The 63,397-nt window shown below is 44.3% G+C and overlaps 2 protein-coding genes across 4 annotated transcripts; both read right to left on the reverse strand.

Moving 5' to 3' along the window:
- Positions 1-8,022: 8,022 nt before the first annotated feature.
- On the reverse strand, positions 8,023-22,311 carry LOC140548800 (EH domain-binding protein 1-like). Its single transcript, XM_072671958.1, has 6 exons — positions 21,986-22,311; positions 20,193-20,336; positions 19,016-19,560; positions 10,215-10,272; positions 9,010-9,105; positions 8,023-8,121 (listed from the first exon to the last, which is right to left on the reverse strand). The coding sequence occupies exons 3-6, from the start codon at positions 19,117-19,119 to the stop codon at positions 8,023-8,025; spliced, it is 357 nt and encodes a 118-aa protein (XP_072528059.1). The 5' UTR covers positions 19,120-19,560; positions 20,193-20,336; positions 21,986-22,311.
- A 7,034-nt stretch (positions 22,312-29,345) lies between these two features.
- b3gnt2b (UDP-GlcNAc:betaGal beta-1,3-N-acetylglucosaminyltransferase 2b) lies at positions 29,346-51,894 on the reverse strand. 3 transcript variants are annotated; one of them, XM_072671959.1, is made up of 4 exons: positions 51,827-51,894; positions 37,275-37,407; positions 36,161-36,356; positions 29,346-33,529 (listed from the first exon to the last, which is right to left on the reverse strand). In XM_072671959.1, exons 3-4 carry the CDS (start codon positions 36,161-36,163, stop codon positions 32,315-32,317), a joined length of 1,218 nt encoding a protein of 405 aa, XP_072528060.1. In that variant the 5' UTR covers positions 36,164-36,356; positions 37,275-37,407; positions 51,827-51,894; the 3' UTR covers positions 29,346-32,314. The 3 variants fall into 3 exon arrangements, with proteins under 3 accessions (XP_072528060.1, XP_072528061.1, XP_072528062.1); XM_072671960.1 differs by lacking the exon at positions 51,827-51,894 and adding an exon at positions 51,477-51,817; XM_072671961.1 differs by lacking the exon at positions 36,161-36,356.
- Positions 51,895-63,397: the final 11,503 nt, after the last annotated feature.

Genomic DNA, 63,397 nt, shown 5'->3' on the forward strand with positions numbered 1-63,397 from the left:
TCCCAAGGGCTCATTGGTGCTCATTGAGGCCCCACCTAACAACTTACTGTACTTTAGGGATCTGCTGCTAGGGTCTTAGTGCCAGATACCACAGGACACCTTCAGAGGTCTTGTGGAGTCCATACCTCGAGGTCAGAAGTGCTCTGGCAACACAGAGGGAATCGGAGATGGGTAATATCATAATTATCATAATATTGAATATTGATCAGTACAGGCCTCCCACACACAGAATGCTCCTCAAGAGCTCCTCAGAAGTTTCCATCTATCAGTGCAACACGCCTAACATCTAGACACCACACACACACACACACACACACAGTCCCATAAGAGCGGCTGCTGTATCCATGTGTCCGTGTCTCAGCGGGGGAGCCACCTCAGAGAGCGTCAGGGTCCAGAACCTTCCAGAACCGCGCCAGAAAAGAGGATTAACACACTCTCCCAGGTGACCGCCACACACACACACACACACACACACACACACATTCATGTTTATTTCAGCTTCTGTGTCACACTGTGCAAAGTCAAAACAAAGAATGTTGCTGTTTACTCTGCGCGTGTGTGTGTGTGTGTGTGTGTGTGTGTGTGTGTGTGTGTGTGTGTGTGTGTCATCTGCCAGTGAGAGTCGTCAAAGCTGCAGGATCTTAGGACAGAAGGAGAACAGATGAAAGACAAGGTCAAGCATCAAGCCACTACACACCCCCACCACACACACACGGTCTTGGTCTTGTTTGTGGGCCAAATTCATGGCAGCACTAAAGTCACTGTAAGAGGACAGAGCGAGCATCACAGTGATCTCTCTCTCTCTCTCTCTCTCTCTCTCTCTCTCTCTCCTTATCATTTAAAAGAACCTGTGGAGACACAAAGTCCTATTAGCGCTGATCCGAACAGCAGACTCCTTTTTCCATTTCACTGGAATTAGGGGTTTGTGGGGACACTGTGGGGACTTTGGGGGGACTTTTGTGTCCTTTGCCACGTTCTGCGTATCTAACAGGACACTGATCAATAATGGAAGTGGATTGTCCTTTTTTTCCCAGCATTAGGACTTTTCCCTGTCCAACACTCAATAATACCAGTGGATGTTCTTTATTTCCTTGGATTGGGACTTTGTGGGGACGATCCCTTCTGCATATGTTCAGGATGATCAATAATAGAGTCTCCTCTTGCTTTGCTGTGTTCTGCATGTCATAAGAGGACGCTTCTGAATATAAGAGGAGGGGCCGGCACGTTGCGCGTGGGGACTGAACAGAACATCTGAACATCTGGGTGGACCATTGCCAGACACTGAGAGGAACCAGCACTTTAAATTACTGTAGTTGACTCATTAAAAAAACACAACACACACACACAAATCTCATCATCACACATCTCATCATCATCATCATCATCATTAAAGAGGTCTTTGTAGCAGCTTTATTTACGCCACAGAAGAACCACTATTAAGTTCCATAAAGAACCTTGAGTGAAGAACTTTTACATCAGAACCTCTATATCAAGTAAAGGCTCCTTAAAAAGGCTCTACTAGGTTCAGTAGGAACAGTACACACTCAAAAGGCCAACAGCAGGGGAACAAAATATTAAAGTCAAATCTGAGTAGATACTGCAACACACACACACACACACACACACACACACACACACACACACACACACACACACACACACACACACACACACACACACACACTTAACTAGCTCGCCACACACGCCCTGTCTAACGAAACAAAGCAAAACAATCAGAAAAGTTCCAAAGCCGTTACGTTCCACACAATCCCCAAATTAAGCCCAGGAGTGAGAGACAGAGGAAGGTTCCATCCTCCACACCAGCTTTCTCAGCACGCCCGGCCAGGCGAAAAATACCCAACACGCTCTCCAGGGACAACGGCACCACCGGGGCCCAGAGTTCAGAGCCGAGAAAACTAACGGTAACACAGTCCGGAGGCTGCACACACAGCCAGCACCACACACACACACACACACACACACACACACACACACAGCCTGCACTACACACTACACTAGACACACGGCCTGGAGAGAGACGAGCTGGAAACCAGTTTTAATTGATTTGGACAAAGTCCACGAGAGACAGAGGGTCAACAGGGAGAAGGTAAATGGTGGTGGTGGGGGGGGGGGGGGGGGGGGGGGTAAGTCTGAGAGAGAGAGACAGGGGTATAGAGACAGGGGTATAGAGACAGGGGTTATAGAGAGAGAGAGAGAGACAGAGACAGAGACAGAGAGAGAGAGAGAGAGAGAGAGAGAGAGAGAGAGAGAGAGAGAGGAGAGAGATTATTTAATGTAATTAAGGACAGTCTTCTCAAACCAAACTACACCAGTTTCCCAAAATCAAAACCAAACTGGTCTCCATAACCCAAACACTGAACCGGTCTCCAGAAACCAGATCGCTCTGCATGGTCCAAACTGAACTGGTCTTCATATACTGACCCAGACCAGTGTCCACAAACCACACTGAACTGGTCTCCAGAAACCAAAAATCAAACTGACCCCTCTAAACCAGACCGGACTGGTCTCTGCAACCCAAACCACACACTCTACACACCAAAGCCAGTCTCTAATTAGAGCTCTTCTGCATATCAGTATATATCCATGGTGTTGAACAAAACCGTCCACAAAGACCAATAATCCCCCCAAAACCCACCGAAAGAGTTTACACCAGAGCTCCTCACAGACACGGAATTTTAAATTTAGGAGGAATTTCCTTTTTAATAGCCTCTCTTTACTGTGTGTCGATGAGGACCATGAGGGACCATCAGTACACCCTCAACACAGGAGGTTAGGGACACACACACACACACACACACACACACACACACGAAACATCTCAATATAAGATTTCAATTCATCAGACTGGCACACAGTAAATGTGTCAATAAAGACCATAGGGGGCTATCAATACACCCTCTATACAACACACACACCTCTCTCAATGGTGCGGCCCCTTCAGGCTCCTGAATAAAGCTGTAAACTGGTGAAAAGGAGCTGGCAGCATTTCAGCTTCAAACACAAACGATGGAGAAAAAGATGTAAACCGTGTTCTCACACACACACACACACACACACACACACACACACACACACACACACACACACACACACACACACACACACACACACACACACACACGACCTCTGTGTGCGCGACTGACCCCTCTGGATGGTGGTTTGTGAATGAGAAGAAAGGGAACAGTTGTGTGCAATTTAGAGATACCAGTGTGAATAATCATCTGCGGTCACTTCCTCCTCCTCCTCCTCCTCCTCCTCCTCCTCCTCCGTTTGATTCCACTGGCAGAGGAAAGCAAGTCTCTTCTAAAGACAATAATAATAGTAATAGCAATAATCCGGCGCAGTGCAGGGGATTATCGCTTCCAAAAAGGGCTGGAGATTAGAGAAGGTAGAATCTGGACTTCCATCACTGTGGAAAACAATACGGTTTTCTTCCCGTTTCCATTCTCTCCTTTACCTCCGCTCTCGCGCTCACTCGCGCCGCTGTGGGAAAGCACACCATCGCCATCGCAACAAAGAATGTTTTTTCTAGGGAAGCTCTGATATGGGAATTGTTCTTTTTCTTATATCCGATATCGTTTATGACCATAAACCAGCCCAGTCTCCTTTAACCAGCCCAGCCCAGCCCAAGCCCGGCCTCCACACACCAGCCCGGCCCAAGCCCGGCCTCCACACACCAGCCCGGCCCAAGCCCGGCAGCCACACACCAGCCCGGCCCAAGCCGGCAGCCACACACCAGCCCGGCCCAAGCCCGGCCGCCACACACCAGCCCGGCCCAAGCCCGGCCGCCACACACCAGCCCGGTTTCCTTAAACCAGCCCGGCCCAGCCCAGCCTCCACAAACCAGCCCGGCCCAAGCCCGGCCTGCACAAAACAGCCCGGTTTCCTTAAACCAGGCCGGCCTCCACACACCAGCCCGGTTTCCTTAAACCAGCCCGGCCCAAGCCCGGCCTCCACACACCAGCCCGGTTTCCTTAAACCAGCCCGCCTCCACAAAACAGCCCGGTTTCCTTAAACCAGGCCGGCCTCCACACACCAGCCCGGTTTCCTTAAACCAGCCCGGCCTCCACAAAACAGCCCGGTTTCCTTAAACCAGGCCGGCCTCCACACACCAGCCCGGCCAAGCCCGGCCTCCACAAAACAGCCCGGTTTCCTTAAACCAGCCCGGCCTCCACAAAACAGCCCGGTTTCCTTAAACCAGGCCGGCCTCCACACACCAGCCCGGCCCAAGCCCGGCCTCCACAAAACAGCCCGGTTTCCTTAAACCAGCCCGGCCTCCACACACCAGCCCGGCCTAAGCCTCCACAAACCAGCCCGGCCCAAGTCTCCATGAAATAAAGCGAATCTCGGTCAACGCGTACCCTGGCGGTCAAAACTTCGGGGAGACCACGCAATTGGAACCTCACTCTTCCAAACTCCTCCCACACCAAAACAGATTCCCACAGATTCCACAAACTTACTGAAACACATAAAAGACGATCTTCTTAGTGTAATTACCCAGACGGCTAGAAAACTACTTTACTTTATGGCTCGATTTCTTCAGAACCCTCGCAGGCTCAACTCTCAACCAATCACTGCGGTCTCTAGCATTGGCATGGGGCCAAAACCATCAAGTAGGTAATGGTCCACCATTTACGGCAGCACTGGCTTAAACACAGATGCCCGAGGCTTGGAACCTTCAAGTATCTCTTGAATTTTGACATTCTGCAGCTTTAGGACGTCTCCTTCCCGAAGAGCTGAACTCCGCCGACGTCAGAGGAAGAGAAAAACCTCGCTTCAGGACAAACGAGGTAAAAACACCCCAATTATTAAACTGGTTAGAACTTGAGAAAGACGCAAAGTGGACAACTAACAGCAAACTGAAGAAAGTAGCATTTATTAATAAACAGTTTGAAGCTGTTTGGAGAGTTTAGACCCTTTTGAACTCCCTCTATAATTAATATTTGTATCACTTACCAGCAGGTCTGTTAATTCCATTCATGGTTTCGGAGCAATTTAATATTCAGAACTGTTCGCTTTAGGAAAAAACAGCCCTGGATTTTGTAATATTACATAAATTACGTAATACACCATAAATATTCTGCTATCAAAGCAGCTGTGTGCTCAAGATCTGAGTGTATTTAGCCTAAACACTTCATCAAACGGTCTCCCCAATTCATTCCCCAGCACAGCGCGGAAAACGCGCTTCCCAAACCTGGTAATCGACTGCCCTCTAGTGGCCACACAAAGCAATGCTACACTCCAGTGACCCTGTACTATTCTGCACAGTCCTGTATGTGTGTAGAGCTACACACTATGCACGATTGTGGACACCCATTTTAATGAAGGCATTCAGCTGCTTTAAGCTGCACCCATTGCTGACACCGATGTGCAAGTGCACACAAACAGCTTGTCTAGGGCCTGTAGTACTGAAGTACTCCCAATAGAATAGGACTCTCTGGAGCAGATCAACATCATGACCCTATCAGCACCATGCTGCCTAATGCCAGGCGTGGGCTAGAGGGGTATAAAGCCCCCCTCCCAGCATTGAGCTGTGGAGCAGTGGAAGAACTGTGTTCTCTGGAATGATGGTGGTGGAGCTCCGTCCAGTACTTTTGGGATGAGGTGGGGAGTTGGGGATCATCTAGTGAACATCCTTAGCTCAATAACTCTAGCTCTGGTCACTGAATGCAATCAAATCCTCTTTCAGAATCTATTAGAAAGCTTTTTTCCCCTGGACTGTAGAGACAGCTACTCCAAGAAAAGAAAGCAGGATAAACCATGAATAAATAAGCAGGTGTCCGAATACTTTTGTCCAAAGCATCTACCAGTTCACTGAGGTCTTTTAGCATTTCTCTTTTTGACTATATAAAGAATGTCACTTTCTAAGAGGTCTCTCACTCTCTCGCTCACACACACGCACACACACACACACACACAAAGAGACTAATCTGGTGCCAAATAGGCCTGCCCATGGAGCTTTGATGTCAGCCTCACTCTGCATGCTCTCTTCACCTCTCCTCCTTTTTTCTTTCTCCTTTTCTCTCTCTTTCTCTCTCACTTTCTCAGCAGGCAAGGACACAGCATGTGTGTGTGTGTGTGTGTGTGTGTGTGTGTGTGTGAGTGTGTGTGTTTGGCATGTCTTTGATCACTTCGTTATTAGTGAGGTATGCAAAGACAGAGGAATTTAGAACCCCTTCGTCCTTCTCTTCCCTCCCTCACTCTCCCTCCGTCTGTCTGTCTCTCTTTCCCAGTCACTCCTGTCTCCTTTTTCCTGACGACTTCTGTGCTGTTATTAAAACTCTCACACGATAAATAACCAGGTCCTTAACAATTAAACAACACAGCAAAAACAGGGTCTTACTGGTATTTCACTGTAGTACAATTACACAATTACCATTACAGGTATATTTCATTTACATTATGTCCAGTCAGCACTTCTCAGCAATTCTGTAAATGTCCAAAAATAAACACATTTATAATACACACACACACACACACATACATACACATACATACATACATACACACATACATACACACATATTGGTGGCATCAGTAGGGAATCGAACTTGCAACCTCCTGATGAAGGGACCAATGCAGTGCGGTAATGCAGTACGAGCTCAGTGCATCACATCATGCCTCGAACATCCACAATCAGACCCTCACAATTTTATCTATAACAGTTTTTCTTTTTTATGCTGTTGGTGCATTTTGTCTATGTGACAAATGTAACATTTGTTATGATATACGATATTTATCACAATATGTCTTTAAACATTGTGATATTAAACTTTTCCATATCGCCCAGCTCTAACAGATGGCTGATCCAGGCATGTTTTAACGGCTCAGGTATCAGATTTTTTTTTATTATCTGGGAGCTAATTGGTCAGGGAGGAGAGTCAGTCTGGATCATTAGATATTAAACACTATAAAACAGTCATTTTAAGAAAAGTCTCAACTAAACGAAATCAGTCAGTGCAGAATGTCGGATTATAGAAACTGAGACTAAAAATAAAAAGATTTTACTGAACAATTTTTTATACAAACAGGAAGACCAGATTGGTAATGGCTGATACTCAGCATTAAGAGACATGGATTGGGTGGGGGTGGGGGGGGATAACCCCGTCTGGGACGTCCCTACTTTATAGTACTGTTGTACGCAGATTAATGTTAATATTATACATAATTTTATGCAAGACAACACTTTCCAATCGAATGACTGGACTACTAGTGTTTCCCAGTCCACTGGTAGACCTGTGGACTTGGAGAAGGAAAGAGAGAACCCATTTTGGGGTCTCTCTGCCAAAGAGCCATGCTCGAACCCTGAGCATGGACAATCCCGCGGCCTGTGTAGATTAAAAAAAAACAACATGAACGAGTCTCAGTAATGTTATGAGGGCAATCAGAAAGAGTTTCCTCACTTTACAGGCCAAGGCCTCTTGGACCCCCATGAACTACAGTGGCATCAGTAGGGAATCAAACCTGCAACCTCCTGATGAAGGGATCAATTCTTGCAGTAATGCAGTACAACCTCAGTGCATCACATCCCGCCTCGAACATCCAGACACTCAGACCCTCACAAGGCAACTTTGTGTAATGGTCAAGACTGGCCACAAGGGGTCAGTAAACACATAGCAAACAGCACCGGCTGTTTTTAGTGGAGAGGTCCCGAACCTGATTAAGGAGTAGTGCGGGTCAACACCTATGGTTGTATCTGTTCACAAAGTAACCACCACCAATTAAGGCTTGGATGGAGCACCACCATCATTCCAGAAAATGGTGCCAACTTAAAGCCGCTGAAGACATTCATTAGAAGTGTCCACAAACATCTGGACATGTTCTGATCTCAACATATCTGATCATGCAGATCTTCATTTGCACTTTAAACTGCATGAACGAGCACTGAGATAAATCTGTATCTCAAAAGAAATGAAAGTCAAAGACTGGCTATAAGCATCTTCAGTGTTTATTATTATTAATAATATTAATAATAAACTGAGATTGTAGGAAAGAATGATTTTAAAGGAGTAGGAACAGAAATGTATGTAAATGATTAGGACTTACATTCTCAATAACAAACGTCCAGTCTTTATCCTCAAACTCCTCGGCATGGGGGTCCTGCAAAATGCAAATATTAATTAGTAGCGGTATGCTGGTGGCCTGAAGTTGGGGACACCGCTTGAATATCTTTGTTTCTCAACATAACAAAACATCTGAAAATTCGATCTTCGTGTGATAAATACTGAGAGAACCCCCCCCCCCCCCCCTATTTATTACTCCTTCTAATGTGTAGAATTAGACTCAGTTTAGAAGATCTGCTGCAGATGATCAGAACATGGTTGGAGAGGATTATTCTGGAGGAGTCTGGGGTCTGATTTAAACCTCAGACGTTTAGTCTGGTCAGATCTTGATTGATGGTTGAAGTGAGGGGTGAAGAAGATCACCATGGCCAGATCCAGAGAGCTCTCTGAGGCCTTCAGAAAGAAGGGTGGAGATGCAGAGGAGTCTGGAAAGGGGCTTACAAAGAAAGTGGAACAGCTGACCAACACTACCATCATGTTGAGTACGGCATTAACCATCAGAAAGAGACCGACCACACACACACACGACTCTAGGAAACTAAAGGGGGAAATACCAGCCTTTACTCTGCATTCCATTTAAAATGGGAGGTCAGATTTCCCGAGTTCCGAGTGGGACATTTCAACTGGAATGCCTCCACAAGATTTCCTATTCGAGAAGACTGTTCGAGAAGAGAAGTTCAAAATCCAAGAGGGCTGCACTGTGCATAGCAGTGATACAGTTTATTAGCACTTCTACCTATTACATTTCTATTAACTGTATTTTTAGAAATGATGATTACAAACTTCTTCGTTTCCTCAGTTGTGAGAGTTAAATTTGATCACCTCCATCCCTCAGTGTTGATCACATGAAGATCCAGAAGATTGGGCCTTCATGGGGTTTCCTAAGTGTTTTCCTCATGACTGTACAGTGCGACTGTGAACCTACCTTAAACAGAGTGACCGTGATCTCCACGTTCTCAGGAACAGGCCACACCACCACTCCCCTGTAGGGGTTTTTGATTCCCGGCTGCCAGCTGTGAGACTGAGGACAGAAGCAAACACACAACACTGATCAGTAAAACCTAAACCCCAACACACGCCGGTCTGATCACTGATCGGATCCATTTCTGTGATGCTTACAGCAAAGGTCACTGTGTTCATCATTAGAACATCTCCAAAGTTCTCCTCGCTCATGGAGTCTAGTATTATTTAGAGTTCTCCTCAGATCAACACCTGGTTTGGTGGTAAATCAGGGCTTAATGATGGTAAATCAGGTGAGCTGCTGGACTGGGGGGCGTCCAGAAGAACCCTGGAGGAACCAAGCTCTGTTCTTCAGACTAGATCACTGACAAGATCTCACTACTTTCTTCAGAATGAGAAGCTCTTGTTTCTCCTTTTTACTGGATGAGATCTGAAGCTTCTACAGTAAAAACTCTCTCACCTCTTTTAGAATATGGGATTAGGGGTGTAAACCCCCTCTGAACTGGGCTGTATATTAGATATATTCGATATTTGCTTCTTTATGTTTGTAAAAGGTGCCTTAAGCTAAAGTGCAGTGAGGGTTTCCTCAAAAACAAGGCTCCACTTACAAAGCCCCTCAGTCCTGACACACTTCACACACACCGTAAATCTGTCTGGGGGGGTGGAACTGAAGCTGCAGAGCATGCACTGCTGAGACTTTCCTTCAGCTGTGTCTGATTCTTACCACCAGGGGGCAACAAAGAGCTGGCATTACACTGCATGATTACACCGCTGCCACATTTGGAAACTTAAACGGGAGTCCTCCCAAAAGCAGCCAGAAACTTCAGCTGTGTACTGGAGCTACACTACATGTCCAAATGTTTATGGACACCTCTTCTGCTTTGCTGCCAGTCGGATACTAGAATGTTGGCACTCTAGCTGAGGCTACTTTGTGCCAACCGGGAGCCTTCAGACATCATAAAAGATGGAGTAACCCATCCCTGAAGAAGCCCTGTCAATAAGATCCACATAAAGTGCAATAAACAGAATAGAGCACAGGGGGCGATATGGCCTCTATTGTTTCACTGCACCATGCAATGAAGTGGGTTCTACTGTAATTGGACCTTGGAGTGAAAACGGTCAAAGAAGCCAATTAAAGTCAATTAACTGCTTAATAAAAAAAAACAGCACCTTGGAGGATTTCCGTCGACTCCTGCGTGTCCACACAACCACCAGTTTGTCCGGTTGCCTAAGAAAACAAAAAAAACAGGAAAGCAAAACATCAGAACCAAAAGAATGAAAGGGTGATTCAGCAGAAGGATATCTGGGTCAGAGCTCCGCTGCACTGGACTGAGCTCACTCTCTCTGATGTTTGGTCTGGACGTACTCTGGTTCAGCGCTGGCTTGGAAAGAACCTGCTCACACTGAACATCAACACGTCAACATCCCCCTGATCTACACCAGCTCGGTTTAGGTCTCTGTGGGGTTTCACAGGTCTGACCACTGGCAGAATATGAAAATTCACTCACTGTGCAGCAATTACCACTGGTGTTTTGAGGTTGAGGTGAAATTTAAATGTGGGCGTGTTCACAGCATAAGCCACGCCTCTCCCTGCCCACATTACAGGAAGCATGCAGGGGATGGATTGACAGACGTTGAGAGGAGGCAGAGAGGTGGACTGAATATGATGAGAGACAGACAGACAGACAGACAGACAGACAGACAGACAGACAGAGAGAGAGAGAGAGAGAGAGAGAGAGAGACAGACAGAGAGAGAGAGAGAGACACACACACACACACACTAACAATAACATTGGAGAGAGAATAAGAGAGCGAGCGAGTGTTACTGTAAACGTGAGCCTTGGAGAGGAATTCAAATACAAAGTTGCCCATTGTGTCTGCATGCTCATGACCACCATCTCTCTCTCACACACACACACACACACACACACAGTAAAAGTTTCGTGAGATTTCTGAGCTGCACAAACCCTCCCTCAGAAACTCCCAGAATGCTTCTCTCTGTCTGAATCTTTCATTTGTTTAACTTCTTGTTACCTCCTCCTCCTCCTCCTCCTCCTCCTCCTCTTAACCCCCCGCCTCCCCCCGCTCTGTAGAGCTCTCTAAACTAATAAATAAACACATGAAGCTAAACTCTCTGCTGACATGAAGAGTGCGCGGGAACCCCTCCCCTCCACCCTGTGCATCAGTCAGGGAGAACCGGTGTGTGTGTGTGTGTGTGTGTGTGTGTGTGTGTGTGTGTGTGTGTGTCCACAGAACCGACACAGACTGATCCTCTGGGACCGCTCGGCAGGACCAGCGCACGTTTGTTTTTCTTCAGGTTTGATGAAACGAGGCCGAGCAGGAAGGTTTTCAGACAGAGCTGTGCCAAGCAGCAGGCCCTGGGGAGAAGCACACTGTGTGTGTGTGTGTGTGTGTGTGTGTGTGTGTGTGTGTGTGTGTGTGTGTGTGTGTGCGCGAGTGAGTATGAATACCTAAGCAGGTACAGCTGATTATTCACAATTTCAATATCCAAACAGAACGCCATCAACACACTCTCTGGCCACTTTATCAGAAACACCTACATTGCGTTTCCACCCGCTGGCCACTTTATTAGACACGCCTACCCTGTAGCGCCACTCACTGGGAACACTGGGTAATTAGCCATTAGCGTTCCGAAGAAACGGTTTACGGTTCTGTTGTTAATGAGGTTCCGTTCTTAGGGTTCTCTGTAAAAAGAAACGGAGCAGTTCTGCAGCTCAAGGTCTGGCTGTTTAAAGGTGGGCGTGTGAAACAGCAGGGCTGGTTGTGATGATGATGATGATGATGGTGATGACGATGGTCAGCGCTGCTCAGCAGGCTGACGTTTCCCAATCGCTTCCCAAAAGATTCAAGCTTTACCGGATTACAGTCCACGCTTTGTACGAATCGAGGGCGTGGTCAACAGTTTCTGACTGCGGTGTATTGGTACAGACTAGGAATGACTGGGGCTAAACTCCTCCTGAGAGACGTAGGGACGTAGGAGCTCAGTCTCCGGTCGGGAACGCCCTCCTGTCAGTGACCGGAATCGTGGGATCATGGAAGAGGCGGGAAAAGGAAGGAGGGAGAATCTCCAAAAAAAGACCTCCAGCAGAACCACAACCGAAACAGAAAGTCTGGAGGAAACGACGCAGCCGAAATAAACCTGGGGGTCACCAGAGAGGAAGGAGCGGCGCTGGGAGGAGACAGCAGGACATTCGACTCCTCATCCTGCGGTGAGCGTAACGACCGTGGTGACCACAGAGGAGCATCACCTCTGGCTCCTCGCCCTACGCCCAGCTCCTCATCTCTGACGGACAGTGCCCGCAACTTCGAGAGCTGGTCTTCAGTTCAACAGCTACTGTCAACAGGCTACTCATACACTAGAAGGCTTGTGATCGGCCACACACACACACACACACACACACACACACACACACACACTTTTGAAAAGCTACTGAAATACAGAGCTCAAGAAAAGGAAACATTGACGCTGAGGTTTTCCACTGGAGAAACCAATGAATGGGTCATGTGTTTCTTTTACACACACACACACACACACACACACGTGGGGGAGTGGTGAGGAAAATGAGGAGTGTAAGGGGGAAAGAAAGTAATTTTAACGTTGGAACATTGGTGCAAGAATTTGATTGCATTCAGCAACAAGAGCGTTAGTAACATCCAGATGTTGGATTAATCACACCACCTCAAACCCCTCCTCTCCACCTAGCTCCACCATCCATCATTCTCAATGCTGGGGGGCTTTATACCCCTCTAGCCCACGCCTGGTATTATTAGGCAGCATGGTGCCGATAGCTTCATGATTATGTTGATCTGCTCCAGAGAGTCCTATTCTATTGGCAGTACTTCTTCTCTACAGGGACTAGACAAGCTGTGTGTGTGCATTTGCACATCAGTGTCAACAATGGCTGCAGCTTCAAGTAGCTGAATGTGTTTCAGTGTTCCAGGATCATGCTGGTGCTCCACGGACTGGAACAGGGAGAACGGCGTCTCCGTCATTCCCACTGCACTACGGAGCTTTGGTGGAGCTGCGGGAGAACCTCTCTCCAGAACCGTGGAACCCTACAGCCTCAGTTCCTTCAGCTTGTCTACAAATGCACACGTATAGCGGTCAATGAGGGGGCGCTCAAAGCACGGCTAGTATTTACAGCAGCCAAGTCAAATCAAATTAAATTACACTCCCCACCTGTAGGGGGAGCCCAGCAGGTAAAAATACCCATTGTGCATAACTTGTGTGCAATTGTACCCCATTTTTATCCAGTCTGAAGGGGCCAATTACACAATCCCTGTTCATGTAAACCCCCCAAACACTAGGAGGAGGGTGAACGCTAGCCTGCAGCATCGCTAGCACGGCTCCTCAGCTCCGACACAGCAGCTAACAGACGTCTGTGCCGACCAACATCAGACTAGGAGTCTGAGAGAGCCAGGCCGGTTGTGCTCTCTCTGTAGGGTCAGATCTGGTAGGGGGCTTTGTACCCTCCAGCCGTGACCAGGCATTAGGTCTGGGGGCAATAGGTTCATCTCGTTTATATGCTGATGGGTGGCTGGGATTCGAACCAGCGATTGCTGTGGCAGCGCCCAGCTGCTTCAATCTCATCAGTCCAGACTCGGACCATATCCGCCAGACAGGGCCGTCCCTCAGAGGCGCCGTTCTGTGCCAGAATCAGTGCGTTAACATTTAGTCCCCTGCTGCTGAGCGATTCTTTACCACGGTCAAAGCTACTCATGAGGATTCCTCTCTCACGGCCGCAGCGTATTCCTGAACACGCTGGAATCGTTAAAGAACCCTGTAAATCCTATGGAATTCTGGGTCTGTGCAAAAAAATAAATAAATGGGGAAAATAGCCTTTAAAACATGGGATGATGAACCACTTTTAAACAGAAGGCACGTCTTTATAGAGCTCTAATACCAAACTAATGATTCACTGGGTTCTACTTCTGTGCATATTTACTTCCCACAGAGAACCAACACTCTGGCACCGGCTCCACGGCCGGCCATGGCATGAGAATTACCAGTAAAACAGCCTGGAAAACACGTCTCCGTTCTTGAAGGTGATGAAAGCTGGAAACCTGGACAAGCGTAAGAATCTGAGACTTTACAAGAACCAAACTGTGATGTTCTAGACAATGACTGGGTCAGAACATCTCCAGAACATCAGCAAGCAGGTCTTGTGGGGTGTTCCTAGTATAAAGTGGACCTACCAGAACCTGCCAAAAGGGCTCCAAGGAAGGACAACCGGTGAACCGACGACATGGAGAACTTACAGGACGTCCTAATGGATCGAGTGCTAGATACCACAGGACACCTTCAGAGTTCCTGTGGACAGAGCAGAGCCAGCGCGTGGAGCGGAGTACACCACCGACTCTAAAGCGTGTCTGCAGTCGTGTGCAAGCTCCGTAGTTCCATCGAGTGGTTCAGAAAGGAACTGCAGCAGCGCGTGACCGAGGAGGCTCACGAACTCACAAATAGGATCTAATCTGCTAATCAGAGAAATAGCGCCCGATCTAATACATTGGTTTGAATATTAGTCGATACCGATAAAATTAGAGATGCACCAATCCGGATCAATATTAGGATCAGATATCAATCCCAATGTTAACAAAATTAGCTGGATCGGGTATCGGATAATTAGGCCGATCCATGGAACCGATCCTTTCACTGTTAATTTGTTGGCGTGAGACTGCAAATAAAACAATGACCAACAGTAATTTAGTACATTTATATCTGTGTTCATTTGTTATATTATATAAAGTAATGATTAAGTCAATCCTGATGCCTTAAGTCTCTCCCACATTTAATTTATTAATTCAGCAATGGTATCAGCCCAGTATCGGGTGTCGACCGATACGCAAAGTATGTATCGGTACTGGAACTGTAAAAGTCGTATCGGTGCATCCCTAACTAAAACAGTGCTTACTGCATTAACCAGGTTTGGCTGATGACTCTTGCATCAAACCACACACACACACACACACACACACACACACACACACACACACACACACACACACACACACACACACACACACACACACCTCTTCTAAGGCATGCTGTAATGGAAATATCCCTTTATTGAGTTTTGGAAGGGGCGATAAAACAGTTTTATTGGCTCCATTACAACAAATTAAAGTCTTCAACGCGGCGACAGAAATAGAGAGGGCGATATTAATTCACTGCTCTGCACCGGTGCCGGTGCTGTGATTGCACCCAGGGGTCCACAGGCCACCCATTCTTCTCATTAGTCCGCTCCAAACAACTGCTCAAATGTACTTTCCATATTAAAATCTAATGAAGTGTTCAAAAGCAGCGCCACAGAAGAGCCAGTTTTGGTTCCACACTCTCAGGAAGGAGACTGGTGGTCTAACGCTGCATACCTAATGCCAGGCATGGGCTAGAGGGGTATAAAGCCCCCCCAGCATTGAGCAGTGCTCTCTTGTCGCTGAATGCAATCAAATCCTCACAGCAATGCTCTTCTAAAATCTAGTAGAGAGTCTTCTTCTCTGGACAGTAGAGACAGTTACTCCAACAACAGCAGGATCAACTCTTTTTAATCCCCTTGATTTCAGAAGATACTATGAAAGAGCAGGTGTCCCAATACTTTTGTCCATATAGTGTATAATATAGAGATGCAGGTCTTAACTGTACTAACGGGTGTTTTATATTATGACTGGATACAGTGCACACGTGTCTGTGTGTGTGTGTGTGTGTGTGTGTGTATAAAGGGTGTTCTCCCAGTCTGCCTAAAACCTGCTGAGCCACAGTCCTGGCCGGGTGCTCTGCTGGGGAAAAGCCTGCCGCTGGCACCAGGAACACTCTGTAATCCAGAGGATCCCTCAGATGGAGCTCAGCTGCGGCCGAGCGCTCGGCCTAGAACGCTGAAACCACACAGAACACTACGTTCCACCTGCAGCACATCCTAGAACAGAACAGGACGTCCCATAGAATGGCGCATTCTAGGACACGCCAGTCCACAGGCACAGTCTCACAATTTCACTAGGAGAGCATCCTAGAACCGGGCACTCCACCAGCATCGTGTTCCAGAACACGTCACTGCATCAGTGGAACCTGACTCCTAGAACCTGGCACAAGAAATTCCACCAGGATTCAACAAGTGCTAGAGTTAGTAAGGTCAGGATGTTGAAGGATTCCCACCCCACCTCAATTCAGGGTCATCCTAAAGGTATTGGATGGAGCTCCACCACCATCCATCATTCCAGAGAACACAGTTCCTCCACAGCTCCTCAATGCTGGGGGGCTTTATACCCCCCCCTATTAGCCCACGCCTGGCATTAATAGGCGGCATGGTGCCGATAGGATCATCTAGTTTATCTGCTCCACTGTGTGCGAGTGTGTGCATTTGATAGATAAGAGGCGTCCACAAACATTTGGACATAGTGTATGGTTCTTAAAGAAAGCAAAAGAGGCTCTTCCATAGAGTCGCTGATCTGAATCACCCTGTTTTCTTAAGAGTGCAGTGTCCCATTACTCCAGCACTAACGTACGGGACACCGGCACCGAGTCCACGCTCTGTCTCCCTCATACAATACAAGAAGGCCCGGCGCTGTTGGGTCAGAACTTCATCGGCTGCATGTGGAATCACCCTCAGCCCATTCACCCCTCGATTCTCTGGTCCTACTGGAGACCGCCGCAGTCACTGCAGCAAAACCGCAGCCTCAGGGGTTCCACTTTCTGCAGATGGCAAAATCCACCACCAACATGGCCCCGCCCACACTCTCTAAATCCCGCCCCAAATTCCTCCAGTTTGTGTGCAGATGATAATCAACCCCACAAGCAAAACAACGTCAGTGAACAAGCCAAGTCTTATGGCTGTATCGTTACCTGCAGTTGACTGCGCTTACGCTATAGGTCCAAAAGTTTGTGGACACCCCCATTAAGAGAGGCATTCGGCTACTTTAAGCTGCACCCAGTGCCGACACAGATGTGCAAATGCACAAAGTTGCAAGTTGGGGAATTGTCAGCTGTGTGTGGATCTAAACGCCTGTGACAGTAAATGGTGTGCTGTAATGCAGCGGAATTTACTAATAAGAAGGTGTCCGCAAACTTTTGGACACATTCAATGTCTCAACATGTAAAATGCAGATGAATGTGGAGACGAACAGTCTTTCCTCACATTCCTCTTCCTCCCCCAGCGCCCCAAAGCAACAGACATCGCCACATTCCTCTCATTCCATCCCCTACACACACACACACACACACACACACACACACACACACACACACATCTGGAGCACCTCAGGCACGTGTGTGTGTGTGTGCTGCCCGGGGGTACAGCATTCAACTAAACACATGCCTTCAAAAAGCCTGGCTCATCTTTTCTGATCCATGCGTGCTAGCGTGTGTGTGTGTGTGTGTGTGTGTGTGTGTGTGTTGGCGCTCTGAACTGATACACAACAGTGCGTGTTTGTTACTGAAATCTGACTCAAGTGAAGCCGAGCCAAACCTCAGTTTCTCTGTAGTGCTGAAATACGGGTGATGAGAGCACAGTGAAACTCTCTGACGCAGACAGAGAAACTGCACCACCTAACGCAGTCTCCGGGCCAGTACCGCCACCCAAACGCAGTCTCCGGGCCAGTACCGCCACCCAAACGCAGTCTCCCAGGCCAGTACCGCCACCCAAACGCAGTCTCCCAGGCCAGTACCGCCACCCAAACGCAGTCTCCGGGCCAGTACCGCCACCCAAACCCAGTCTCCGGGCCAGTACCGCCACCTGAACACAGTCTCCCAGGCCAGTACCGCCACCTAAACAGAGTCTCCAGGGTCAGTACCACCACCACCTAAATACAGTCTCCGAGCCAGAACTGCCACCTAAACAGAAAAGAGCCAGGCTTTTTGAAGGCATGTGTTTAGTTAAATGCTGTACGCCCAGGCAGCACACACACACACACACACACACACACACACACACACACACACACACACACACACACACACACACACACACACACACACACACACACACACACACACACACACACACACACACACACTTGCCAGTTCTGCCACCTAAACACAGTCTCTGGGCCAGAACTGCCACTTAAATACAGTCTTCACATCAATACAGGCACTTAAACACAGTCTCAGTATTGATCCTGGCATTCAAATACTGTACTCGTGCCAATACTGCCCCCTAAACACGGTCTGCGTGTTGATCCTGGCACTAAAATACAGTCTCTGCATCTGAGCCGGTACAGATACTGATAGTATTGGTGTTGATACCAGCATTTAAAAACATGAGCATCAGTGCCAACACTAGCACTTAAATACAGTACGGTATTGATATTGATACTGGGACCCAATTAACCATCAGGATCAATACTGGCACTTAAATACAGTATCAGTATTGACACTGGCATCTACACACAGCATCTGTATTGATTCTCACACCCAAATACAGTATCAGCACTGATACTGGCACTTAAGTACAGTATCCAGGTCCAGTACTCAGACTCTCATTTGGTATCGGTGCCAATACTGCCACTAAAATGCGGTATCTGTATCTGAGACACTGGCATTTAAACACATTAGTGGTGCAGATACAGGCACCTAAATACTACAAATACCAATGCTACAGGTATTGATACTGGGTATGTGGATATCTGTACTTAAATACTATATAAAAATATATAATTATATAATTAAATATATAATTTAATATATATTTATTATGATGTCAATTTTAAGTCAGATCGCCCACCCCAACACTGAGCTCGCCCTTTACACTACACAGGCAAGTCCAATACAGCAATACTCAATCACACACACACACACACACACACACACACACACACACACACACACACACACACACACACACAAACTTAGCATTCCACAGCAAGAAGCAGAGTCACACATGTTACTGTGAGTCTACCAGAGTACACAGAGCGTGAGAGTATGTGTGTGTGTGTGTGTGTGTGTAAAACAGACAATAACTCACCATTTCTTTGTACATTCCACCATGAGCTCCTGATAGGACGCCACAAACTGGAATTTGGACGCATGTTTTCCCACGCGCTGCAGCCTCTTCCACACTGAAGCCATGCTTCTCTACGAGCTGACAGTTTGGGGAGACTAACGGTACTAATAATAATAATAAAAAGAAGAATAATAACAAAGCAATAGTCCAGTCCTGCCAGCGCTGCCCTCCTGATTCCTCCTCCTCCTCCTCCTCCTCGAAAAATCCAATTCAACAGTATCCGGCCCAATTCCCAGCGTTGCATACATTCATTGTTGATGCTTCAGGGGAGAAGAATTAAAATACAACAGCAGCAGGAAAGAAGCCACGACTCCAGAGAGGGATCAGTGCCATGAATGAACACACAATCACGGAGGACTGAAGAGTGGCATGGCAGAAAGGCGCTCTACATCCACAGAGGAGACGGCCAGGCGACCAACAGCAGCATGGTGTAGCCCAGGTACTCCCGAATCCGGTTCAGAGCAGCATGGCGGTCCCTTATTCCATGGGTTTCAGCATCGGAAAACCTGCAGACAGACACAACGACATTAACAACACTTGCCCTTGTTTACACCTGATCACTTCATGAGGCTACTATCTGGACTGTACAGGTATCAGATTTTAGCCACTTTTCGTTTCTATGGGCAGTTTGCAAAGTGCGCACCACGCATGCTTGGCTGAGGCAAGGAAGGAGAACTGGAGTTATGAGGGGCTTCGAGCTGATGGGACACAAAGCCAGACCCCCTTTTGCAGAGGCAGAGGTTGAGCATAACTGGACTATCAGCAGGAGCAGACGCAGTGGTGGGGTGCGGAAGGAGCGTCGCCATGCGTCACATATTCATAGTGCATAGTAATGGAGAGGAGGTGTTAGGCCGTGCTCCTTCTCCCAAACTTTTAGTCATTACATAAAAATAATAATATTTTGTTCATGCCTCAAACAAATTCAGTCAGGGGCAGGTCAATGTGGGTCAATTTCACCGTTCTTCTAGGAAAAGGTTTTTATAGCCATGCAGCCAATCACGCAAGTCCACAAGCAGCACCAGCAGCACCAGCAGCAGACAGCTTCCACACGAGCAGCAAACCGGGGCACCAAAATCCGCTTAAAGCGAACCCCCGACCACTGATTACAGGTCATACGTAGCGATGCTGCCATACGTACCCTTAAAAATCAACGCTGCTGTGACGCCCAAAGACAGCCGCAGCGCGAGGAAGCTGCATCAAGCTAGTGCGAATCCAAGATTGCCATCGCCAGGGAAACAACCTGCAGCAAGTTCAAGCAAGGTGTCCTGGCACTGGATCCCACCTGGAAGAAGCAAAACAAGAACAGATGTTTTCAGGTTACAATGCTTGAATGATGGCGAAGAATAACTGAGTTTCATTTGCGATCACGTAGCAGTCGTCTGGAGTCGGCAGACGAGCCCGTACGAGACTCATCACGGATGACGGAAAGGGCCGTTTGGTACAATTTCAACAACCACACATTCCTGCACTTCACATCCTGCACAACTTATCCATGCCAACGACACGCAGATAGGCTCCGGGCCAGCTGAGAACGCTCGACCTGCCAGAACCAACCCTGACAGTGTTCTAGATTACACAACACTATCAGACGGACTTGGCCCAGGCTGCTCTCGCCATCCACCTACATCATCAACCTGGAGATACGCATGTAGCAAAGCCTGTCTCACTGCACGGTGGAGAGGCCAGACAGAAGTCACGAGTCGTGTTTGAGTGACATCCCGAAAGAAAGTGGGGGTTTTTAGTCACTGCGGGAGTTTAGTATTATTTATAGTTCTCATACAAAACCTGGTTTTGGAAACCTGTGCTTAACACCTAAACCCTATTGGAGGTCTGTTTTTAAAAAAAATAAAAAAATAAAAAATAGCGTTGGACGTGTTTGAAAGATCTACATCTTTTTTGTTGTTGTTGTTGTTGTTGTGGAGAACCACAACCAATCAGTCGACTACACAACTGGGCCTGTGCTGGGAAGGGTGTGGAGACGGAAAGCCCAGCCCCTATAGGAGAAGGTCAGTAAACAGCAGTGAAGAATACAACACCACGAGGTGCTCCTCAAGACTAGAGAGGAACCCAACTACTGCAGGTGTGTCTATAAACACCACATCAGTCGAGCCCGAGACCTGCGGTGTTGGAAGTGCTTAAAGGCTCCACATCATCATCATCATCATTTTTGGGGGAGAACCACAACCAATCGCTTGACTGTCCTCATGTGATGTGGGAGTGGGTTGAGGGCTGAGAAGCTTCGGCAGATGTTCAAACACATCCTACAAATAGATCAACTTGGAGAAGGACTGTTTAAATATATAAACATAGACAATGTATAAATATAGACGATGCGAGAGCCCAGAGAAGAGGACAGAGGCGGTTCAGGAGATGCTCAGGACAGATATAACCCCACACCCAGAGCTTGTGGGACGGTGTTGAGAGATGTGAGGAGGAGAAGGACACTCCAACCTGTATAGGAGGTCAGTGCCCAGCAGTGAAGGAGGTGTGGAAGAACCCACACCTGGCTAGTCTCAGCCAGGTGCTCCACTGAACCCATGCCGGTGTCTGCAGGGTCGCTGAAGAAGAAGAAGAAGAAGAAGAAGAAGAAGAAGCCTGGTTAAATGGTAGGGGAGCTGACGTTGAGCTAGCTAGCTCCACAGCTCCACAACAACCTAGCTAGCTCAGCTCACACGTCTGCTTTCTGCATGACAGTTTCGAGGACCTACTCGGGACATGATCTGGGTCACTGACTCACTCGAATATTCGGCAATAGGAGGCATATCACCATCACCATCATCATCAGCAGCAGCAGCAGCAGCAGCAGCAGCAGCAGCAGCAGTCTTAGCTTAGCTTAGCACAGGCTAGCGCCTAGGTACCGCACAGTCGCCCGGACCCCGCTGTGCTGCCTCGTCTTTTGTGGGAAAAACAGAAAGAGAATCCATCACTCACCTCTTAAATTATTCAGCAGGCCGGCCTCGGTCGCAGTCTGATGTCCGGAAGGGTAGCCAGATCGGCTAGGCTAGGCTAAGCTAAGCTAAGCTAAGCTAACCACAGTCCTGCAGGCGCAGCTAGCCTGCCAGCTAACGCCACCCAGCAAAGAGGCAGGAATGCTAGAAACGCGAGGAGCTCGGCATGAAGACGAGGACCAGGAGGAGCAGAAGGGGGTGATCCGCTCTCTCGCAGCCCGGCAGGGGGCCAGCAGTGCTGCCTCTCCGTGTTCTTGGCTTTTCTAAGCGAAGCTCCGTAAAAACACACCAGCTCAACAGTCAGGTTTCCTCTCCGTCATCTTAATACATTCGCTCGGGCACGCCCACCGGCGAGCTCTGATTGGCTGGCGCCTCTCGAGGTACTTACACATTCATGAAGCGGAGTCTCCTATTGGTCAATCCACACGTCTTTCGAAGCGCCGTCGTCCCGCCTCGCCTTGACTGGCTCGGAAACATGAGTGTTGCAATGTGGACCATAGGTTTCTATCGGGCACAGCCTGTGGAAAATAAACAGCTTATGCAGGCAATTAGAAGAGCTTATCTGCTGAATTAGTGCTGGTTAAATACATAAATATATCTCATTTCATTTCATTTACACTGAAAAAAGAAATTAAATACACTAAGGTTTTAAACTGGACTTTACGTATAGCTAGATGGATGGATCACTTTATTTATCCCACGGGGAAAGTCAGTTTTTATATTTATATATCAAAAGTCTAACCATATAGGAACTGTTCATGCAGAAAAGTAAAGATGCAAAGATATGCAATTAAAATATAGGTTCATAATGCATACAAATCATTTTTAATATTTTATCAAATATATATATACATATTGCACTGAAATATTTATATATATATATATATATATTTAATGTAATTGATTTTTTATATTAAGGCCATATGTTTATGTCTGTCCTTTTTTTTTGCCCACAATGTGTCTAAGCAATTATATGCAGCACTGCTGTAATGCTGCAATTTTCTAAGGGAACATAATACAAATAAAGCATAAATAAAAAAATAAAAATAAAAAATAAAAAAGTTTTTTTTTTTATTTATAATTTATGTCTAATTTAACCCCACTTTCTACCCAATTTGGAGGGCCAATTACCCAATCCCTGTTCATGTGAACTCCCCCTAGCACGAGCAATTCTCACAACACTAAGAGGGTAAGTACTAGCCTCCGACACATTATCCAACTGCCGCTGATGCAGCATCGCCAGCTAGCCAGCGTGCTCGTCGGAAAGCGCAGCTCCCCCTCAGCTCCGACGCAACAGCGCCGATGCTGTGGGGCATGGTGTGAGGAGGAAGTGCCATTAACCCACCCACTCAGAGACTGCGCTCTCTCTGAGTCCGGCTGCTGATGGCTAGCAGCATGACCATCACACCACTAGAGGGCTATATATACATAAAGATAGATAGATAGATAATAAAAATCATTTATTCGTGAGGGGTCATAATGTTTTAACTCATCAGAGTTCATGTTAATGTGTGTGTGTGTGTGTGTGAAAGAGATCCAGCAGAAGCTTTCTGATAATCCTGGAGGTTCAGCCAAACACAGCGTCATCCGAGTCACATAAGGACTCTCTCTCTCTCTCTCTCTTAAACACAACCATTATCCACCTCTAAATCTCCTGAGACAGTGTGCTAATATCTGTCTTAAACACAACACACACACACACACACACACACACACACACACACACACACACACACACACACACACACACATGGACAGAATAAGTGTCTTTTACATCACATTTGTCCATTTTTGTGCACAAAGTTTCTGTATTTCTCTTTGTTCATTCTGGGCAAATTGTATTTTATGCATCATTTGTCCCCATTTGTCCCCTGCATTTACCTATTTGTCCCCTGCATTTTCCTATCTGTCCTCATTTGTCCGCTGCATTTTTATATTGGTCTTCATTTGTCCCCGGCATTTTCCTATCTGTCCTCATTTGTCCGCTGCATTTTTATATTGGTCTTCATTTGTCCCCGGCATTTTTCTATTTGTCCACACTTGTCTTTGTTTCTCTGTAGTATTTGTTGTTTTGTCCTTACATGTCCCCTGTAGTCTTATTTGTCCTCATTTGTCCTTTATATACTTCTATTTCTCCTCATTTGCCCCATTTATGTTTCTATTTGTCCCCATTTGTCTTTATTAGTTTGTTGGGTTTTTTTGTTGTCCCCATTTGTCTTCATTTATTGCTTGTATTGTTCAAGCATTCATCCCCTGTATTTTTATTTGACCTCATTTGTCTCTCCCTTCTTCTATTTGTTAACTGAATTTTCCACGAGTCATTTTATTAGTCCACATTACTGAACTGAATCAGCTCAGGTTGTTTTTTGTTAAATGTAAGACGTGATCTCCAGCGCTCGCTCGCTCACTCGCTCTCCCTCTCTCTCTCTCTTCCTGTTTATACCCATCAGTAATGTGAGAGCGTGGCAGGATGATAAGGATCCTGACTGTAAACGATGCCTCCCTGGCGAGCCTGGTGGGGGAGGAGGAGGAGGAAGACGGCGTACAGGACGAATATGTACTACACCTAAAGAATAAATAATGATGTCCTGCAGAGACAGGAGAACCTGCCGAGATTACTGTTCACTTACAGTCAGCCTGAAACCTAAGCTGACCTTCCTGACCTTGCTAGCTTGTGCGTCTGCTCATATTACCCATAATACAACTAATGATATCAATAAAAATGAAACTCTGTATCTGACTTATCTAAATGTGATCACTTCTGCTGCCTCTAAAACGTCTTCTGATGTTTGATGATGTCACCATGCAGCAGTGAGTGGGGCTAAATGATATTAACCAGTAACATCATCTTTAACCTCCCAATTCTTATTCCGACGTTATTCTGTTTGATCTGACGTCATAAATTACAGACAAATGTGGACAAAATCTTTAACAGACCGACAAAAAAGTGTTGTGACACCACACAGTTATTCTCATGCTATATAGACTTAATTACAGGTAGACACTCTCACTGACCACTGACTTTATGTTTATTTGGGTTTATTCTAATGTTATATAGAGTTAATTACAGGTAGACACTCTCACTGATCACTGACTTTATGTTTATTTGGGTTTATTCTAATGTTATATAGAGTTAATTACAGGTAGACGCTCTCACTGACCACTGACTTTATGTTTATAAAGATTTATTCTAATGTTATATAGAGTTAATTACAGGTAGACACTCTCACTGACCACTGACTTTATGTTTATTTGGGTTTATTCTAATGTTATATAGAGTTAATTACAGGTAGACACCCTCACTGACCACTGACTTTATGTTTATTTGGGTTTATTCTAATGTTATATAGAGTTAATTACAGGTAGACACTCTCACTGACCACTGACTTTATGTTTATTTGGGTTTATTCTAATGTTATATAGAGTTAATTACAGGTAGACACTCTCACTGACCACTGACTTTATGTTTATTTGGGTTTATTCTAATGTTATATAGAGTTAATTACAGGTAGACGCTCTCACTGACCACTGGCTTTATGTTTATTTGGGTTTATTCTAATGTTATATAGAGTTAATTACAGGTAGACACTCTCACTGATCACTGACTTTATGTTTATTTGGGTTTATTCTAATGTTATATAGAGTTAATTACAGGTAGACACCCTCACTGACCACTGACTTTATATTTATTTGGGTTTATTCTAATGTTATATAGAGTTAATTACAGGTAGACACCCTCACTGACCACTGACTTTATATTTATTTGGGTTTATTCTAATGTTATATAGAGTTAATTACAGGTAGACACCCTCACTGACCACTGACTTTATGTTTATTTGGGTTTATTCTAATGTTATATAGAGTTAATTACAGGTAGACTCTCTCACTGACCACTGACTTTATATTTATTTGGGTTTATTCTAATGTTATATAGAGTTAATTACATGTAGACACTCTCACTGACCACTGGCTTTATGTTTATTTGGGTTGATTATGTTATACAGAGTTATATAGAGGTAGAAACTCTAAGTAAGTAAGTACAGAGTGTTGTGGTGCCACACAGTGGAGGGGAAGGAGGATTAGGGGTGGGTCTGCTTTAGTCTGAGACAAACACTGAGCCTGAAAGCCTGGATTCATTTAAATAAAAATACCAAAAACAGCTGAAACAAGTGTGTGACTGCAGGGGAACTCAAAATCTCCCATGACTCTGCCTCAGGATCTTCAGAAAGGGAGGTGACCCACACTTTGGACTTATTTTGGTGTGTAAGATTGGATCTTTCTGAAGTCGAGGACTAAACGCTAGGTCTCGAGTTTTGTATAAATAAACCACATTTATCTCTTCCTGGAAACAAGCTCGTTCAAACTCTCTGATTCAACACTGATTTGATTCACGATACATTTGAAACATCTGAGCATATGGATCCAAATACAGTATATACAGTACTGAGGGGATGTCCTAGACGTCTGAGAAATGTGATAGTTGTGAAAAACAACCCTGTAGTGATTTTATATAATCCTTCCTTACAGTAAATCTGACTTTGTGTATTAGGGCTGATTCTAATGTTATATAGATTTTACAGATAAACCACAGACTATGCTTTTGTATGTTTATTTTAATGTTTTGTAGAGTTATATAGAGTTATATAGAGTTAGACACTGACTGACCACTGACTATGTTCAGTTGGGATCATTTTAATGGTTCTTTTGATTTACTGGTGGCACTACAGCAAATGTTTCGGTCTAATACTCCCTGCACAATATATAACAAAGCTATTTTTTATTTTCAAAAAATCCACACAAAACACTTGATTTTGACATAATATAAATAAAATCTAACATAAAATAATTCCTCAGGAACTTCCTGGGCACTCCAGACCTGATTTTTCCATCTCTAAACCAATGCAACAATTCATCTAAAGCTTCATGACAAGAGTCTTCTGCCATGTCGTCACGAAACCTAAACTGCTAGGGTCCTGTTTAACTTTTAATCAGCCTGTAAATAATATTTTTATGCTATATTTGAACTATAACCGTCATTGCAAGTCGACTCATGAAACAGTGCTTGGACCCCGTATATTGCCGCTTGCAGCTCTATTGTGTATGTACTCCACGGCCTCTCCACTGCTGTACTCACTGGTGAGACACTGTGTTCAACAGATAAATTATTGGTTATTCTTCTCATTTTGGGGCAAAATAAACCGCTGCTGCAGGACAGCCGTATACTGCACTGTTAAAAAGTATTGTTATACTCTGACCCCCGTCATAATTTCACCAGTGTAACAGTGTTTTTACTGCAGGATGGGCTCAGCCCCCTCTACGCACCTCTGCTGCCCACCTGTGTGTGTGTGTGTGTGTTTTGATTGGAGTCAGGTGTGTTTGGAAACCTGCTCTGAGCTGGGTTTTCTGAAGTGGTGTGTTTTCTCTCTCTCCCCCGGCGGTTTTGATGTAATGGGGAACACATTGGCGTCCGGGCTGAACTCCAGCAGAGTGATAACACTCCCTTCTCCTTTAAAGGACATTTACACTCTCTCTCTCTCTCTCTCTCTCTCTCTCACTCACACACACACACACACACACACACACACACACACACACACAGCGTTATCCACGTTATTAGATCATCAGAACAAAAGACAGACAGAAAGACACACCGTGTGGGATGTGAGGAGCTTGTGTTAGATACACTATATGGACAAAAGTATTGGGACACCTGCTCATTCAGTGTTTCTTTCGAAATCAAGGGTATTAAAAAGAGCCATTCCTGCTTTTGTTGGAGCAACTGTCTCTACTGTCCAGAGAAGAAGACTTTCTACTAGATTCTGGAGTAAAGTAGCTAAATGTTTTCATCAGAAGTAGTGTCCACAAACATTTGGACATATAGTGGAGGTGGTCAGATTTCCTGTGTAAACCTAATTCTGTGCTGATCTGTCACTTTAACGGAGAAGTGTGTGTGTGTGTGTGTGTGTGTGTGTGTGTGTGTGTCAGAACAGCCTTAATTTCCTGTCTATCTGAGTTGATCTCTGCTCACCATCTCATTTCCCGCCCTGCACGAGTCTCTCTCTCTCTGCAGTACGGAGGGAATGAAACAGTAATTATGAGGTAAATCCTTAGATATTAAGACTCTTTACTCTTACTTTGCTACAATCACAATTAATTACAGTTACTTAATCAATTACATTCAATTATACAGTCTGTATGAACAGATTCACACCTGCACTTCTGATATCCCGTCTGGTCTGATGGGACAAAATGAGACAGAGACAGAGAGAGAGAGAGACAGACAGACGTGTCAGTCATTTCCTTCCTTGTATCTCGTTCCAGATCCTGGAAAATACAGCATGGCACTGACTCAGACTGACTCAGACTGAAGGGGTTTAACCTACATGAAGCGAATGGTGTTACACAGTCGCCCTCTAGTGATGAACACTGATTACTGCTGAAAATATCAGCACAATGCTCCTCAGTGTATATCACAACACCTACATTTAGAGCAAAGCATGAATCCATGAATTGTTTTGAAGCACCCTGGAGCAGTGGTCCCCAAAGACCAGCCTTAACTCCCACCTTGTTATCTGATTTACTTGGGAGAAAGTAACTGAATCTGGGGCCTACAGTTAGTGTAATAGGACAGGAGTTGCCTGACCGATGGAGGACTAATTGGCGAGGCATGAGCAACACAGACACAGGAACAGGGTCAAACACAAGCCCGAGCAATACGGGATCAGAGTCAGGACGTGCAGAAAAAGCACAAGCCAGACGTAGCAAAACAAGAATGTACACACATTATATGTCCAAATGTTTGTGGACACCTACTATCTAATGAATGCATTCAGCTAGTTTAAGTTTTGCTGACTGATGTCCCAATGCACACACTTGTCTGCTGTCTGTAGAGAAGTACTACCAATAGAATAGGAACCCATGGAATCTATTGGCACCATGCTGCCTAATGCCAGGCATGGGCTAGCAGAGGGGTATAAAGACCCCCCCCCAGCATTGAGCTGTGGAGCAGTGGAACTGGCACGCCATCCAGTGCGGTCAATACCGTCCTATTGTATGAGTGTTCACTGCACAGATAAGCCAAAGACGGAGGTCAAATTTCAGCTCCACCTCATCGCTGTTTGCTGGGCTGACTGGTTGTTCTGCTGTGTCCCAAATCGCACACTTCTACACTCACTGCACTTTCAAGGGGGGGCATTGTTTCTATACTGTTTTTAGTGTGGGAATGTGTAATTGGGGACGCAGCCTTCGTGCGAGGAAATTAGACAAACCCAAAAAAACCTGGATTGAAAACCATAGCCATAGGTGGTGACTGAAGATCAAAAACATACAAACCTACAGATAGATAAACATAATTACAGTTTTATTTTATTTAGATCTGGTAGAGAAACACAAATAAAGAACAAAATGGTGCATAATAATTAACAAAACACAAACAAAGCCCAGCGATAGAAACGTAAGAGTAAGAAAACCGTAGGCACATTTTGGTGAAAATGGTCAGTCTTTCCATTCTGTTACGGGACTATATAAAAATGAGCCTCACACACTCGCTCTCGCTCTCACACTTTCTCTCTTACACACTTTCAATCACTCACACACACACACTTTTATTTATATACTTTACACAGTTTCTGTGAATGCTTGGATTAGACGTCATTCTGTGGCACACACTTAAAACAGGCAAGGCTTTGATTTTGGTCAACATGTAATTACAGCTACAGCAAAAGTAGACCTGAGTCATTCAGATAAAATCTCAAATCATCGTTTTTCCGTAAAGACGCAACATTTTTATAAGCTTTTACTGTACATTTTCGTTCTAAAGCAACGCCAGACTAACCGAGACTGGAGAACGAGACACCGCCCTCCCCCCAGATCTTAAAAAGGCACAAAGAGGACGGCAGAGAGAACCATTTCTTACAATTGAGCCTCCACCATCATCACAGAGAGAACTGTTCACGGTAGAGATTATTTACAAGCAACACAAGTAAATTGACCTTTGGTCCGTATCACTAAGCATGCACAAGAAGAATGATGATGCTGACAGAGTGTTCATTCGGTTCAGGGCAGAAGACCCTCACAACACACAATCCAGCAGACAGTTATGACAACTGAGCGACTTGCTAGAACCCCAGCCGAGCGAAAGTCTGGAAAAGTTCAAGGTCAGGTCGCCCCGTGTGGAGAGCCCGACTGACCCTGGTTCAGGAGCTACTTCATAAATAAATACCTTTCTTTGTCTTTGACCGTATAGTTTATCTAGATGTGTAAACATTGTATTTCACAAACAGTACTTCTACAGCAAGCAGGCACAGTCTGCAATATTTGTTTTTTACGTCGAGCAGTGAGAATCATCATCATCCTCCTCCTCATCAGACCTTTTGCAGACACCCAACAACAGCAATGTGATGAAAAAAAACAAAACAAATCCAGTGTTTTCAAAATTTAAAACAAAAATGAATAAAGACAGAACAAATAATAATAATATTAAGGAGTGCCTCCAACACCCAGCCAGCAGGTGTCGTTGTAACATGGGTAGCCACTGGCTGTGCCCAACTCACCACCCCCATCACCCTCCTCGCTGTTATTCCTAAGTGAAAGGACTGCTGCGCCACCTTCAAGGACGCCAGGCCCCGTCTGGGGTTGGAAAAGTGCACTCTGCAGGTTCTGTCGTTTGTCAGAGCAAATGAACAAAGGACATCGTCTGTCTACTTTAAACAAACAGTCCGCCAGGGAACGAGTCTCGCCCCTCACCTTATCGCTCCCTGAATCATCCCTAAAGCTTACAATAGCATTCACGTTAGGCACTACGAGAAGGATACGGAATACTGCAAGAGGCAGGAGGGTCATGCTTCCAGAACTGCTCTCCTTTAAGAGAACGGAGGTGGTCCGGTCCAGCAAGGCCAAGCTCAAGCTGGCCAGTGACCGTAAAAGGTGAGAGCGCTGCAGCATGAAGGAGAAAGAAACTCACGCACTTCGGCGAGACATCTAACGGACTGCTGAACGGATAATTACAGCATTAATGACTTTTAATTATTCTTATTTTGTTTGGATTTGGTTTCTGATTTGTCTTAAAGCAATTCTCAGCTTTGATTGTGCAAACGAATAAATTACATAAACTTCCATAACTATCCCGACACCCACTACAGCAACTACATGACCCATATTTACTAAACTCTCTGAGCTAATTTCACTGATCCAGCTGAACTGCAATAAAGTCTCTTAATTCTACTCGGTCTGTAGTCAAAAGGCCATCTATTAAAAAAAAATAAACAAAAAAGGAGCAGCAACTCAAACAGTAGCAACACCATGGCAAACACTGAACCTTGCATAATCTTAAGGTATCCATTAACATCTGCGACACGCTCTACCCTTAGCACAAGTAGCAATACAGGCACTACTGAGGAAGTTTAGCCATACGCCCTTGCATGTCTAAATCCTTAAAAAGGCAATAAAAGCAAAGTACCTTACCCAACAGACCTTACCCACTATACGTACAAAAGTTTGTGGACACCCACTTCTACGGCGTTGCTTTAAAAACCCAAAAGTAATAATAGGGCGTCTGCTCTCACTGTGCTGCAGTAACAGCCTTCTGCTCTTCTAGATTCTGGATTATTGCTGTGAGCATCAGGTACTGATAATGGATGATAAGTTCCAGATTAAAAACGGCACTCAAAACCTAACCCAGAGATATTTGCCGGATGTCCAGCACTCGAGTGGTCAGCTCCAGTGGGGCTCTAAACTACTCTAGCCAAGAGATGGCATTGGGCATGGTGACTCTGGAGTGTGGCTGCTCCTTGGCGTCCCGTTATATCGGCAATGCTCCCCCCACCCTCAACTAAATGGGTGCACTGTAAAGCAGCTATACTCGCTCATTAAAATAAGTGTCCAGACACTTTTGCACGTATGTGTATCTATCAATACTTGCCTTGATCTCAAACAACCAATAGACATTAAAAAACTTAACTAGAGAGACTCCACTGTGCAAAGTTCAGACCGGCTGACTTTCAACTACAATTCCCATGATCCTTTTCATGATCCTCCATAACCGTTACTGACATTACTTATGGTACTGTGGCACAGCAACTGGTTTTGCGTAAATGCCTATAAACACTGAAATTTGTGTATGTTTAAAAGATATACTGCTACCTTCTTTGATCTGTGTGATCTGAGACATGGCATGCGCATTATAAAGCAAGCTCAGTCTTCAGAGAAAAATGACAATTAGCAATAATAACAATAATAACAAGAACAATAATAAACAGATCTAAGCTGCCAAAATCTATCAACCCTGAGGTTGTTGAAAGGCCTTGTGTGGACTTTACTGACAGTTCAAGGCTGGGTCATTCAGCCAGCCCCAGATTTTGATCATGTCTTGAGGAGTTCTTGGGTGGACCAGCATTAGGCCCTTATAGGCACATGGGTTGTTGCGGTATTTCTCCTCGATGTTGAAGGTGCGGAAGCCTTTATGCTTCTCGGGAGCAAGCCCCAGCTTCCTCAAGCACATGCCTGTGTAGACGTCATCAATGGGATAGAGTGGCACCTGGCTCATGACGCCGTGGAGCCGTTTGGCCACGTTTCCAGAGTACAGGTACCCTCCCCCACCTGCGTAAGGTGGATACGTCCCCTCAAACATGCTCTGAGGGATAAAGTATTTAACCTTTTTGTCTCGGTGAGGTCCGGCATTGGTGATCACATCCCCGACAAACAGGTCCTCCGCTTTGGCAGGAGAAAGACTCTTGAGGAATTCGATAATATGTAAAGTATTGACAAAAACATCATCATCGCCCTTGAATATAAAGCTAGCTCCAGAACATCGCGTGTGGAACCACTCCAGGAAAAGTACCTCTTTTATGGTCAAGTTGAAGAAGGAGTCCCTGTAGTCCCACTGGAGCAGGTCTCGATGCCTCTGGCTCTCAAAATGTAACATATGTGATAAGTCTGGAAAGTTATCCAAAGTACTGGTGTTACCGAGAAGAAAGACGGTAATAACGGTTTTGTTTGCCATCAGACCGGCTCGACCCCAAGACTCTCGTATTGCCTGACGCCGGTCAAAGTGTGGCGCCAGCGATTTGATGGCTAGGAGAAGGAATGGCTGATCTTTGCATATTTCTGGCTGGTCCACCACCATGGGGTACGACCTGCATCGCATGTACAGCAAGAAGTCTTTAAAACGGTCTGGAAGTGAGCTGAAGTCCTTCATCTGTGCAGTGACCCTGAAGTCAGGCTCACAGGAGTTCCTGCCAACCGTGTCGTTTAGCCAGTCAGGCATTTCGTAGCCTGTGCCGTTTGGTCCATTTAGGATAGGATTGTTGTCGTGGTCGAATTTCTGCTGTTGCCGGTTCCAGTAGGCATCATGCGGGACCCGTTTTCTCCAGAACGGCTTGGAGGGGATTCGAATTTTGCTCTGGTTGTTCTTGTCCTGGCCAGTGCTTCTTGACACTTCCACCACAATGAAGACGAACGCTGCCATCATGGTCATCACAAAGACCTTCAACTTCCTTCGAGTCCCGTGCATGGTGCCGACACTCACCACCTGGACATCGGAGATGCAAAGACAGGTCAGAAGAACTCATTTCTCAACAACAAACAATTAAATAATAATTCATCTACACTAAGTTTCACCCATTGGCTGCAGCTTTTCTAGTCCCAGGCGTGGGTTAGAGGGGTATAAAGCCCCCCAGCACTGAGCTGTGGAGCAGTGAAAGAACTGTGTTCTCTGGAATGTTGTGAATGTTTTTAGCTCTTGTTGCTGAATGCAATCAAATCCTCACAGTAATGCTCTAACATCTAGTAGAAAGCCTTCATCACTGGACAGTAGAGACAGTTACTCCAACAATTGATTTTGGAAAAAACAATGGACGAGCAGGTGTCCCAATACTTTTGTCCATATTATGTATAGTGTTCCTATTATGTGCATGTTCCTTTTATATCTTCCAGTGTTCAAAGTAACATTTGTTTACAGGTGTCATTTGAAGTTCATTAGGAAACCAAGCCCTATTCTGACATTCGGATGGGTCTGCATTGTGCGATTTCAGACAGATGAGGTGTTCAAGTTCAACTGGAAGTTACAGCTTCCTGGATGGCTCAGTTTTTCCTTATTGCAACAGGCCGGATTGAAGCAGCCTTGGCTGCTAAGAGACAAGCTGACCTTTATCTGCCTGCTGTCATCTTCCTTGTTTTCCTTAACCACTCCCATTGTCTTACATGTTCTGTCCTCCGCTCAGTTACTCATTCTCCTCCTCCTCTTGTATTTGGTTGTGGTCTCTGTGCCTGGTTCACACCGTCTGCAACACCCTCTGTGAGAGAGTGTCCCGTCATTTCTAATCACTCCCTCTTCAGACCAAGAAAGCCCATGAATAGCAGAAGTGTCCGCTCTTAACTTGGCTAACCACCATAAGTGAGGCAACCACTTCAGCTTTCTGGCTCATCTGACTGGCTGCATGGCTGTTTTCTTAGCGGACACTGCAGCATTGTTTTTATTTTGTCCAGATGTTCAAAATATCAACTGATCTGGTCAGCTGTGATCTTACACGACATGTCCAAATGTTTCTGGACACCCCTTATAACGAACGCATTCAGCTACTGCACTCATTGCAGACACAAACCGCTTGTTGAGTTCCCGAAAAGAAATGGGGTATAAAGCGCCCCCAGCATTGAGATGTGGAGCAGTGGAAGAACTGTGTTCTCTGGAATGATGAAGGGTGGAGCTCCATCCAGTACTTTTGGGATGAGTTTGGGAGGTTATCCAACATCCTGACCTCACTAACGGTGTCGTCACTGAATGCAATCAAATCCCAAAAGCAGGATAAACTATTTTTAAAACCCTGGATTTCAGAAGAAATACCACGTGTCCCAATACTTTTTGTTTAAACTCTCTTTGATTGGCACCCTGTTGTATTTAATCTAGTGAAAATCCTGTGTTTGGGTTTGTTAGGATACAACTACTGTGCTCTCAAGAACTGGAGCACTCCAAACACTGGGTATAGCCTCAGTCTCCCAATAAAGATAAAAACAAGCGGTCTTGTGACCCTCCTGCTGCTCTCCTTCATCAGAAAAGAAATCACACGATTTGCAGGCATCATGTGCTCTGTATTCCCAGTCCCTCATGACAGTAATAACAGAAGTTTTAGGGATCCAAAAACTGCACTGTACCATCAGACAGTTCAGCCAGGTGCCAACTAACTATATTCAATAAAGCAATAACAGAGCATGCTACTGGCATTCAGGCATGTGCAGAACACCCAGGTAGTGCTCTGCTCCGCAGGGAAAGACATGGTGCGAAACGGTTCGGTTCTCCTGAGGATGGGTATCCGATGATAACAGTAAATGATTCTACTGGAGAGGTTCACGGTTCAGTTTAAGAGCCAGTGCAGTCTGCTACGCTCTGCTACATCAGTTCTCAGAACTGGGACTGAATGCATGGCTAGGTTTTAACATGACCCTTTCTTACAGCTCAACTCCTTAACAACTAAAATCCAAACAGAGTAAATCATTAGACAGTCACGTAACAGCCTGAGAGTCTTAAGAAAATTTAAAGACTTAACAGAATACACTTCACTGTTAAGTTGTAAATTCTTTCCACAACACGCCTCGTTTACAGTCTGTCCGTATTTCCATGTATACAGAAGCCTGGCAAGTGTGCGTGTCTTTGTCTCTCAGTGCGTGTTAAGGTGGAAAGCTAGGGTGGCGAATGCAAACAAGTGTTACATCATATATTTACATGTCTACTGCGGGATCAGCCGCTCTCAAGTCACGAGTACAAGCTCCATGAAACCGGCTGCCAGCAGCAGTAATTCCTGATTTGGGTCATTATGGGAACAAGCTCCTTACTTGTAAAATTAAGGCTGTTAAAAAGAGCTGATCCTGCTTTTGTCAGAGTAACTGTCTCTACGGTCCAGAGAAGAAGACTTTCTACTAGATTTCGGAGAAACATTGCTGTGAGGATTGCTGTGAGCACTGCTCCACAGCTCAAAGCTGGGGGGGGCTTAATACCCCTCCAGTCCACAGTTAAATGGCTTTACCTTTTACAGCTTGCATTTCTGCCTCAACATTACACAAACAATCCTATTTATTTACTAGTCCAGGTGTGCTCATACCTGCCTCCAGATCTATTTCTCTTCATATAATCATAATCAACAAAGCCACAACTTTCTAATGTACTCACCATTTCCAATCATTGTTTGCCAGGGTGAGGTAATAAATAAATAATTGTTCGTCTGGCTAATCAATCTGTCTCCCACTCGTTTCCCCAGATTCTTTCTTCCTCTCTTCTCTTCTGTTTCGCTGCCTCTGCCTCCTAGCAACCCTTCAGTGTAGTCTCCTGGCACCCTCCATCTCCCTCTCTCTCGCTCTCCGCCTTTCTGTCGCTCAGCAGTTCATTTCAAAGAAATGTTTACAGAACCGTCACAGTTTGTTTAAATTATTGCGATTTTATTGAAAGCTGGCTTTTTAAAAAAGAATAAATAAAAAACATTATATTTTAATCATATAAACTAATGCAGTACAGCCATACACCCTACTTCTGCCAGGTACGGATAAGCCCCCACTTTCACAAAACCTCACTGAACAGTAAATACAGCAGGAAAGCGACGCAGTAACTTCGCTGAAACACCACGGTGTTCAGATGTGCTTACGCAAGGTTGGCCATTAGAGAACTATTACCTAATTGCAGGAGCTGCTTACCAGGAAACATGCAGGATTTCTTAACAATCTCAAGAGCTCCACGGCTAATTAAAGGCCTAATGAGTGGTTTCCTGAACGAAGGTAATGTAAAAAAAAAAAACGCCTAGGTGAACAAGAGGACTGTTATTTAACCCGTGGACAGGTTTAAACTCTAGGGAAAGAGCGCACTGTAAAATGAGATGCACAAGATACACTTACTCGAGCTTCTCAGTTAATTCAAATGGTCAGTATAATGGTTATTTTGGCCAATTTCATGATATTTCAGTAAAATATTGCAGTGATGGGATAGAAGCTACAAGCACCTGCCAGCCTCAAGGTAAGGCAGACACAGAGTCACAGTAGTGCATTCACATTTCTTTGTATTTCTTCTAGTGGTTGTCTACAGATGTCTATCTACTGATAATGGTCTTTTCACGGAAATAAACACTTACTGCCCACATAAACAGCTTTAGATAGAAATCCCTTAAGTGGCCTAACTCTTCTACACAGTACTTGTTCAGACCGAATTCATCTGAAGCCTCGTCCCATACTGGAAACGCTTGGAAAAACAACAACAATGATACAGATAAATACTGAGCTTGTTGTGTAGGGGTTACCTGTTCTCAGGCGAGACTGAAGGTGAGGCTCCAGGTGTGTGGTGTTCAGGTGTTTACGCAGTTCTTTACCCCATCATGACACTCTGTCAGGGGCAACCGGAGAGGTCAAGGATGGAGTTAATGTGTCAGCAATCTGTAAAAAGAAAAATCAAGATGCATAAAAATCTGCTTATCATTCCAAAACTTATACATAAGTTGAGGAGAATTTCACAAAGCATGGTTTGCCAGTACACTGGAGGATAATCACCTTTGCTTCACAATATACTGAATTGTAACCACAGTATCGTGATACATATCGTATCGCGGTGTGTAAAGTTTTTACGAAGACATACATTATTATGTTAATAATAACAATAGTTGACAATACCACTAAGAATTGAACATTTTACCTTGACTATGATTTATTAATAAACGATTAATTTAATCTAGGATGAACGCAGAATTTTTCTTACAAGCTGCTCGAGTTGCTCGTTGGCTCAGTGTTTTGAGTTCTCCTACATGTTGCCTCCACGCCACAGACCGTACGGAGCAGAGTCACGTGACTACGCATGCAGTAGTACGGCTTGTATGAAGGCCGCACAATAACACAGTTTGGAAAAAAAAAAAAAAGTTTAATTAATATCTGTCCATTTGTGTTGTCGAACTTCTACTGTACGCCTTTCTTGCTGGTCTTGTTTGTTTGCTGATGTGCATGTTTGTGTATATTACTGTAAAAACGAATGCAGTTATCAAAAAAAAATAAAATAATAATCCAAACAGTCTCAAAAAACTGCGAACGAACATTTTTCTTCACTGCTGTCACTCAGTCACACACACACTTCTGTGTAAGTCTACCTCTGAAAAGTGCAGGGGGGGGACTGAATTATTTTTTTTGCAAGAGTGCTTTGATCTCTAGGGTACCTGGAAAGGGTGTGTGCGAGCTGTGCGTAGTAGAAGTGTGTTACCATAGCACACAGCTACCTTGGTTTAAGTAAACACAGGAAAAACTGAACAGTGGCCATGTATGCATGCGGACACACACACACACACACACACACACACACACACACACACACACACACACACACACACACACACACACACACACACACACACACACACACACACACACACACACCCCTTAAGCCCTTATGGGCTGTAAGAGGATACAGAGGTAGCAAAGCTCGCTCCTTGCCTTCTGGAAAACTCAAGGCAGAAAGTTAGCCTCAATTTTCCAAAACTACACCCTAAAATACACGGAAATCCACAATGGCTTCTTAATAGCCTCATGATTGTGGAGAAAGAGGATTATTTTATTATTTAACAACGCCACAATCTTTTGAAAGCAAGGGCCGCTCTGTTCTGCCAAAAAACAAACAAAAAAATTATATTTTCGTAAAACACTACTGATGTTTATTTTTGGGGGTTTGTGAAAAACCTAGATGGACAAACTGCACCAGCAATGTGCAGTGCCTTATTTAAAAAGGCTGAACGTTATGAGGACAGGCCCACTTTTAGATCATACATACACACACCTGACTATCTGTGAAAACATGCACAAGCATCATATACAGATGCAGGTAACATGAACATGTACGTATTGCTTGGTACCCGTTTGAGTACACAATTAAAGAGCCAATCAGTATTAGTTTGAATTATAGCTGAGCCTTAAGACTTGTCGCAGCGTTGAGATGCAGATCAGCAGACATGCACCTACACAGAAGTGTAAATCAGCATTAATTCAACCTTTAGAATAAGTAACTCTTTAATACTGAGTAGGTCCACTCGTGCCACCACAACAGATCTGTCCATTCGAGGCATGTATTCCACAGGACGACCTCTGAGGGTCCTGCGCTCTCTGGCACCAGGACTAACGCTAGCAGCAGATCCTGCAAGTTGTAAAGTGGGACCTCCATGAATATGCATTTGTGAGCCTTGTGTGCCCGTGAGCCTGTCGCCAGTTCACAGGTTCCTCCATCACCTTCCAAAACTGACTGATAAATATAATCAGTCACCGTTTCCTGTGGTGCTAATGCTATGGCTGATCTGTGTAGGTCTGTACATTTCAGGTGGATTGGTGTCTGGTGTAAGCCTTGATTGTTGCCAATGCAGCCCAAAACTTCCTGGTTTTCAGTCATTAGTAGTAGCAAACTGCACATTTCTTACAAGTGTACCAATTTATTTCATGTGAATTGGTTTGTTATTCTAAAACATGAGTTTGTGGTTGGCTGTTCGGCAAGAGAGTCAAATAACCCGTTCCTTTTCAAGTAGGTGCTTTTCAAAACCTACCTGGGCCAGCTTACAAGGCTGTCTTACACAGCTTGCAGTGGGTTTCCCACATCAATGAAGTATTTAGGGGGTTGCGTTTAGCAGTGAACTGCTTTCGGTACCCTTCTTCTGCCTATTCACTGAATTTTCCACCTCTGTATTTCATTACCACACTCGGGCACTGCCCTCATCTAGTCAACAAGTGCTGACAGCACCGCCCGGTCCCTGGTGATAAACCACAACACAGTATGTTAGTTTACTAATCTACACAGTCCCTGCATATGTTGAACCTACCCACCAGTTTGTGTGTTTTACATTAGTGAGTTAATTTACCCCACAGCGCCTGAATTGGGCATAAAAATCCATGATTAGTGCACCCCTGCTGTTTCCCCTCATGTTAACCAAGCAGGGGCTTATTTTCTCCCACTGAGCCACACAGAAGCAACTCAGCTCATAACTCAACAACAAAGGCAGATTATCACTGCAAATATGCAGAGACGGAAAACTCTAAACCCCAGAGCAGCCGAAGGGGTCACTTCAGCATGTCTACGAGTACTACAAAACCCTGAGACGTCACCTAAATATTTAGACTGTGGGGAACTTTTAATCGGTGCCAAATGTCAAACACACATTTTTCTACTTCTGAGCAGCAGATCCAGCTGCGTCAGAAAACCAGACAAAGCGGCCTTCCTATATGCAGAGAGAGACAGACAGACAGTGAGAGAGATCTAAGCGTAAACATCACCTACTACACATTCTCTACAGTGTCGATTAGATACTATACGCGAGGTGTGGTGATGATCACACCAACTATCAGAATGAAGGAGAAATGAGACCATGATTGTTTGAGTTGTTCTACAACTGCTGATGTCCTGGGATTTTCAGCCCAACAGTCTGTAGAGTTTACTCTCAATGGTGTAATGATGAAAATACAGTCAGTCAGCAGCAGGTCTGCAGACCGAAAAACCTTGTTGATGAAAGATCAAGAGAAAATGGTCAGACTGGCTGGAGCTGACAGAAAGGCTACAGTAGCTCAGATAACCACTCTGTACCACTGTGAAGAGGAGAAAAGCATCTCAGAATGCACACCACCTTAAGGAGAATGTGCTATTCAGCAGGAAACCATGTGGGGTTCATCTTCTGTCAGCCAAGAACAGAAAGCTGAGGCTGCAGCGAGCACAGGTTTATCAAAACTGTCAATACAGTATATGTGCTACAGTAGCTTTTCTGTGGGAACAGACCAGACGGGTTCGAGTCAATGCGCCTTGACTGCCCATGACTCTGTCAGCAGTTCCCCAGCTGGACTACTTTGGTAGGCAACTGACCACTGCATATTGGTAATACCCCACAAGACCTGCATGGTCTTCTGGCCCACACATCAACTTCAAGAACTGACTTGCTGCTCAATATATCCACCCGATCGCCATAGAAATTGCCAACTCATTACTGCCGTTTATCCAAATTTAGCACATTAGTACAGCTCTAGTTTACAAAGGACCAGACACAATACAGCAACATGACTACAGGTGAAATGCTCAGCAGCATCACATCAAATACATTACTCAAAAGACTTCAGCTTTTTCCTCCACTCTAATCTCTTCCGGTGATTAAAGCCTGGATTAACTGTAGATCACCTGGCTTTATTATAAACTGAGCTCAGAGAACCAAAAAAGGAAGACTCTCAGACAAAAAGGGAGGGCATTTTAATAGACCTACTTCATTTAGCAATAAAATGGTCCTAACGTGCAGGCACAAACACACCAAAATAAAGTCGGACCAAAGCAGAAACAGGCTCTTCCTCTTCCTCTTTACTTGTATGAATGAGATCGGCCCTCCCAGGTAATTTGGCCTGAGAGAGTGGAACGGTTCCTGTATAAGGCGGAGTTGCAAAAACCACAACAGACATGAAAGAACAAAAAAAACTAAACAAGGATCCCATCCAAAGAATGATTCACATGGTAACAGGAAGTCCTCTCCCCCACTAATCCTTAGGGAAATCACAGTTTACTGAGCATTCTTTCCTCTTTATCTGGGAGAAATCAAATAGAAGTCAAGGCAAACAACAGGAATGCACAGCAACTCCTAAAGCCCAGCAAAGCACATCTCACATTAAGAAACTGCTGACCACACTAGGGCCAGATCAATGACTACAGAAAACGTGGACCCTGTGGTTTCATTCCCTTCTGTTCCACAGAAGCGAAGCCAAAACTGTTCACCACGTTGTTGGATTTGCAAACAGAGTCCACACAGGCGAGAAGCCAAACACTGGAGATGGAAAGACAGAGGAGGAAAAGGAGATGGAAAATGGGCTGTTTTGTCATTAAAACATATGGGTATGGGCGGAGCTACACATCATGCAAGCAGCTACCAAAGGCGCTAGACCTGTGGTTGCTTCACTTCTTGAAGATGCTGCGCTGTCAATGTTTTCAACAGTCCATGTTTTAGGACAGATCAGTACTGCCGACTGCCATCAATAAGAATACAGACTTCTATAGGGGTACAGAGCTGATCTTTGTTTCTATAAACAGCACAGACACACAGTGAAATTTGCTGATAAACAATACTGAAATAAAATCAACAGTTTACTAGAGCAATGTGTGTGTAATTGGCCCTAATCCCAACACACTGGATTGAATTAGGACATCCCTATGTTATACTACATAACAGTTTTAACAGTAAATACATGACTGTCAGTTTTCACTGGTACCTCTTTTTAAACTCAGGGCTATTGAAACAGAATTGTGTTCACTAGTGAATGTGGTCTCATCTTATGTAAATGTTTGGGCATCAAATTATTATTATGTTGCTAAAAGTGTAAAGTTCATCTGCTCTACAAAAAACAAACTGAATTTAATCACGAAACACTATCAGGGTTAGAAATTACCTTTAGCAAGTAACTAGAATTTTCAGCTCCTTAAAATCAATAACAGTATCAGCCCCAAAACGGTCCAAATTGGTGTCTACCCGATTTGCAACAGGGACATGGATGCCACTGCAGCTAAAACTGAGAATCAATCCAATAACAGCATACAGCTATAGATGAGATCACCAGGTACAACTCATTACCTTCCCCATGCCCTACATCTAACCCTAACTAACAATACCATTAAACCTAACCTGGTTCTACGCGAAGCCTTTAGCATAACAAAACAAACTCTTAGGGACACACCCTGCACGGCTCACGTCCTCTGCACCTGCATCATCCAACCTTTACTTTTCTCAGCGGTATTTAATGTGTAATCAGCTTTTATTAAAGACATGACAAGTTCACATGTGCCTGCGGTTACAATAACACTGATAGTGAACAAGAACAACAGGCAGAACATGAATGACCACCGACAAACCAGCTCTGCACCTTCAACAGAGGGAATTCCTTGAGTCATCAACAAGAAAAACACAAGGGATATGAGTCAGCTTATTTGCTGAACAGGAATGAGGTATTTTTTCCTGCAATGCAATGATGCATGATGATCACAAGGCAAAAAGACTAACTAATCACATACAGTCTGAGGTCATGACGTGAAACACCCCTCTTGTGATGTGCCTGTTTATCAGCTTCCCTTTTATTTCCCCTCATCCAAGGATGTTTTTGTATTGGTTGTACACTCTCGAGGCAGTGGTGGCTCAGGATTGTGGCTTCGATACCCACTGTTGGGCCCTTGAGCAAGGCCTTCTACTGCTCTGCAAGTTTCCGCACGTTCCCCTCCTCCAAGGCTGGTTTCCTTTATTAAGACTTCATTATGAACCTAGTAGTGGAACTAGAAAGTGCGCAGGGGCAATCGTACTGGGATCCATGGTGCAGCAGGGGCTGAGGCCTTTCCTGGACTGCGCTCTGGGACTACCAGGAGGTTTCCCAGCACACTGGCATGTCCGTCAGCCAGATGAAAATATGTAGTAAACTAACCGCAGCCACGTCAATTTAGATGTCAACAAACCCCCACCCCACCCCATAATCTATCCCACGACTGGCCCAAAATTATATTAAAGCATGCACAGCATAATAAGGCTGAGACTGGCTTATTTATTTACCCGTTCCACCTTAAACAGTGTTGTCGAAATGCTACTGCTGCACCATTTAAGGTACAAACATTTTCAAAATTCAAATAAGAAGCTACCTTCTGTTGTCTAGCTGAAAGATTTCACTGCCATGTTTGGTATTTGCTTACAAATATAGCTCTGCTTCGTAGCACATACTGGAGCGTTTTAGATGGTTAAACTAAAAATAGCACTATAATATGTCATTTATGGCAATCGTGGTTAGGTCTAGAAAGCCTACAATTGCTTATTATTGTAAAGCTTCTTATTCACTTGTCCTGGTTAGCAGCAAAGGCAATCTACATCCCAGCACGTTTTTTTGAGGGGTGGGAGGAAACTGGAGCACTAAGAATAAACCCACAACTTTTTTACTGTAAATAAATAATAATTATGCAATGTATACAGTAGTACAAAACCCCTAGTTTTTGGAGAAAATACGTAAAGCTGTTTATCTGGGAATTTTCTGTGTCCTATTTTTCCACATTGATCATAAATGGAGTAACGAAACAACAAAAAAAGTTGTGAGAATCCCAAATGCCCGAACTCCTCCTCTCTATTACTATGTACCATATAAAACTGCTTCTCTCCCCTCATCTTCGCATGACGAAAATACACACCCCATCACTACCCCAGCTCCTCATTCTCCTCCAACCTCCATGCTTGGCCTATGCGCAGCAAGGGCAGCCTGGCTTCCAGTGCAATGAGCTCTCACCCAGAACTCCAGCCCAAGTTTCTCAGAGATCCTTTTTTTTTGCCTTAGCTCCCAGTGAGCATGGTCTGCAGCATAGGATACTAGTTATGCCTACTGATCTGTAAAATAGAACTGGCACTAACAGCACAACTACTTTATGAGTAATGAGTAATCTTGGCAATGGAAATTTAAAGTAAATGTTAAAGATGGAGTATATACTCACGCAACAGACTGATCTCATGTTAGGAAATTACTTTGGTAATTTTTCAGACATTTAATGCACAACACATCCTTATCCTAATCCATCTTTTCACAGGAACGTGAAGCTTCAGTTTATTGTGAATGTTTATTCTGTGTCTAGCCAACAGTGTGAGGTCTGATTCTAGAAAAAAGAAAACTATAAGGGATTGAAGCAAAGATAAACCAGGCCTTCTGAAAGACCTGGTTACATGACACAAGCAAAATACAAATACTGTTACCACTTCTTCTGAACAGGCAATTAAAGGCTGGAATGCAGAAAACTGGTGGGCAAATGAAATAAAATTACATAATAAAGTTCTCTGGAAAAGCAACTGCACACATGTAGATAAGCCCGCTGATAGCAGATGTTCCAACATGACCCCAGGATAGAACGCCAGCAGCATCGCATCAAGTACTGAAAGGAATTTCTATGAGGATTGCTATCTAAAGTATGCACTGACCCCAGGCACGCAGGAGCTTATTATACATACCACAAACATGTGTGATAACACTGTTCCCCAGCGAAGGGACCGGCGTGTGGCAGTCCAGCGGCACTTAAAATCAGATAGATTCAACAAAAAAATTCAACTGCAGTGATCTGTGCTGGCCCACAGCTCAGCACAATTTTTGCATTTGTGGTGAAACTATAGGACAGCATACCTACAGTATCATGTTGAGTAATCTGAGCATGACAGCCTATCATCAGGATCAACGGTATGTCCAGTACTGCGGTTCTTAAAGTATGGTCCTGTGGCCTCCTAGAGGTCTATGATTTAACCAGGTGCTTTGAGACTATCTTTTTTTCCTGAGCAAATATAAACTTACATATTAGCCTAAAGAAATGCGATGCAAGATAGGCCACATAACCACTGTGGTCATCACTCTATAAAAGAGCTAAAATAAACTACATTTCACAGACAGGTGATCTAAAGGTTCTAGCAAACAAAGCACCGCTGGTAAAATCCAAAACTCACAGATTAGAAGAGCTGTATCTCACATCAAATTAAGATAAGGGTACATATTTGCCTGTATTTGCCCAACAGCTGGACTGCAAACAACAACAGCCAGTGTATAGCAACTGTATATAACAACAAGCAGCTGACTGTATGGTACTATGTGCAGTAGGGAACATGCATTTTGTCTGCTCATAATCAATCATTTCTATTTAAAACCAGCACAAATGATGAGCAAATTACAGGTAATTTTGTTACATGAACAGTGACCAATATGTGATATTTCCACAGCACCACTACAAACCACAAGACACACCACAGGAGTTCTGAGTGGGCTGGAAATATGCCTGTTAATCATCGTTCAAACGCCATTATTTGTCTGAAGTTTGTCACAGTAAAATCTTCCGTGCTGCAGATTCTGCCACTGACCCTTCAGTAATGACCCAGCATATGGCAGGTTATTGCCTTTTTTGTTCCTAATTGGGTTTGACTGAAGTCAAGGCATCGCTGTGCCCAATTTCAACCCTCATAACCGCCATCTGTGTGATCCTGAACAGCCAAACGACTCAGATATGACTCCCTTTGGTTCAGTTTCCATTTCCAGAATGTGACGGTCCCCCGAGACACCTCCAAAGGGCATGTGCATGTGTGTCTGTGTGTATATTACTAGAGACTAGCCCCCAGAGATATTTTCCATGCCTGTGCAAAGTGAGACAGGCTCCAGGCCTCACTGGTGCCATGAGGAATTTGGTGTCTTAAAGTGTGACATCACTTCCATCGTCACTGGAGTGCCACTGGACCAAACATTTAACGTCCAAACAGGTCAGCCCATTTCTAAAATAAATTAATTTATCTCAGTCATAGACTGTAAAAATAAAAAAAGAGAAACAAACTCAATACAAAATCAATATCACGCATAGGAAGTTTAGTCATCGTCATGATTGATTAATCAAGCTTGATTTTTAACAAATAAAAGACTATTTGAGGTCTTAGCCATAAAGAGTCTATGATTGTTACAACTAATCAATACAGTTATGTTTACAACAATAAGACATTAAAAGGGGGGGGGGGGGGGGGGAAATCAACAGCTCAGTAACAGAGGTTTAAGAGGTCACAATTAATTGCTTAAACTCCATTTTGAAATGATGATTCTAACAAACAATAATGAAATAATATTAAAACTTAATAAAAAAAACTGAGTTTTGATTCACCGATTACTAATTGAGTCATAAAGCCATACACAGTCTATGACTGTTGTAAATAAAAGTATTTATTCATTGGCTGATTAATTACTGTCAATTATTGAGAAACCTTCTATTCTTCACTAATTGAGAATGTTTTAAATCTGTAGTTACTTAATTAGCCATCAAATTAACTGGTAGATTACTTTATTACTAATAAATTGACAGATGTTTGCTTGCTCTCTTATGGAGACTACTGAGAATCAGAAGAATGCTAAAGAATGAAAAAGACTTGTGATTTTCACCCCCAGTTATATTATCTCACATTAATTCACTTACTGAAGGGGTTAACGTATGAATGAAACCGATTTATACAAAAACACAGTCACGGTTGGTGATAATATCAACAGACTGGTGACAGTTAACAGACTGGACAGGCCGCTATTTTGCATTTCATTCTGTATTACAATTGGACGTGTAATCTTTGAAAGAAGCTGCCAGACCGGTCCAAGTCAAAAGGCAATGAAGTGACGCATTTAAAGCTTGAAGGATTTCGCTGTACTACATCCGTGTAAACGTATATTTTTTAAAGCTTATTGTAGCTAAAAAAATGTGTAAATACTGCATGACAAATCAACTAATATAAATGTTCTTGGAATAAATGTACGTTTATGTACATTAAAGTTTAGAATAGTGGAAGAAATATTATATAACGACCTATTAAAGACATTTTTAAAATACACAATTGTAATATTCCCGACAAAATTGCACCAGTAACTTTATCCAAATACTCACTTAAAATCGGTACAAAGAATATTAACCATTTCCAGCCCCCCATTTAAGTAAACAGGACTAAATACACTCCTAATAATGAATCATGCAATTAGTCAACTTTCTGTGGGCACCACTGACTCTAATGCTCACCCCTCATTAAGAACAACTTTCTGGGTTAAATTATGTTTCCTCAGAACAGAAAGTATCAGTGACTGCACACGAAGAAACGATGCCTTTAGTTACTGTTAGAGAAATGAAACAAAAAAATAGCTGATCCTGAACATGTGGGTTTAGTGCGTGACTCTCCTTCAACCTCCTTCTGAGGTGTTTTCCCTTTTTCATTCTGCCCCATCAAGCCGAAACATTCACTTTCTCCCCTTTGACTATCGGACCAGGTGGAGAGGGTGTATGCAGTGTAGGCACCTTTTCCAGCAACAATTCAAAGGTTAACATTCTGCGTCAATGAATGTTAACCTTCTTAAAGCTACAGCACCACTGGAAGTGGTCTCTTCAACAGAAAAAGAAGCAACCCCCCACCCCACCTCACCCCACCTGATGACAAGCTAACCCAATTCCCCCGGACACGTGGTTTACAGAGAAACAGAAACACACGCATCACAGACACGTACTTTCCTTCTAAAAGTAGATCAGTTATAGGAGTGAAACTATGACTAGTCTGCTCATTTGAGAATCATAGTTCACCATTAAACCACCAGCAGCCTCACTGCCACTTCAGGGGAAAGTGATTCCCTGGAAAGCCTTCCTACATCCCAGGAAAGGAATTGGTTTTGTATTTTAAAATGTAAGAAATAAAGAAATAAATTACAAGACCTCTGCCGTGAAATACTGTAATCTCACAATCGCACATGCTTCCTTTTAAACCAAGCTGTAAGCCACTGGATTTGCATGGTCTTGTAGGAACTGTCATTAGGCTTGTCTTTAACATTTAAAATTCAGACCGTCCAGCACTAGCCAATAACAAAAAGTTAAACGTGATAAATATCACAACACTGTATTTCAGACATGTTATTCTAACACACAGACAATGAATTTAATGCAATATCCAATTTTAGGAAACTAATGATGCTTTATGTACTGAACAAATCTGCAGTAAAACATCCCGTTTTAATGTCATTGTTTTTGTGATGTCACACAACCAACACATTTGCATCTGTCTGCCTTATAATAAGCAGCTCAGGATAAGAGTGTCTGCTAAATACCATTAATGTAAATGTTAATAAACTCGGGCAGTTAGAAGCAGCGATTCTGCCTGGACTACTTTTTTGAACAAGGTACAATACAGGGGAGCCAATCAGAACCGAGTTCATTTACATATAAAAGGCTTCTGGGCATAGCCTGTCTGATTCTAAGAAACAAAGGAAGACCAGGCAGTGGTCATGTAAATGATTAATGACGTATTTTGGTACATACAAACACACTGATGTCATGGCTTGGGGGGGACTGTGGGTGGCTTTACAAAACGAGAGAAATGAAGGACAGTGAACAGAAGTGGTCAAGCTTACAGACCGTCTTAACATTAGTGGCGTCTATAAGAGTCCATGCATACTGGAACCAAAGCATTTGTGTTCAGCTCCTCATTATTAAACGGGCCCATATGTTATCTACATTCACTATTATCCCAACTGTACAAATGTGTGCAAATGATCTCTGGTTTGATTGGAAAAGTGCTAATTATATAAAGTATAATGATTATGTATACAGTATAACAGCTACCTAAATCCCAGTGCATTTTAAAGAGCCCATTTAAGGGGCCGTGTCCTAACATAATTTATTTATTTTATTTGCACTGTGGTCGGTAACTCGCTTTACGTGATCATTCTCCCATCTTCTTTCCCTTAGACTCAAACAGATTTCATATACAGTATTAATTATAAAGTATGACAGGTATACAGTATAATAGCTACCTAAATCCCAGTGCATATTAAAGAGCCAATTTAAGGGCCCATGTCCTACATTTTTTCCCCTGTATATAATGAATAATTATTTGCTCTGTGGTCAGTTACTCATTTTACGTGATCAATCGCCCATCCTCTTTCCCTTAGAGTCAAACAGATACAGTATAAATACAGTATTAATCACAAAATATGACAGATCTACTGTATAATAGCGAGCTACCTAAATCCCAGGAACTTTTAAAGAGCTTATTTAAGGGCTCATATCCCACATTTCCCATCCTCTTTCCCTTAGACTGAAACAGATTTCATATACAGTATTAATATATATGTACACATATACATGTATATATATATGTGTGTGTTATAAAAGTATGACAGGTATACAGTATCACAGCTACCTAAATCCCAGTGCATATTAAAGAGCCCATTTAAGGGCCCATGTCCTACGTTTTTTTCCCTGTATATAATGAATAATTATTTGCTCTGTGGTCAGTTACTCATTTTACGTGACCAATCTCCCATCCTCTTTCCCTTAGTCAAACAGGGAGCTAAATTTGTGTCACTGCACCTTTTAGATGGATTTTGACTGAAAAAGTACCTTCATATACAGTATTAATCATAAAGTATGACAGATCTACTGTATAATAGCGAGCTACCTAAATTTTAGGAACTTTTAAATTGCCCATTTAAGGGCTCATATCCCACATTTCCCATCCTCTTTCCTTTAGAGTCAAACAGATTTCATATACAGTATTAATTATATATATATATATATATATATATATATATATATATATATATATATATATATATACACACACACACAATTGTTATAAAAGTATGACAGGTATACAGTAAAACAGCTACCTAAATCCCAGTGCATTTTAAAGAGCCCATTTAAGGGCCCATGTCCTACATTTTTTTTCCCTGTATATAATGAATAATTATTTGCTCTGTGGTCAGTTACTCATTTTACGTGATCAATCGCCCATCCTCTTTCCCTTAGTCAAACAGATACAGTATAAATACAGTATTAATCACAAAATATGACAGATCTACTGTATAATAGCGAGCTACCTAAATCCCAGTGCATATTAAATTGCCCATTTAAGGGCTCATATCCAACATTTCCCATCCTCTTTCCCTTAGACTCAAACAGGCTGTTCGTGTCACTGTGCCTTTAGGGCAGCTTACAGTTTGGGGACCCCTGGTCCAGCGTGCCCAGCACATGTCTCACACTGGAAAGGCTAAAAGTGAAGAAACAGAGCTGAACAACAGTTTGGGGGAAAAGAAAGGGAGCCAGACCACCTGGGAAATTCCTCCATGGCTTTCAGCTGTGTCGGTGGCAGCTCAGTTTGAGGTCAACAAAAACAGCGAGACCGGGGCATAATCATAAAACCGCCCCAAACTCATACACCCATGGGACACTGACTCAGGACACCTGGCTAACTGGTCTCTACTAATGTCACAACAAGGTGTGCGCTGTTTCTGGAGGGACTGAATAAACCAGTCCAGGTGCATCTCCTCCACCTCTCCTCCACCTCTCCTCCACCTCTCCCACCCTCCACCTCTCTTCCACCTCTCCCCTACCTCTCCTCCACCTCTCCCACCCTCCATCTCTCCTCCACCTCTCCCCCCCACCTCCACCTCTCCTCCCCCCCTCCACCACCTCTCCCCACCTCTCCCCTCCACCTCTCCTCTACCTCTCCTCCACCTCTCCCACCCTCCATCTCTCCTCCACCTCTCCCCCCCACCTCTCCTCCACCTCTCCCCCCCTCCATCTCTCCTCCACCTCTCCCCCCCTCCACCACCCCTCCACCTCTCCCCACCTCTCCCCACCTCTCCCCTCCACCTCTCCCACCCTCCATCTCTCCTCCACCTCTCCCCCCCACCTCTCCTCCACCTCTCCCACCCTCCATTTCTCCTCCACCTCTCCCCCCCACCTCCACCTCTCCCCCCCTCCACCACCCCTCCACCTCTCCCCAACCTCTCCTCCACCTCCACCTCTCCTCCACCTCCACCTCCACCTCTCCTCCACCTCCACCTCCACCTCTCCTCCACTAACGTTAGCTAGCTACAGCTACGTAACGTAGCCAGCTAGCCGGCAGCGCCAGTTCTGGCTGTAATGTAACTAAACTCCCCAAAAATGTACTAAAACAACTTACTCTGAGGTAAACTTCGTCTGTAATGTCCTTTAAAAGCGAAAAGGTGTCTTCAGGCTGACATATTTGGCATATTTACAGAGCAAAGAGGTGAGAGGTGTGAACAACGCTGGTGGTGCTGCTGGTGGAGGTGGTGGTGGTGGAGGTGGTGGAGGTGGTGGTGTCTTCACTCTCCGCTCCGTCACAGATGTTTGATTAGCTTAGCATAACTTCAGAAAGCCACACAACCGCCCAAATACAGCCCGGTGCCGGCAGCCGGAGAACTTTATGACCGGGAAAAAGGTCAGCGCCCGTCTGGACACCTACTCATCACCTCCGTTCCCAGTCAGAGCCGAGTTTTAGGGGGTAAATACCTTTTAAAATCCGCCGTGAAAGTCCCTCATTCCTCTCCGCTGCCGAAACTGCTCTCTGTCCCTGCGCGCGCTGACTGGAGCGCTCCGCGGGCAGACCGGGGACGGGCTGCAGATTAGCGTCCTCGAAGCAGCCAATCACGGAGCGGTATGCAAATGAGTATCCCAACTTCTACAGTACGGGCTTGTGCAGTACACTCTGTGTCCAAATGTTTGTGGACGCCCCCTCTAATGAATGCATTGAGCCATTCTAGCTTGTCGCTGACACACACACACACACACACACACACACAGCTTGTCTAGTCCCTGTAGAGAAGTAATACTGCCAAAAGAATAGGACTCAACATCATGAACTGTTTAGGCCGTTTATGAGGCCGAGAGGGGTATAAACAGGGGTATAAAGAGGGGTATAAAGAGGGGTATAAAGCCCCCCAGCATCGAGCTGTGATGGTGGTGCTCCATCCAGTCCTTTTGGGATGACCTCACTCTACTCTGACAACTCTAGTTCTTGTTGCTCAATGCAATCAAATCCTCACAGCAATGCTCCTCCTCCAAATCTAGTAGAGAGTCTTCGTCTCTGGACAGTAGAGACAGTTACTCCAACAGAAGCAGGATCAGCTCTTTTAATATCCTTTTTGGTTTTTTTAGAAGAAGAAACAGTGAATGAGCAGGCGTCCCAATACTTTTGTCCATATCGAGAATCCCCCGCCCTCACCACCCGGCTTTGGAAATGCATCCCTTAAATGCTTGTATAGGATTAAATTAGCCTGATTTGATGGCAAGCGGACATGTGAAACCACTGTCTTCTACACTGAAGCTGCTGGGAGCCCATAAAAACAGGTCCTCCCACAGGTCCCAGGTGACCCTCCTAAGTGTATCAGCGATCATTTATTCAGAGCTTCTTCATGAGGGCCGTTATTGTGGTTGTCAGAAGTGGTAATACGACTTTATAGGTGGGTAAAAGTCTGATGCCTGGGCTGTTGTACTGATCTAGCTGGAGATACAGTACATTTGTAACCTGATAGACCTCATAAGGGCCTGGCTTTGTGTTCGCTTCAGTGCTCTGAGAAGCTTTATGAGCGTCAGTCCCAGCTCTGTACGCTACAGGTCATAAGTTTGGAGTCGCTTTCTCTGAGCGTTGTTTCATTCAACAGCAATGTTTACAGTGTGCCGATTAAAATATCTCTAAGATATCTAAATACGCTATATGGACAAAAGTATTGGGACGCCTGCTGATTCATTGTTTCTTCTGAAGTCAAGGATATAAAAAAAAGAGCTGATCCTGCTTCTGTTAGAGTACTGTCTCTACTGTACAGAGAAGAGAGCTTTCTACTAGATTTTGGAGAAAGGGCATTGCTGTGAGGATTTGACTGAGTTAGTGAGGATGTAGCAGGATGCTGGATGATGATCACCACCCAACCACAGCTCATCCCAATCAAAAGTAATGGATGGAGCTGCACTACCATCATTCCAGAGAACACAGTTCTTCCACTGCTCCACAGCTCCTCAATGCTGGGGGGCTTTACACCCCTCTACTAGCCCACGCCTGGCTAGTTTATCTGTCCCATAGAGTCTTATTCTATTTAAGTAGCTGAATGCATTCATTAGAAGGGGTGTCTACAAGCATTTAGACACATAAGGTATAATTTGACAACCTTAGTTATTCACAGGTTTATGAAACAACAGGTTTGACCCCTGCTTTCCGAATTTGAGGCCTTCTAGATATGTAGTTAAATAAATGTCATTCTAGATGCTGTACAGCGTCCATCTGCAGCCACATAACTCATACACATCACACACAACTCTGCTCAACATAAAGAAAATCCACAAATCTATGAGGCTACACAGGATAATCATATTACAACCATTGTCTTGATCTTTACAATTTTTCCAACTTCCATGATGAGCGGACCAATAGAAATGCTCCAAAATGACCTGGAATGAAATATTTTTACATTGACTTCTATTGAAGGATGAGAAGGTTTCTCCTCTCTTCTCTTCTCAGGGAAACCCGATACACTCTCTCCCAGGCTTCTTTTGTCAGACTAGCTGGCACAGTCCTGAAGAATGACACCTGAGCAGAGAGGCCTGCCCCAGTACCTGTCCCATTAGCAGCCTAATGTGTTTACGACAGCTGCTGCGATGTTGCTGCAGGACACACTGTACTGGACATGGTTCTTAAAATCAGTGGTTCTCAAACTGGACCCCTGGACTGTCCACGTTTGTTGCTTTATCGCCACCTGCTGTGAGCTGGACTGGGGCAAATATGACTGATATGAGAGTCTATGCTTTTTAAAAACGGTTCTATAAAGAGACTTGGATTGGGGGATGTCTCAAACCAATAACACCTACATACATAACAGTGTGTCTCATGCTCCTAATAAAGCACCACGATGGTTCTATATGGTCAGAGAACCCTCTTCAGAGCTTTTTTGCTGAACGGGTTCAGTGTCACAAACCACATAAGCAGCTCTATTAGAGACTACTGAACAATTCCTAACCCAGTTTAAGGGTGGTGCTAATTGGTGTACATATGCTTCCATTACTTGTTAGCTATGTTAGCATCGTAGCGACAGTGCAAAACCGCCGAAGCCGGTTTCTCGTCTGGCTGACTAGGTGAGCAGTGAGGGGTTCTGCATTTGTACTATAAGCACCTGAAGAGGTGTGGATGAGTCACTAACGGATGAATAGACCCCCCCACCCACCACCACCACCACACACCTCTCTCGCTCTCGCTCTCTCTCTTTTGTCTCTCTCGCTCCTGCCCTTTTCACACTGTTACACAAAAACAAAGCGGCCTCTTTCTCTCTCTCTCACCTTGACCCTTCATGACCCTTGTCGACCCTTCTTCTATATATTAACCAAAGCCCACTCCATAACCTCCCCCAGAAACCCAGACCAGGTTCTAAGCCAGTTCTGTGAGTCCTACAGAGCGCTGAATGTAGTGGTACTCTACAATGAAGCTAGGAGTAGCCTCATACCCCCCCCCTCCCCACCCATCCCCCCTGTCCCCCCCACCATCACAGCCCTGGTAATGCAGGTACCACAAAAACCCTTTTCTTAGAATGCTAGGAGCCGACGCACCAACGTAACCAATAATAAACATACACACACACGCACACACACACACACACTGCTGTCTGACGGCCAGAGTCTTGCCTGTAAATATTTACTGTCATTAAGACACACGTTTCCACATTTGTGTTGTTTATAATAAGCTATATAGGGTTAAGTAAGAGAACAGTGGGTCAAAGGTCAATGAGGGAGTCGTTTAGACTGTCAGTGAGTCTGCAGTGAGTCTAGAGAGTCAGTGAGTTAATGAATCACTGAGTCACTAAGTCTTTGTCAGTGAGTTAGTAACCTACTGAGTTATTCAGTGAGTTATTGAGTCAGTCAGTGAGTTAGTAACCTACTGAGTCACTCAGTGAGTTATTGAGTCAGTCAGTGAGTTAGTAACCTACTGAGTCATTCAGTGAGTTGTTGAGTCAGTCAGTGAGTTAGTAACCTACTGAGTCACTCAGTGAGTTATTAAGTCAGTCAGTGAGTTAGTAACCTACTGAGTCACTCAGTGAGTTATTAAGTCAGTCAGTGAGTTAGTAACCTACTGAGTCATTCAGTGAGTTGTTGAGTCAGTCAGTGAGTTAGTAGCCTACTGAGTCACTCAGTGAGTTATTGAGTCAGTCAGTGAGTTAGTAACCTACTGAGTCACTCAGTGAGTTATTGAGTCAGTCAGTGAGTTAGTAACCTACTGAGTCACTCAGTGAGTTATTGAGTCAGTCAGTGAGTTAGTAACCTACTGAGTCATTCAGTGAGTTGTTAAGTCAGTCAGTGAGTTAGTAACCTACTGAGTCACTCAGTGTGTTATTTAGTCAGTCAGTGAGTTAGTAACCTACTGAGTCATTCAGTGAGTTGTTGAGTCAGTCAGTGAGTTAGTAGCCTACTGAGTCATTCAGTGAGTTGTTGAGTCAGTCAGTGAGTTAGTAACCTACTGAGTCAGTCAGTGAGTTATTGAGTCAGTCAGTGAGTTAGTAACCTACTGAGTTATTCAGTGAGTTATTGAGTCAGTCAGTGAGTTATTGAGTCAGCCAGTTGATCATTTGGTGAGTTGGTGAGTCTACCAGCGAGAGAGTCAGTGAATTAATGAAGGAGTCCATCCATAAGTCGTGACGTAAGCTAGTCAGTTACTAATTAGTAAGCCAGACAGTCAGAGATTCAGTGAGTGAATGATTGACTAAGTGAGTCAGTTAATCAGTGAGTCACTGAGGTGTTGATTCAGTCTGTGAGTTAGTCAGTTAGTAAGAGTCAGCAGTCAGTTAGTACAGAGTCGTTTAGATAGTGAGTTATTAAACCAGTCAGAGAGTCATTTCAGTTAGGTTGTAAGAGTCATTTAATGAGACAGAGTCAATCAGTGAGTTATTGAGTCAGTTTAAGTTAGAGAGTCAATTTTTGAGTTAGTGAGTTATTGGGTCAGTCAGTGAGTCAACCAGTAAGTTTGTGAGTTACTGAGTTTGTGAGCCAGAGAGTCAATCATTAGGTTAGTTAGTTTTTGAGTGAGTGAGTGAGTGAATTGTTGAGTTAGTCAGTGAGTCAAACAGTGAGTTAGTGAGTCAGTGAATAGACCACTGGGTCAATCATTCAAGGAATCAGTAAACTAGTGAGTCAATCAGGGAGTCAGTCAGCCAGTCAGAGACTAAGTCAGCAAATCTGATCCCAGATCAGCTTAAATGGTTCATCTGGCTCATGTTCATATTAGCTTGGTCCGTCCAACAGAAAATAAACAAACAGGAGGAGGCTGCAAAGAGGAGGCAGCTGACTCGTCACTGAAGTCCACAGATATGTATAAAAACAAACTGGGCCGCTTCAGCTTAGTTTACAGAGGTTTACTGAAGCTCCAGTGGCTCTGGCCTTCCACGCCACTGCTGGTGGAGAAGGGGCAGAGAGGGGAGAGGTGTAAATGAGGAGGCGGGGGCCAGCAAGGAGCAACGAATGAGGCAGCAGCAGAGAACAGCGTGATGAGAGGAGGGTCATTAGCATGATTAGATTCATTAGTTGAAGTCTGAGTGGGTCGTTAGTGTGATTAGATTGGTTGGATAAATTCTGAAGGTCATTTATGTCCCTCTGTCTTCCTGACAGAGCTGCTAATGCTTCTGTTTGTCTAATCCTGCATTGCCCCTCTGTAGCCCCCCTTCCCCCCAGATGGGTCACTACACTCCATCCCACCTCCAATACTAAAATCAAAAGGGTTCTTGGCAGTGACCGCATCGAAGAGCCTTTCATGGATGATTTTCCAAAGAGCTAACGTTCTTAAAGTTTTAAGAACCTCCACATAATGTTCTAGAAGGTTCTAGAAGGTTCCACAAAGTCATGTCATGAAGACCCACTTTTGGTTCCACCAAAGAACCATGCTTGAAATGAGATGTGAATATTAAACCCTTTTTAAAGTTCCACACATGTTCTAGGAGGAACCCTCGAGGACTAGCAACTCCTGTTCTGTGGCATCACACAAAATGTAGAAGCTGTCCAAATGTTTGTGGACACCCCTTCTAATGAATGCATTCAGCTACTTTAGGTTGCACCCATTGCTGACACAAAACTCTCTCTCTCTCTCTCTCTCTCTCTCACACACACACACACACACACACACACAGCTAGTCCTTGTAGAGAAGTACTGCCAATAGAATAGGACTCTCTGGAGCAGATCAACATCATGTAACCTATTGGCTCCATGCTGCCTAATAATGCCAGGCGTGAAGTCTAGACCTTTACTTCAGCTTTACTTCATCTTAAATGTTCAAGAAGGTAATATTTGTAAATGTTAACCATCCATAAACACCCAGTACTGTACAGCCTGTCATATTTTTGGTGGAATTATTTTATTATAAATATATATAGGATGAACTTTTTTTGAATACATGTGAATGGATGAGCAGGTGTCCCAATACTTTTGTCCATACTGTGTATGTGATGCATTTTCTGAAACATTGAGCTAAGGGCCTTCCTCAAGTAGGAAGGCCCTTGTGAGTATTGAACCCACAACCCCCAGGTTTTTCTAGGTATAATGTGCCAGAAAAGACATCAAATACACTATATGGACAAAAGTATTGGGACACCTGCTCATCTATTGTTCCTTCTGAAATCAAGGGTATTAAACAGAGCTGATCCTGCTTTTGTTGGAGTAACTGACTCTACTGTCCAGAGAAGAAGACTTTCAGGATGTTGGATGATCACCACCCCAGTCAGTACAGGCAGTACTTCTCTACAGGGACTAGGCAAGCTGTGTGTGTGTTTGTGCATGTGCACATCTGTGTCAGCAATGGGTGCAACGCTTTCAGTTCTCCTTTTGGGAAAGATGGTTCTTCATTGGGGACGAGCCAAAGAATCCCTTTATTAGTAATTCAGTCATCTAGTACTCAGACTCATCCCATGAAAGGTCGCTTTGGAAACTAAACGCTGGATCTTTAATGTCATCTGTCTAAAGAACCTGTTGGTAGAAGGTCCATTCTTGTTGCAGCATCAGGTGGTTGCTCTCCCTTCTGTGCTCCAAGCAAAGAGCAGTGAGATAAATCTCCTAAAGGACATAAGTACCTTGTCTGATTATTTTGGGGATGAGTTACAGAAAGCTCCCTTCAAAGGAACCCGCTTCGCAAGAAATGTGGGTGTGACCACAGGCTCATATGAGGTCATGCACTGCTTGAGAAGGGACACTCCGACCTGCAGGGACAAAAGACAGGGGAATGGACCAACAGAGTGAGTTGCCAGGTTCGATATGGACGTATTTCAAGGCCCAGTCTCAGACACTCAGTCCAAACAGCAGCAGGAAAATCCTCACAGCAGGTCAAAGTGAAATAAGTCCAGTTTACTGGACACAACTCTCTAATAGATCAAAAAATATGCTCTATTGTATTTCCTAATGGCCACTTTATTAGAAACCCCTACCTTGTGCTTCCATACACTGGCCACTTTATTAGAAACCCCTACCTTGTGATTCCTCACTGGCCACTTTATTAGAAACCCCTATTGTGTGCTTCCTCACTGGCCACTTTATTAGAAACACCTATTTTGTGCTTCCTCACTGGCCACTTTATTAGAAACACTATACATTGTGCTTCTTCACTGGTCACTTTATTAGAAACACCTTCCTTGTGCTTCCACTCAATGGCCACTTTATTGGAAACACCTTCCTTGTGCTTCCACTCAATGGCCACTTTATTGGAAACACCTTCCTTGTGCTTTCACTCACTGGCCACTTTATTGGAAACACTTAACTTGTGTTCCACTGACTGGCCACTTTATTAGAAACCCCTACCTTGTGCTTCCTCAGTGGCCACAACCAAAAGCCTATGAAGCAGCCAACCCAAGAATCCAGAGAATAATGAGGGTGAATAAATGGATCAGTGACCTCCTCCTCTCACTCCTCTCCAGAACGAAGCAGGAACAGAAGTAGGTCAGATGAGTCTCCTTCACGTGATCCGGTCTGTCCTGGAAGCACAGATATGAAGGGACTAATCTGGTTACATTCTGATCACGTTCTGTTTGGTTCTCTCTCTGGAGCCTGGCTGAATGTAGCGTTCTCCTCGCCTGCTGTTCCAGTAAGGAGCGTATTTGTGTTCGTTATCAGAAAGCCTGACCACATCTGTCACCACGCTGATCCAGCTCCAAGGCCACAGGTCAGCACATTGTCACATTCACTCAGTCCGCCTTTGTCCCTGAATGCCTCTGTGTGTTTTACCACATAGCAAGTGAGTGTTCACTGGCCACTTTATCAGAAACACTTCCTCTAGTAGCCCCACCTTGCTAGTGTAGAGTTAGAGAGTGTTCCTAGGTGTTCAGTCCTAGGTGGCCAGTGAGTGGAAGCAGAAGGTAGGTGTTCCTAATGAAGTGGCCAGTGAGTGGAAGCAGAAGGTAGAGGTTTCTAATAAAGTAGCCAGCATAAAAGCACAAATGAGGTGTTTCAGATAAAGTGGCCAGTGGGTGGAAGCACATGGTAGGAATGGAGGAGGTCACTAATACATTTGACTGTATACACGTTTACTCACATGGCTCTGATGATGTATCCTGGATAAAAACCCTGTGTACAGCTCCAGAGTCTACTGTAGTCTGCTGTAGTCTACTGTAATCTACTGTAATATACTGTAGTCTGCTGTAGTCTACAGTAGTCTACAATAGTCTGCTGTAGTCTACAATAGTCTGCTGTGGTCTACAGTAGTCTACTGTAGTCTGCTGTAGTCTACAGTAGTCTACTGTAGTCTGCTGTAGTCTACAATAGTCTGCTGTAGTCTGCTGTAGTCTACAATAGTCTGCTGTAGTCTGCTGTAGTCTGCAGTAGTCTGCTGTAGTCTGCTGTAATCTACTGCAGTCTGCTGTAGTCTGCTGTAGTCTGCAGTAGTCTGCTGTAGTCTGCTGTAATCTACTGCAGTCTGCTGTAGTCTGCTGTAGTCTACAATAGTCTGCTGTGGTCTACAGTAGTCTGCTGTAGTCTGCTGTGGTCTACAGTAGTCTGCTGTAGTCTGCTGTAGTCTGCTGTAATCTACTGCAGTCTGCTGTAGTCTACAATAGTCTGCTGTGGTCTACAGTAGTCTACTGTAGTCTGCTGTAGTCTGCAGTAGTCTGCTGTAGCACGTTAGCGTTCTGGGCTAAGTCTTCTGTTGGTGTGTGTCCACAGCTGCACCCCGCCATCGTGCCCAGGGACTAACCTCAACCAGGGACACACACTTCAGACTCCAGATCAGTTCTTGAACATTTTTGAGTTTTATATCTAAGTTAATGATTACACCAACTGGCCACTTTATCAGAAACCCCTCCCCTAAAGCCCCCCTCCTTGCTGGTGCACGGTTTGATTTAGTTGTCTTGCAGTCCTTCAGTCGTCAGTTTCTGACCACAGAGCTGAAAGTTTCTGTCCTGACACAGCTCACACACACACACACACACACACACACACACTAACACACACACACACACACACACTAACACACACACACACACACACACACACACACACACACACACACACACACACACACACACACTGGTTTTGCTGGGGAAATCATGGCCCATCTGTATTGGTTATACTAGTGAAATTACAGCTGCTCTGTACTGGTTTTACAGTTTGTGTGTGTGTGTGTGCGTGTGTGTGTGTGTGAGTTCCTGCCTGAGTTACAGGAGCTGTAATGGGGCCATGTGGGAAAGCGCACTCTGCTCCTTGGATACACTGGAGTGTACTGGACATCAGCTTATTAGATAAAGCCTCCACTCTCTGTGTACGGACCATTAATCACTCTCTCTCTCTCTTTCTCTCTCTCTCTCTCTCTCTCTCTCTCTCTCTCTCTCTCTCTCTCCCAGGTCTGTCTATCTGTTTGTTTACTTGTTTGTTTATCTGTTTACTTCCAATGCATCTTCATCTCCAGGCTGTAGCTCAGTTACAGTAGATACAGCAGCTGCTGGATGGAAGCCAGGACTGTATCACTGCATTCAGGACCAACAGCAGGAGGAGCAGAGGCTCGGACAGGCCACCAGGAGCCTTCCCGTTTCCATGGTTACGCGAGTCAACAGGACGGCTTGATATTTACCTTTCTGCTGGACAAACAGCCAGACAAAGGAGTCTGTCGCCAGATTTACAGACGCAGGTGACGGACCAGCTTTACACTCTCAGGTCTAGTCTAGTCTGGTCTAGTCTGGTTTAGACTGGTTTAAGCCTACACTATATGTTCAAACCTAGGTTTAGCACCAGGTGGGTGTTTCTAATAAAGTGGCCAGTGATTAAGCACAAGGTGGGTGTTTCTAATAAAGTGGCCAGTGAAGAAGCACCAGGTGGGTGTTTCTAATAAAGTGGCCAGTGAAGAAGCACAAGGTGGGTGTTTCTAATAAAGTGGCCAGTGAAGAAGCATCAGGTGGGTGTTTCTAATAAAGTGGCCAATGAGTGGAAGCACCAGGTGGGTGTTTCTAATAAAGTGGCCAGTGAAGAAGCACCAGGTGGGTGTTTCTAATAAAGTGGCCAGTGAAGAAGCATCAGGTGGGTGTTTCTAATAAAGTGGCCAGTGAAGAAGCACCAGGTGGGTGTTTCTAATAAAGTGGCCAGTGAAGAAGCATTAGGTGGGTGTGTACACTCAAATTCAACTGTAAACTGCCACCTCCTGGACTTACACGGCTATCAGAGCTCTGTGTGTGTTTACCTGTGGTAATGTAGGACCGGCTCTGCAGGGGAGGGGTTTGACGTACACACCCAGGTGTAGTAGTGTGTTTATTTAGCTTAGTGCTGGATTTTGACTGTAGTAACGATAATCACCTCCTCCTCATCCTCCTCCTTCAGAGTTTTCTGAGGTCACTCCCCTCTACCTGACCTCAGGTGTCCGGGCTGTGCTGAGCGTGGCAGTGTGCTGAAACACGAGCCCTGCTCCCAGCAGGTGAATATGAAACACAGCAGCCCTGCAGTCCAGTTTCAGAGGCAGCTCCACTGAGGAGGCAGAGTCCTGAGTTTCACTTCTTCTTCTGAGTGATGATGAAAGCTGTTGTTTGTCTCTGAGTATAAATGCTGATCTGGGATCAGCGCTGCCTGTTAGCATGAGTTTTTTCATCGGCGTTGCTAAATCAGTGGCACACACACCAGTCACATGACCTCAGGATGCAAACTGTTGACCTGTGGGTTTCCTTCTCTCTTTTTCATCATTAACATTTGAACAGAATCAGGCTGAAAAGACACTCACCAGCCTGAATGAGCTTATACTAATAACAACGTATAAAAAATACACATTATAGAATGAAAGGATATTAAACACAATAAACCAAGGCATGATTGTTAGTGATAGAGTGATGGCCTTGCTGTATTTAATTAAGAGCAGTGGAAACCACTATGAATTATTCAGTATCTACTGTGGATTACTCACTAACTACTATGAATTATTAAGTATGTACTTAAGAAAATTGAGTAAAAGCTAATTACTAATTTATACAGTAACTAACCAGTTAATCACGTCGCCTGTTTGCTAGTAAGTCCAATATGAAATATTTATTATCTGCTATAAAACATTAATTAACCACTATGAATTATTCAGTGTGTACTATAAATTATTCTGTAACTACTATAAAATATTCATTAAGCACAATTAATCATTTTGTATCCACTATGAATTATTCAGTATGTACTAAAGAAAATTGAGTAAAAGTTAATTACTAATTTATGCAGTAACTAACTAGTTAATCAATATCCACTATGAATTATTAATTGATCACTATGAATTATTAATTGATCACTATGAATTACTCAGTATCCACTATGAATTATTCAGTATTTACTGTAATTACTAATTTATACAGTAACTGACTAGTTAATCACATCGCCTGTTTGCTAGTAAGTCAAATATGAATTATTTATTATCTGCTATAAAACATTAATTAACCATTATGAATTATTCAATATGTACTATAAATTATTCAGTAACTACTATAAAATATTCATTAAGCACAATTATTCATTATTAAGTATATACTAAAGATAATTGAATAAAAACTAATTACTAATTCATACAGTAACTAATTAGTTAATTAGTATTCACTATGAATTATTAATTGATCACTATA

Source organism: Salminus brasiliensis, unplaced genomic scaffold (assembly GCF_030463535.1).
Source record: "Salminus brasiliensis unplaced genomic scaffold, fSalBra1.hap2 scaffold_113, whole genome shotgun sequence".
NCBI lineage: Eukaryota > Metazoa > Chordata > Actinopteri > Characiformes > Bryconidae > Salminus > Salminus brasiliensis.

What these genes read in the sequence shown, in the direction of transcription:
- LOC140548800 (XM_072671958.1), bottom strand. Translation starts at nt 19,119, where the DNA reads ATGGCTTCAGTGTGGAAGAGGCTGCAGCGCGTGGGAAAACATGCGTCC. An exon ending in GTCGACGGAAATCCTCCAAG is followed by an intron (nt 9,106 to 10,214) that starts GTGCTGTTTTTT and finishes TTCTGTCCTCAG; the next exon opens with TCTCACAGCTGGCAGCCGGG. An exon ending in TCACGGTCACTCTGTTTAAG is followed by an intron (nt 8,122 to 9,009) that starts GTAGGTTCACAG and finishes TGCATTTTGCAG; the next exon opens with GACCCCCATGCCGAGGAGTT.